Source organism: Dermacentor variabilis, chromosome 4 (genome assembly GCF_050947875.1).
Source record: "Dermacentor variabilis isolate Ectoservices chromosome 4, ASM5094787v1, whole genome shotgun sequence".
NCBI lineage: Eukaryota > Metazoa > Arthropoda > Arachnida > Ixodida > Ixodidae > Dermacentor > Dermacentor variabilis.
In genome coordinates, this window is record NC_134571.1 from 215,465,423 (window position 1) to 215,537,511 (window position 72,089).

At 46.1% G+C, this 72,089-nt stretch overlaps 1 pseudogene; it reads right to left on the bottom strand.

Moving 5' to 3' along the window:
• Positions 1–28,844: 28,844 nt before the first annotated feature.
• On the bottom strand, positions 28,845–29,023 carry LOC142580608 (U2 spliceosomal RNA; annotated as a pseudogene).
• Positions 29,024–72,089: the final 43,066 nt, after the last annotated feature.

Below are 72,089 nucleotides of genomic sequence, written 5' to 3' on the forward strand. Positions count from 1 at the left end.
TGCCAATGTCCTGATTTAAGATCCAACGAAGAAAAAAAAACTTGGCATGTTGTAGACGATCCAATGCGTCGTCGATGCATGGCAATGAATAAACATCACGCTTGGTTACGCGGTTCAACTTTCTGTAATCTACACAGAAGCATAGTGTGTTGTCTTTCTAACACTACAGGGGAGGCCCACGGGCTGGTGGATGGCTGGATCACGTCGTCTTGGAGCATCTCTTTCACCTGATGCTTGATCGCTTCCCTTTCCACTGGAGACCCCCAGTAAGGATGCTGACGGAGAGGACGTGCAGACTCGTCCGTAATAATGCGGTGCTTTGTGATGGGCTTGCGCCGCACTTTGGATGACGTTGAAAAACACTCCGCAAATTCATTCGCGAGACTCAGTAGACGGTCTTTCTGATGGTCTGGCAGAGCGGCGTTAAAGTGAATCCGTTATTTTAGGCTGGGGAACCCAGATTGCTGAGACGATGCGGTTTCCAATGTGGCAATGTCAGTAACGTCAGTGATTTCGTGAAGAAATGAGCTCAGTTCAGCCATGTCATCCCTCGAGGTACATGCCGATACTCGTTGCTAAAGTTTGGTAGCAAACCGACTGAACGTTTGTTTTTGCACCTGAAGAAGCCCTCTGGCTATACAAACGTGGCGCTCAAGAAGCAGAGGCATGTTTCCCACAGGTATTCCTTCAGCGGCGTCCTCCATGTCGCATTGGACAAGGGTAAGCACGCTGCTCTTGGATGGCAACGTGATGTGATCGTCAGTTACGCGAAGCGCGATGTCACGGTCGTTGTCATTACTGTTCGCTATGGCTTGCGTAGTAGTGAAGCTGACTCTAGACTCTTGGAGGTCGATGATGGCACCGTTCGCCTGAAGGAAATCCCTGCCGAGTATAAGGTCCTTTGAACATTCAGGAAGAATGACGAAGTCGCCGATGTACGTGAAGCCCCGAATGTTGACTCGTGCCGTGCGCCTGCCCATTGGAGTTATGAGGTGCCCTCCTGCAGTACGAATTTGATTTCCGGTCCATTACGTCGAAACTTTGTTCAGTATGCGCGCGAGGTTCTGGCTCTTAACAGACGTTTCCGCACCCGTGTCGATTAAGGCCGTGACTTCGTGGTCATCTATGGTAACTGGCACGTTGCAGCATACTGACAGGGAACTACACTGCTTTCTCTGCGTCTCAGTACGTCATATCGCGGTCGTCATAGTGGAGGATCTTCAGCGTTCGCAACGTCAGCGACCTCACCTCCGCAGGTCGCTGGACTCAGTTTTCCCGGGAGGCTGGGCTCAGTGAGCGACGCCTCATTGCTCTTGGCGTGAATAGGGGGCTGGAAGACCTGTTTTGGGCAGGTGACGGTGACCGGGGTTCACGGAATCGTGGAGCAAACGATGTCCCGACGTCCGAGAGGAATGCTTCAATCTCCAGGGCATGTTCACCATTGCGCGGGCACGGTGCATTCAGTGAAAATTCACGTAGCCCAGTTCGACGGCAAGGACACGCCCGGCTTCACCGCAATGAAAACACAAGGGCCTCCGGTCTGCGGTGCCGCATACGTCTCTCTTGTGGGGTGGTTGTGTATCAACCATGAATGGCGTGCGGTGAGGCCTGAAGTCGCCAGTGGCTTGTTCAACGGCGCGCACACCATGAAAGTCCAGGACGTCGCTTACATTGCGAAAAATCGGGGACAACGAACTTCACGCAGCTTCCGCATGCAACATGCGAGGTTGTGGCAGCCGTACCTCGTGCTGGTGCTGTGGTGTCTCGCTTCACTCTGGGACTTGGACTGCCTGCCTGATTTTCTCCCAGACGACCTCAGCCAGAGCGAGCCACTGCACCGATGCTGGAGCAACCTGAAGATTTTGAAGCTACTCTTGAACGATAAGCCTAATGAGCTGCCACAAGGCGTCGGTATTGTCCAGGGGTATAGCGAGAGAGTCATGCGATAGGGTCGACACGTCGCGATTCTGCCTTGCTCGCTGCTGCAGTGCCTTTTCCATTGATAGGGCTTCCGCGAGAAACTCTGCAACAATCTTTGGTGGGTTGCATATTAGGGCACCGAATAACTCTTGATTGACACTGCGCATCAAGTTCCTGAGCTTCTTTTTTTCTGGCATGGATGGATCCGCGCGTGAGAAAAGTCGGCACATATCTTCGACAAACGATGCGACGCTTTCGTCCGGCCGCTGTACTCTCGCCTGAATTGCAGATTCAGCTCACTCCTTGCAATTAAGGCTGGCGTATGTGCTGATAAGCTGGAGTCGGAATTCTTCCCATGTCGATAAGGCCGCCTCACGGTTCTCAAACCATGTCACCGCATAGTTCTCGAGGGAAAAGTAGGCGCTGCATAGCTTGCGCTCTGGAGTCCAGCCATTGAATTCTGCAACCCGCTCAAAGTGACCGAGCCGGTCCTCTACATCCTCAAAGGTGTTCCCGAGGAAGAACGTGGGGATTCGTGGCTGTATGAGGACGACGTCGGTCGGCGCGGTCGAGGAAGATCGAACCGATGTATTCAACCTTCTGACTTGATTGCGTAGAGGCTCGTGCTCAGGCGGCAGTCCTTGAAGTCGGCAGCTTGTCCGTACCTGCTCAGTAGTCAGCTTGACCGGACTTCGTAGTGGGCTTGTAGTCGGTGTTCGATCTGGGAGTGGTAGCATGTACCCCGCACCTCCACCAGAAAAATGTAACGTAGATTGGAGACGGAGTGTTGCAAAATATACGCTTCTCTTTAATAGGGGGCCAGAACAAGAGCGTGCAGCTTACGCACTTCATCATCTTTCGTGGCGCCAACCTTTGCGCGCGCCGTTCTGCGGTGCGGGAGCCCCACATCTTTGTGTGAATATGCACAAATTGCACGCAGAATTGACGTCGATTCGGGGTGAAGGTCGCTTTCCAAGTTCTACCTGGTGTTGTCTACAGGCAACAAACGCACTGCTGAAGAAGCTTACACAAACATTTTTTATTTTCCTTCACTGTCTTTAGTCTCGGTGTATTTTCCACATTTCCACCAAACCTAAATGTTTTCCTTAGGGTTTTTCATGTTTCATCCCCAACAGTTAATGCTCATTACAGTGTTGAAGATGTTTGCATGCTTTTTTCTTCTATGCACCGCACTTAAAGAAGAGCCATCCTGTCGGCCACCTAGGTCTACTCTTTTTGCTCAACTACATTTTGGAGCTCAATGACGAGAAAGACTTCTCTAGGATACCTGAAGGTCATGAAGAAGTAGAACAGGATTACCGACTGCATGAGATACCTGAAGACATAATGATTTTTTTCCAGACAAGATTCGAAACATGATTTCCAAATTTATTAGCATTCTTTTACTATTTTTATAAGGCTATTGAGTAAAACCATCTTCATCTTCAATTACTGACTCAATTCATCTTTGATAGTAGCAACATTCTTGTATCATATAGCGTGTGTTGATGTTGGGCAGTGCTTTCGCAATAACAGCTTTTAGAGAGTTTTTACCTATGTGTAGTTGTTCGTTAGTCTCCTTCCCAGTAACACATGCCATACATAGTGGCGTGCAGATTGAAGTATTCGGAAATAGGAATGCTACATTGAGGTTGATATGGCTTCAGAAATTTACCACCGGACACTCGTGAGCCATGCAGCTGTTGTGGAAGCCGATAAATTACATAGGATGGTGCCTAATGACATCGTGCCCAAAAAGCTTTACAATGTCACCTGGGGCTGCTTGGCTAAGGCCAAAATCGGCTTTTGAGGGTTCTTACTAGTATCACCCCCTACCTCCCGGAGGAACTCAACCACTTGAATGGCACCTTGCCACGGGCATCAGTTCTTTCTTTTTTGTCACAGATGATTATTAGACACGATTTCTTGTCTCACCCTGAAAACAATGTGGTTCATGACATTTCAAGAAGGTGGTGATCTCCAAGTTGCTGTGGTCAGTGTGTAAGGCGACTAGCACAACATCAAGTTACATCTCGTGCATCAGGCAGAATGCTGCTATTTCCAAATAAATTTGCTAACTAGGCCACAGAGCTGATTGTGAAGGGGAAGTCGAGCGCTTAGAGATTGAGAATGTTAATGGTTGAGGAGATTCAAAGCCACATCCTCAAATACTTTGCGCAGCTTGCATGACAATGCTGAAACTCAAGCCTCTGTCCTTTGGAATAATATTTCACTGTTTTGTATGGCTACTTTTATATAAGACGAAAGCCAAACTTCTGCAGGTTTAAGATTGGTTTTACGACAGCTATGACAGAGCCAACTCCTTGGTGCACGCTTATGGTAGTGGTGACGAAGCCATCAGGAGCACTCCACACTTTTATGGATTACGCAAAAACTGACCAAGCAAGTTCTATGAGCCTCATATCCAATTCCTGCAGTAGAGCATACCCTTCAAATACTACGAGTCACAGCTTGGTGTATGAAAAATTGATGACCAAATTCAGGGTTTTGGCAAATCCCTGAGAAATGACGGAAAGGTCTTGACCACCTTTACAGCACCGTTCCGTTGGTTTCGCTTTAACTGCTCATGCGATTTGGTATCTGGCGTGTCCCAGATAAAATACAATGGTATATGAATGATATTCATCCAGAACTTATATGTGTTACTTGTCATATGGTCGAGGTTATCAGTTGGTGCTCAACTAAACAGCAACACAACGAACTCTGCAGTACATCTGAGGGCACCCACTGTGCAAGAGCTGCGATCCACAAAGAGAAATGTAAGTTTGGCATCAAACTAATATCCTAGTTGGGGCATATTATGAACGAAAACAAGCTCAAAGCTGTCACAGACATGCCAAGACCATCCTCCAGAACTACAGCTGCTAATGGGCATGACCACCTATCTAGGTTTATTCGCTCCTAACATGACAAACACTACACCCATTGTCTAGCATTCTGTTTTCAAAGCATGGTTTATCTGGAACCCACACAGGTTCAAGAATTCTCAAAATGGAAAGAAATACTTTCTTCAGATCCAGTGCTTGGCTGGTGCTCCTCAACATGAGAAACCAGCTGCTAATCATAGCTGATGCTTTGTGCTGTGGTCTATTTGCAGTGCTCAGCCAAAAGAACGACGATGGGCAACATGTTACTAGATACGCCTCAAGATATATTGCAGAGACAGAATGCCTGGCTATGCCTAGATATAGAAAGAAGTGCTTTCTTTCTTGCAAGCTTGAGATAAATTCTATAAATGGGCAACAATCTGTTTCCCAAATCATAAAATCCATACATGATTGATACATTATGAGGCATAATGTAAATCTTAAATCATAGTGCAGCTATTCAACCGTACTTGTCCCGAACCAATGCCTTTCGTTCTTCGTTCTTCCCACAGTCAATAGAGCTGTGGAACAAGCTGCCTGCAGAAATTGTTCGCAGTTCTGATACTGCATTGTTTACAAATGGAATCAAGGTTCTTTACTAAAACTGTACCACGTGGATATTGTAAAGTGTTTTTCTTTCCTTTTTTCGCTTTTTCCTTTTTTTCTGTTTGTGTGCGTGCGGCAGCTGGTTGAACATTTGAATACATGTCTTATAGTCTGTATATCGTATCTTGTATTGTATCCGTAGGACACTGTAGTGCATGTGCATATTTCTTTTGTATCTGGCTGTCTTGTACGAACGTATATGTAACATCCCTCCCTGTTATGACCCTCAACTGAGGGTTGACAGTATTTCTAAATAAATAAAAAAAACCAAAGACTTTCCCGCAGCTGATACACTGTCAAGTTCTCATGTGAAGGAAAATAACAGGCACCAGAAGGGCCTACCAAGATTGAAGGCTATGCATGCTGCCTCTCCCCACCTTCTTTACAAGAACTGAAGAAAGAGCAAGTGCCAGAATAATGTTGCTGCCAACTTCGCATCTTCACTCGAAAGAGCTCGACAAGATGTTGCAAAGTCTGAAAGAATTCTGGCTTCACAAGGACAATGTAGCCCAAGACATGTTGATATTTTCGCAACAAAACCATAGCGCCCAAGAAGCTACAGTAGCTTACCCACCCAGCGCTTCTCACTTGAAGGCCAGTTTGGAATCAATAAATGCCTAGCAAGACGACAAAGTACTGCATCATAAATACATACCAACAGCAAACGTCTTCAAGTCATGCCATACATGCTAGCACCATAGGGCTAAGAGAAGGGTGACACTCCTGCAACTGGGATTCTGAGAAAAGCTGTTACAGAAGTTCACCATGGACATATTTTCTATTGGAAGGGTGTGGTGGCTCATCATCACAAAATACTAGTAAGGGTATCCTGAGCTAGTACTGGCTAGTTTGACAGGACCTGTGGCTGCGACTCAATGCCTCATTGTTTTCACAAGGCGTGCAATAGTGTAGTGGTCGTGAACCGCAACAAACTGTAGCTTCCAAAAGGGCGCAGCGCGTTGTTCGCAGAATTCATAAGAATTCCAACAAATGGCATGCAGTCCACACTACCAACAGTGCAATGATCTCACAGAAGCCACTGTAAACTTATCCAAGAACTCCCTTGAGACGTCAGGTGATGCCTACAAGACACACGATTATAGACTGAGCGTTCTCAAAAATAGCTCCTCACTAGTGTAAATTGCTTACGAGCCGAAGGCTTAGGACTACACTTCCAGCTACTGCAGACAGCTTCTTTCCACAACTCCCGGACCGGAGGAAAATGAACGTGCATGAGCAAAAGGGCTGGCAGAAAGAGAAAACTTACTCTGATGCTGGGCATGCATGCAAGATCTACCCAATTTGTATCCAGACATTAATGTCCGAGTCATCCCGGAGGCTGCTAGAATCGCTAATCATTCAATCGACGCCAGCTACGATGAACCGGACACCAGGGACTATGCCTGCCATTTACGTATGTTCGTTACGTCACGTGCTGGCTACATAAGTGACGAAGATTTCCTGTCCAACTCAGTGAACAAGATACCCATATGCAGTTCCGAAACGTCGGGCTATACATCAGACTTGGTCAGTGATCATGAACCACCTTCATGCCTCTGGCTAAGGGAGAACGCAAGCGGCCACAAGACTGTACCAAAGAGGTTCCGTTTTGTAGAGATCCTGGGCATCAACATCCTAGAAGTGGACAATGCATAACACCAACTAAGTGGTAAGCAACATGACTTTTTTTATACAGGGAAGGATGTGCTACAAGGATGCTCGTACTACTGTAAGGCTAATGTGCATGCTTGTAGAAAATGATCACAATAAAAAACGCACCTCTTGCCTTGTGCTCAATGTTGAGGCTACCATTCTGAATCACAATTACTTTATCCCACCTAGCTAACAGTTTGCCAAATCTCAAAGAGGTTTTAATAAGCATCTTGTCTTGACTACCCGAAACGCCAGTCTGTGTAGTAGTGTTACCCAGTGTAGGGTTCAAATCTGCCATACACATAAATCCGAATGAACTTGCCCACATTTCCGTTATTCTGCAAAAGTATTTGGCATCACTTCGTTGCTTCTATATGCACTGAGGCAATCACAGCTGTGAAACACATTTAGGTCGTACTGAAGATGTGTTCGGATTCAAGATAAATAAGAATATGGCTGGTAACGTAGAGGACTTCTATAGCATTAACAAAAGGGTGGCAGGTCTCGTTGTGACACTTAATAAGAGGTAAAAATTGAAGGTCGTACAGGTCTACGCCCCTACCTCCAGTCATGATGACCAGGAAGTCAAAAGCTTCTATGAAGACGTGGAATCGGCGATGGGTAAAGTCAAAACAAAATACACTATACTGATGGGCGACTTCAATGCCAAGGTAGGCAAGAAGCAGGCTGAAGACAAGTCAGTGGGGGAATATGGCATAGGCACTAGGAATAGCAGGGGAGGGTTATAAGTAGACTTTGCAGATCAGAATAATATGCGGATAATGAACACCTCCTTCTGCAAGCGGGACAGCCGAAAGTGCACGCGGAGAAGCCCGAATGGTGAGACTAGAAATGATATAGACTTTATACTCTGCGCAAACCCTGGCATCATACAAGATGTGGACGTGTTCGGTAAGGTGCACTGCAGTGACCATAGGATGGTAAGAACTCGAATTAGCCTAGACTTGAGCAGGGAACGGAGGAAGCTGGTACATAAGAAGTCGACCAATGAGTTAGCCATAAGAGGGAAAATCGAGGAATTCCGGATCAAGCTACAGAACAGGCATTCGGCTTTAACTCGGGAAGAGGAGCTTAGTGTTGAAACAATGAACGACAACCTTACTGTCTTCATTAAGGAGTGTGCAATAGAATTCGGTGGTAACTCTGTAGACAGGATAACAGTAAGCTATCGCAGGAGACTAAAGATCTCATCAAGAAACGTCAATGTATGAAAGCCTCTAACCCTACAGCTAGAATAGAACTGGAAGAACTTTCGAAGTTAATCAACAAGTCTAAGACAGCTGACATAAGGAAGTATATTATGGATAGAATTGAACATGCTCTCAGGAACGGAGGAAGTCTAAAAGCAGTGAAGAAACTAGGAATTGGCAAGAATCAGATGTATGCGTTAAAAGACAAAGCCGGCAATATCATTACTAATATGGATGAAATAGTTCAAGTGGCAGAGGAGTTCTATAGAGATTTATACAGCACTAGTGGCACCCATGACGATAATGGAAGAGAGAATAGTCTAGAGGAATTTGAAATCCCACAAGTAACGCCGGAAGAAGTAAGGAAAGCCTTGGGAGCTATGCAAAGGGGGCAGGCAGCTGGGGTGGATCACGTAACAGCAGATTTGTTGAAGGATGGTGGTGAGATTGTTCTAGAGAAACTGGCCACCCTGTATTGATATGTTTACACTTTGTCTCATTATCTTCGTATTATCAAATGTATGCATGAAAGCCCCGACGCTAGTGCTGGCTTGCTAGCTAAACGCACTTTCAAGTGGCAGCTGGTGATATAAATCTTCGAGCATTTGTCTATAAGAACGTTCGCATTGATTTCGCTGTATGCTCATGGGCTTTCAGTGCAACGCACTGCCTGACACCTGCCTGTCAGGTTGAGCAGGAGAGGGCCAAGGGACGAAACACCAAATTGTTAATTTGGCACCGTAAATACGTATGTCTCTATTATAGTGTGCCTGTATATACACTTCGGCGACGGCAATGATGCCAGCGCTTGCAACAGTCGGCAAACTTAAAGAGCGTGTCACAGCGTTCCCTCTCCATGTTTACAATCTAACACAGCGAGTCTCTTTTTTCATGCGGAAGCAGCCTTCTGGATCTAAAAACATTGATATCGCGAGCGCAACAGAACAAAAGGGCGGTAGTGCGCATGAGGTTAAAATCGTAGTCCGCAAAATATTGCCTATAAATAACGGTTCAAACACGTTACAGATGGGTGTAAATTTAAGGCGTGCAGTGTATTTAAAGGGACACTAAAGGTTACCAGAAACTCAAGTTAAAGTGGTAGAGCAATGTTCCAGAACGTCTAAGGCGTCAATATAATCGCGAACCGAGCTTTAGTAACCGAGAAATTGAGGTAAATGCATGACACGATTTGAGACCCCCCCGCGACATTCCGGTACTAGCCCTATGACGAAAGCACTCGTCATAATTTGTGTTACTATTACTCAACTACTCATATTAAAAATATCATTTCATTCGATTATAAGACGGAAAAAATGCTACATGTCTACGTCGATTCGATTCTAAGAAAAAATAACATTTTGGCGTTACCCTTCAGTAATATGGGTGGTAGGGAGCACAGGGAGCATGACATTATTTGATGCTCCCTGTGCCACTCATTTATGGATTTGCCTGACCTCTGCTGTGTTAATTTTGCAGCATGCCATTGGTAACAAATAAACCCTGCAACCAACAAGCTGGTTCCAATGTGTCTAACAAAACACTCGGGAGTTCATGCTCACTCCTGCTTTTTAAGCACTTCATAAGGCACCAAAAGAATGACGTGTGGAATGTGTTTTGCAATATCTTCAATTTTCTTCCGGTTAATGTCGACTGTATGAACGTGACACCCAGTCACCTTCATATTTCTCCGTGCTACTAATAGCAGGCTTACAAATTTCGCTTATTATATTTTTCCATGAATTCTGCCATGACACACAGCACTGGAAGTCCTGCTACTAGAGTACGGTTAACTTCAGTCTAACCTCCCACAAGTGCGTGTCACATTTTTAGATGGTATTTTTGACTAGTATCAAGGTTAAGACCTCCGTCCTCATTAGGGCTATATTAAATTGATCAACAGGTGAATGGGTAAATTTCCACACCATAAGTATTAACTAATTAAAGAAATATGAAAGCATCCTGAACAAATAGTAAACGTTAACGATGTTCACAAGCAAATACTTGAATGGATGCACTGTCCACTTCTGTTTCTTCAGAAGCATCGCCATTGCTCAGTTCTAACGGTATAAATCATTAAAGAAACTATATAAATACTCACTTGGAAATACTCACTTGTCCATAAATCTGTTAACGGTAAGATCCTGTTCTCTATAATTAATTACTCACGACCAGTTTCCTCACTCAACATCCACTCAGTTCACTTCTACCAACAGCTATTCATTACCACAACCTAGAACTAATCATGGTAAATTCACTACTAATTTTTCCACCACACAACTTAGGAACTCATTAACTTGTCGTATTAAGATACACTTTCATTTATACACATTTAAATCGACCCTCCGTGAATTTTTTCACTTAGTATGTTCATTTCATTATCAGCATCTTATTTTCAATTATTTTCTGTTATTAAATATACTTACAGTGTTAGCTATAGTATCTCATTTTGAACAGTGTCTTGAGTGGCATATGGGTGCCTTGGATTTACTTATTCTACTCATCTCTAGCGCAAGGTTCCTTGTAAAGTCTGTTGACCTACCTCTGTATGCATGTATTATTTCCCATTTAAAACCTAAAGAAAATTATAACATTTCACTGCAGTGATGCGCAGGGCATATATGCTATCGTGAACGCGCATAAGCAGAATTTCGTGCGACGTGCCGATGCTTGCACGATTTAGTGCGTAAGATATATGAGCGCGCTCTACCCATATCGGCTCCACGTAGTATCCGTTCAATTGCCACGTACCTGTCGAGCTCTTCTTGAATCTTGCACCTTGTGAAGGTCTCGCCCGAAGAGGCAGCCCCTGTCCACGGTTTGGACAACCTTAAAAGGCATGTCTTCATTCACGACCACATGTCCGCGCTGAGTGCTGAACATCAGCCTGCCTGATGTAAAATAAATATTTATATAATCGTACCGTCGACCCTGCACGCGGTACGTACGTACTACACGCTTGCGATGAACATACCTTTTGGCTTCACGGAGTGCTCAGTTTGGAAGCACACATTGACAGCGGCGAGGTCCCTCAGAAGCTCTTCGTATACTTCTTTGGAGTCTGCATAACCGGCCCAGGTGTTTCCACACTTTTTGAAGTCCCGCAGGTGCCTCTTAAAAACTTCTTCTTCAGCTGATATCGGCACGGCAGGCTCCCCCCCCCCGCTCCCCCCTCCCCATCGTGACCCCCGCCACTGAAAAAAGTGGCGCGAAAATCAGCTCACGGTCATGGGCACACGGGCACGCCTGGTGGTGTAGTCGTGTATTATAGTTTGTGATTTTCCGGTCACTTTCGCGCGCTCATTCGATTCTCGTCTGCTGCACGCGCCGGCGCAAGCGGCGGTGCCATTGCTAGGCGACGGCCGGGCATGCGCAGTGTAGAGCCATGTGGCACGTACTGCGAAGAACCTCTCCCCTCAACGGCGGTAATTTCTTTCCACGCCACTGGGCGCCGCCAGCACGATAACGGCTCCGCGGGCTGGTGACTTTTTCTGGTCGCCGGAACCAGCGGAGTTTCCTCTCCTAATTATTTCTTGCTCCGTGAGTTGAGCCCACCATCGCGAGCCAATCTGTCGTTGTCAGGGTCCAACTGCGACGAGCGTCGAAGTTTGCGTCATAGAATGAAGTACCAGCTCATGATCGCGCGTTTCTCCTTCCGCTAGCCACCATACTCCCGCCTTCGCTCTGCTGACGGCTCTGTCTTGGCTCCGTTTGCGGCCGCGCGCTTGCGTTTTGCGCAGAAAAGCCGTAGCGCCATCTGCGGACGCCGTTCTACTCACCGATGGCGCAACGTCACTATGAGCCCATGATGTCAGTACTCCTCGATAGGAGGGCGGGCGATTTGAACTGCGCTAGAGGTACGCGGACGCTTCAGAACGCATTTTCTCTTAAAATAAGTCTCTCCTTGGCACGAAACAAGCGTTTCGAGGTTTCTGGGATGGTATTTCAACAGTCCACGTTCTTATAGTAACCTTTAGTGTCCCTTTAAAGCATACTTTCAGCGAGGACTTCAGGCGGCGTGAAAAATGATGCCTAATCATGCATAAATAACACAAAGAAATTATGTACGCCCCAAACGAGTTGAAAGTGGTCGCGAACCTGTCTATGGGAATGACACCTACCTGTCTATGTGAATGACAGGTGCAGCCTCTGAGCTTCTATACAATCTCTAATCGGTATGCTATTGGGTACAAGAATAAGTTATTACGCGGAAGGATAAGGAACAGCTTGGGATAACCAAGAAAGCTTAGATGTACAATTGAAGCTCCCATGCTACGCTCACATCCAATTGACAGGAAGCCGCCATGACACATTTTGACTACCGGAAACAGATGGCGCTTAGAGCCCTAGAATGTTAGAGTTACTTTAAAGAATGTTGAAACAGTTTTTCGTTTAAAACATTTTACGTATTGCTTATTTTAATTGCCAGTTTTCGTTTTCGTCCATTGTCCAAAGAATTTCCTACAAAAAGTACAATTTACAAACGGTTTATTATCACGAACGGCAGCGAAAACCGAAACCAGGGCGACGCCCTCGTTGCGGGTAGTTTCATCTCGATCAATGCCTCGATGATAGTGCGCCGAAGCCAGAACACATGTGTACAAGGGCGATTAGTTCATCGAGCTCACCGACAAAACTTGCGTGGAAATGCTTTCGAGCACCTGTCTCAGCAATCCCCGCCGCATTCCGCTCCCCCCCCCCCTTCTTTTTCTTTACCACCGCTAATTAATGCACGTGTGTTAACCTCCGCATACAAATCACTCGTGGTGTGTCCCTTATTCACTCCGAATTAAAAGTCGGTGCTGTAAACTTACGTACGTATAGTGCTATACGGCGCGGTTGGTCGCGTCGCAATCCCGTGTTTCTCTAGTTTTAACGCCCGTTCAATACGTATATAGAATCCAACAATCGGTTTGCTTTGGCGCAGTTAGAAGATGATCGTCGTCGTGCTGTTTGCCCACACAAACACACACACACACACACACACACACACACACACACACACACACACACACACACACACACACACACACACACACACACACACACACACACACACACACACACACACACGCACACACGCACACACACACACACACACACACACACACACACACACACACACACACACACACACACACACACACACACACACACACACAACTACATTGCACAAAACGCTCTGTTCTACCTAGCATCACTTCGTGGTCGTGCTGTTTCCGTGAACAAACGCGTCACACACGCAACTTGATTGTTGTTTGCGCACACCAAACGCCAAAACGCGATGTTCCACGTTCGTTCGTGGTCGTGCTATTTGCGCATACACATTCGTCACACACGCAACTCAATTGCTCTTTGCACACACCAAGCGCGTCACACACACACAACTTCGATTGCCGTAAAACGCGCTGTTCCACCTTGTATCGCTTCGTTCGTAGTCGTGCTGCTTGCGTGCAAGCGCAATGAACCGCCCACCCTGTTGCCAAACCCTGCGCACAAGTTGGCACAAACCCTGCGCTATAGTATATTTCTATGGGCCCCGCGCTCGCGCGCATAGGGGCTAGGGCGTTTCAGGAGCTAGGCGCGTATTTTACATGACAACTGGGGACCTAGGCTCCCCTAGGGCGAAAAGTTACCTAGATATATAGTTCCCGTTGGTGCCGTGGGGGCGGCGCTGCAGTCGACCGGCTGCACAGTGGAGCGAATGTAATTGCTCCGCCCGGGCAGGCCTCTCCGGCGCGCTCTCAACGGCGGTAATTTCTTTTCAGGCCGTCAGGCGCCGCCAGCACGATAACGGCTCCGCGGGCTTGTGACTTTTTCTGGTCGCCGCAAACAGCGGAGTTTTCACTCCTAAATGTTTCTTGCTCCATGGTCAAGGCTAATCAGTCAAAATCACCACGATGCTACGCGCCAACGTTGCCATAAACTTATCAACCTCATAGGAACACACAGTCAAGTTCCCGTCAAAATAGTGCAAAGCATCGTACACGAACCACACAGCGTTTCAATATTCTAGCTGAATTCGGATCGAGTCCGTTCAAGTCGCCGACCTTGCCAATGTGCCAAGGTGGATGTGATGGTATTCAAGCGGCGCGCGACGCCATTCTGTAAAGATGCGAATGCGGCCTCGCCATACGAAGGGAACTGCGGCTCAAAAGCAACAGTCCGTTAAAATTTCTGACGAATTTTGGATGTTATAAAACGTCATAAGCGCACTTTCAGGTTCCCTTCAGAACGAAATCTTCTCATACGGATTTCTAGTTGGCTTGTACCTACGCTACCGGATTGCAAGTTATGGCGGCAAATTTTCTAATTTAATTACTCCACCTACTTTTCTGCTCTCCTCGACAGCGTTTCCTTTCCCACCATACCCAATCTGAATTTTAATGGACCACCGATTATCAGCCCTTGGAAGTACACCGCTTTACCAGCTCCTATTTTCCCACTTGATTTTAACCACCGGCACCCCCGTTTCCTCTCTCATCCACACCGCTCTCTTCTGGTCTCTTTGCGCTATGCCTAACATTTTTCGTTCCATCACTTATTTGTGCGGTCCTTAATTTGTTCTAAAGCTTGATTGTCAACTTGCAATTTTCTGCCGCATATGATAGTACTGGAAAAATGCAGTGACTGTTCAGTTTTCTTTTCAACAACAGCGGTGAACTGACAGTCATAATTTTACAATGCGAGCCACATGTGCACCGACCCGTTTTGCTTCTCTTCTAAATTTCCTTTTCGTGGTAAGGGTTCCCTGTGAGTCACTGGTCCAGATAAACTTACTCTTGCACACACTCTAGAGTCTGACTGCCGCTCATGAATTCTCGTCCGCTTGACAGGTCATTCAATTGAAACTTGCCGCCAACTGTTGGCATAGCAATTACCGCGGGACAAAAAATCGAGTGTGTCATCGACATCTGGAATCAACGTGGCCAGTAAAACTGCAGACTCGACAAGCAGCGGCTACACATTCAGTTAATGATCGACGTCACTCCTACTCTGCTTACTGAGACGTATGCCAACGTTGTCGCTAGAAGCCACCTGTAAGACCATTATGGGTAACGCTGGACGTTTTCGGCGCGGCAGCTCGAGAAAGAGGAAGATGAGAATTTTCTCGAAAAAGTTATAAGGTTGGCGTTCCCGCGAGTGCATTCCAGAGCACGGCCGAGACACTCTTTTTCGCGGCGACCGTGGCAGAGCGCGCGCGGGGACAGACGGTTCGAAGAGGCCCGAGATCTTTGAAGGAGACATGAGACAAGGAATGTAGCGCGCGTCGCGGCGCCTACTCCTATTCCCAGCGCCACCGCCTGTTCCTAGAATTTTCGGACAATGTTATGCAAGAGCGTGTTTGGTGTGCCACATGTTGATATTTGGTTTTAGGTCATGGTTTCCAGTAGGCAAGTAGTCAACCCCGGCTTATTGGAAGTCGTGAAGTGTGAGTAGCTGAGCTCAGCTTTATGGGCTGAGCAAAAGTGTTTAGTAAGCTTTAGTAGCTGAGTGCGAAGCTTTTCTTACTTCTCTCTGTGTGTTAGTGTACTGTTTTGGAAGTCCTAAATAAATCAATTTCTTCTGTTTCTCTATGTGCTGTCCGCCAATCGTATGCAAGTCTGTCTGCGACACCTCCCACTGCAAATCAGTCTGCAACTCAAAGTAGGTACTGAAGGTAAGAAAGAAGAAACGTAAACTTTACTCGATCTATTTGTTCTTTGTACGTAGAGACTGCAACACTGTTAGCACGAACAAACGATTTGCGCGCTTTTTTATGCTCGTAAAGCGAAGCTGTCTACCCTCCATGTGCTCTCGTAGGGGAGGGGTATCTGGCCTGGCCACCTTCTGCTTAGTTAATAAGGACGCCTTGCTAATCAGCGACATTTATCGCGAATGCTTTAAAAATTGAACTAAAATATGGGATTTCACGTGCCAAAACAACTTTCTGATTATCGGGCATGCCGTAGTGGAGGACTCCGGAAATTTTGACCACCTGCAGTTCTTTAATATGCACCTAAGTCTAAGTACACGGGTGTTTTCGCATTTCGCCCCCATCGGAATGCGGCCGCTGTGGCCGGGATTCGATCCCGCGACCTCGTGCTGAGCAGCACAACACCATAGCAGGTTAGCAACCACGGCAGGTGCACGCGAATGCTCTACAGAAAACGGCTGCAACTCTTCTTTTATCAAAACTATCCCAAACAATTATACGCCAATCGGCCGCTAAGACGAATCTATGGTTACGATGAGTTTCATTTATTTTTATAGTTAAGTAGTTCCCGGTGAAGTTAAAAGTTATGAGATTCCCGTCTGCTGCCAATACATGGGCTTCTATAGGAGGGAAACCAATAGCTCCATGTATGTCTGCTAGGATACAACTCTAGTACTGGACTGCGCACCGGCCAGTCGAGTTTTGTTTCGCATGCTCGTTTGACTTTGCTGTCCAACAATGTGCAAACCGTGCATAGGGTGCGTATTTTGGAGCGCAGTGACAGCTTCGCTGGTACTATACCTTCACAGAGGTGATTGCCCACCATTTTCTTTTCTCTCAGAAGCGGAACAAAGTTTTAGCACTCAATTCTTTGCTGGTCTTACCTTCCTGGTATTGTATTTTACAAAACCGGGAAAAACAATGACAAATATCTCATCAAGAAGAACAGACTTCCCAGTGAGGATGACGAAAAGACACGCAATCCACCTGTCATGGGACCTTCGATGTCTACTTCGGAACCCACCGAGGTTCACCTGAGCGGCACAGGCTCGACATCCGCCATTGTAACCGCTGCCTCCGCACGTGTGCAAATTGTTGGTGAGGATCGAGTTCCTTACTTTAAACCATAACAGGAGCGACGTTACTAACTAGCTAGGAAATATGCAAACAAATAGCTTCTGTATGAAGCGTCAGTGAACTAGGTATTTTTTCTGGAACGGTAGCGCCGCTTGTGAGATGCGCATTTATTTCCCCATATACTTCAATTCCAGAGACAAGGATTCTCGCTTGACATTTGTGGAAAATGGGTTTTCTAACTGGAAGAAACAACTTATAAGATTTAAAATCAAGAGGTCTCGAATATGCAATGTGCGGCCATGAGCGGAACCACAACTGTGAAAAGGTGGGCGAATGTAGCAGATGCTTGTGTAATTAGAAAGCAAAAAGAAATGGTAGACGCAAGGAAAGGCCTGATAGCGACATTAGCTTCTTTGCCGTATTTAGCATGCCAGGGACTGGTGTTACGCATTCGCTTTCCCCTGGCACACTTAGACATAGGGTCAACATGTTCTGAACGGAATCGCTCAACAATTTCTCATGACGGGGCGAAAATCTGTGCGTCCTCGTACGAAAGGGTTGGTCAGATGTCAACTTATTGTCATGTTGCACAAGGTTTGTCCTACCAGGATGGGGACTAAACAAATCGCTGAAGTTGCGTACAAACACTTTTAACTCATTTGCTTGGTTGTTAAAGAAGCTTGTTTAGCGACAGATTCGAGTATTTCATCTTGTGACGGGGAAGAGCAAGGGGTTGGTACTTGAGGGACTGGTACATTTATTTCCTCTTTGTTTAGGACGATGCTCAACGTCTACGTGCGTTCGATAAACGGCTTCATTAGATTGTAGCGGTAGATTATCACGTCTTTGCGTTTACAGGGCGTTGTGACCAAGTAATTGGTGTCGGAAAGCTTTTGCTTAATCGTGACCGGCGCATCCCCTGCTACTTCCAGCTTACTTGCCTTAGACGACTTCAATATTATCACCTTATCGCCTTCCTTGAAGGTTCGAGTGCGTGCAAATCTGTCGTAGTACACTTTTGCGCGTTGCTGAGCTTGTGCCATGTTGACCTGCGCCAGTTCTTGCGATTTAGGTAGGCGTTTCAACAAGGTCAGCACGTACTCGACAATGGATTTGTCTATAAATTTCTCTTCCCACTTTCCTCTTTGCAAGGTTAGCGGGGAGCGAAGCGCTCGACCGTAAACGAGTTCCGCCGGGGTGAATCCAGTTGCTCCGTGAACGACGGAGCGCAGAGCAACGAGCATTGCGGGAATTGCCGCATCCCAGTCTGTGCCTTTCTCGAAGCAGAGCGCGCGCAGAATACACTTCATTACTGAGTGAAGTTTGACTGAATTTCTTTGCGGGTGCTAGACAGAGGTGTGGTGAAGGGATATGCCACATTTCTGCAAGAACATTGTCGTAAGCGTACTTGTTAACACAGAACCTTGGTCGCATTGGATTGCACTGGGAAATCCGATTCTGGCAGAGACGCTGAGTAGTGCGTTTACAACTGCTGTGGAACTTAATTCCGGTAACGCAACTGCTTCCGAGAACTTCGTTGCAGGGCAAATGAGTGTTAGCAAGTATTTGTCGCCCGTCGCTGTTGCTGGTAATGGAGCGATACTGACGACTACCAATCTGCGAAAAGGTCCGCCAATCAAAGGCCCTCGGACCAAAGGTGCCCTGAATTGTTAGTTTGGCCATCCGCTCCTTTGGACAACGTTGTAGGAACGTACACATTGCTCAGATTCCTTGAAGCGCGTTGGCCAGCAGTAGTAGTTGAATAGTCTGCCCTCAGTTTTGGCTGTTCCTAAATGGCCAGCCCAGCTATTGTAGTGAGCCAAATCGAGAAGTGCAGCACGATACTTTTGGGGAAGTAGAAGCTGTTCAAAAGAGCAGCGTTTCTTGTTTTTCGAATGTACGGTACAAGAGGCTGTTTTTGACAGTGAACGATACTGGTCCTTTTTGGTTTCGTCTTGATCTTTCCTAGCACGTTTGCAGTGACTCATCGTTCACTTGAGTCGTTTTGAGAACGCTTTTGTCTACCTTTGCAAGAAGTTGACAATTTTCATTGACTTGGCTGATTGTTTTGTTTCCGGGCGCGGAATTGAGCGGGGAGTTATCAACGGCTGGTGTGGCTGAAACGGTTTTCCTTGTTGTGGCAGCTTGTGAAGGATCAATTTGCTCTGGAGTTTCGGCGGCACGAGTAGCGTTAGTAGAATATTGTTGTGCGGGACCTTGTGAAGACCACTACAGGGTTCGCGCGAAGTTCTATTCCTGCACTTTGCAAGTCGCTCATTGATCTGTTAGAAAAAATATAAGGAAATATTTTGAGAGAGCTTGCCTGAAACAGCATCTTCAGTTTGAAGTTTGCCGAAGGCGCCCGTCATATCAACTTCGGCTATTGGCAAGCACTTCATGTCGGGCTCTAGTGCCTGACGCACTCATACACACGATCGGGTAAAGTTCACGGGGTTAACAAACGACGGGTGGACGATATGAAATGTTGCTCCGGTGTCAACGTAGAAACTTGCAACTGATGCAGTTCACCGTCATGTCACAGGTGTAAGGCAAGAGTAAATCGCTCTCTTCAGTTAGCAAATTAACGGACACATTTGCTTGTCGGCACCCTACTGCGATATGTTGTTGGCATTTGTAACAGCCCAACGGTCGTTTTTCTTCAAATTTGGAACTTTTTGGTTCACTCGAGTTGACCGCATGTACTTGGGCGGGAACATTGTCGGGCTTTTCTTGGTTCGTTTCTCTCGCTCCTTTCTGAATCTTGTTGAATGCTCCCGACTGTTTCTTTCGCAGTTCTTCCGAACTTCACACTCTGCGGGAACAGTACTCGTCAGCTAAACTAGCTGCCGTTTGCAACGTCTCCACGTTTGACTTGGGCTGAATCCGCGAATACACGCATAGAATTTCTCTAGCTCAAAGGCTTCAATCAGACATTGCTTGTTATCGTATGCGTTCTCATCTTTAAGCCATTCTTCTAACAAGCTCATGGATTTATAGGCGAAATCCTAGGATGACTCCCCTTGACTACGTCTCGTTACGAAACTTTATCCTTAAGGCTTCTGTAGACAAGCTGTACATTCGCCTCAGCTGACGCTTTACTTTACTTTAGTCACGCGCATCTTCATCTGGCATTCTCGCGATAGCGTCCGCTGCTTTGTTTGGAAGCAATGTCAATAGGAGTTGCGACCATATTTTTTCTGCAAGTGCTGCTATAGTACACGTCCTCTCAAAGTTAACGAGGCACAAAGTGATGTCGATATCAGCCTTCAAAGGTCGCATGTATCCGCGAATGCCGAAACTGTCAGTTCGGTCAAGGTTATGCAGCTGCATCTCTTTTTACATCAGGTATACCTCTCGTTGGTTTAGCTGTTGGGAAATTGCCTTCCAACATTCCTCGACTTCCTTGTCGTTCGCTCCGCATTCGGATATTGCTTCAATAATTGCAGGCTTGCGCATCGACTTCAGTACTGGGATACCGAACTATTAAGCCGGCAACACTTGGTTGGGTTTCATTACCGATGCCAGGTTCATGACTGCTGGTAAGAAGTGCCACTCTTACACGTACTACTTATATTTAGCAAAGTCAAAATGGCTCCACTACCAAGTAAATGTCGGTAATGCTCCCGACGAAATGAATCACCCAATGAATGGAATCATCTGCCGGCCTCAATTGTTAACATAACCGATACATCTGCTTTTAGACCTACTATTGAGGATTCCTTTTGCTAATCTGCACTTTATAATTTTTTTATTAAACCCTGTTATCTGCACATGCTCTGTACTTCGTTCCACTCCCTTCTGTAACGCCTTCGGGCTTTGAAGGTACAATAAATGAAATGAAATGAAATCAAGTAAGCCGTGCTATCACCAAAACCCGACGCCAAGGCCACCGCCGGCGTGCGCTCCCTCCGCTGCCACCAGCTGTTACGTATTCGGCAGCTAGACGTCGAGGGCGGCAGGACGACCGGCTCAAGGAACAGACGATCCGCGAAGCGCCAGGAAGACAGTCACCTTTATTGCTTCAGCGACGCGCTTTTTGTGCGCTAAGTAGCCAATTAGGGGGTGGGAAAATAAAAAGAAACAACATTGAGGCAAGTGGGGCAATCTTGTCTGAGGGCTCCAACGTAGAATGTTACCAGCACCGCGAATATTACACTCGCAGTTCGCGGTCATGATGATGCAGAAAGTAATCTAAAACACCTTCAGGGACTTCGTTCGCGCCAATGACATTCCAGAACTGCAGTCATGGCTCTCTCGAAGCAAGTGCAGGTGGCTCTTCCACGACATTTTAAACAAAATGTTAAAAATTTTGGCTCATGATGTTCCCCGATCATTCATAAAGGAGGTTTGTGAGGCGGGGCACTATGCCGTGGTCATCAATGAGACAGCGGATATATCTGCAAAGAAGCAAGTGTCGGTCTGCTTTCGTTTTGTCCAAAAGAACTTCGAAACACGTGACTTGTTCAGTGGATTTTAAAACACTGCGGACACCAGAACGGCCAGTCATTTTGTCCTTCTAAAGGACGTACTCCGCCGTCTTGATCTTCGCGTTGATAATTGCCGTGGGCAGTGCTATGATAGCCCTGCAAATATGAGAGGAGAGCACGGTGGGCTGCAGGCCTTCTTACAACAGAAGGCACCGCCATTACAGTACGTACACTACTTTGCGCGCATACTTCACCTAGTACTCCAGGACATGAGTGAAAAACTGCAAATGTGTCAAGGTTTTTTGGGCATGATATCAGGATTGATAAACTGTGTTACGTGCTCTGCAAAGCGCCCAGATATGTTCCAGGCATTTCATGAAGAAGAAAGCGCTAACTTGCAGAAGTTTTTTCTTACAAGGTGGCCGCTAAGGGCCACACTCTGGAGTCTGTTATTCCAAAATTTACCCTGATCTCGTTTCTTCATGGCCTATTATCAGAAGAATGGAACGGCGCCGAGCTAAAACCAGTAGATTTTTGCAAGCGCTGTCAAAATTCCACGTGTACTTAAACTACAACCTCCTGGCACTCGTGTTATCCCCATGAGAAACAGTAAGTACTGCGTGGCAGAAAGCAGTACTGAGGTTTGATGACGCAGAAGAAATGGACAAGGTCGTCAGAGAGAGTCTCAGCAGAGTTAAGAGAGTCTTTTTGTTCTGTATCGAGCTTGACAATTCGTTTACATTTTTGAAAGACAAAAAGTTTATCGTTTGTCTTTAGATTTCGTATCGTTAGGTTATTGCGAAAGTCTTTGTACTGCCCAGTGTTACGTAGACGCGAAGAGCTCTAACATCTGTCTGTAATCTTGGAATTGTTAACCTATTGTGGAAATGTTGGTATTATGCAGTGATTCTTTCAAGCGAAGGATTTCTAATGAGTTCGTAATATTTGAATTGTTAGCTTGTTGAGGAATCGGTCGCGTTGCCCAGTGTTTTCCCTCGCTTTGACTAAGGGCGTTATGAATGCCTGCCAAAAGATGAAATTATTTTATGCATCTATTTTGCTTTATTTATTTAGTGTCCTAAAACCATGTGGTCATTCTTTCTAGCCTATCGTCACGTAGTAGTGACGGTATAGAACACAGTAGCAATACCGTAAATGAGGAAACTAACTTTTATTGGAAGAACCTGTGTTCACACGAAAAAAGGCTACACTTAAAGAACGGCGATAGCGGCGAACACAGTCGGTGATCGTCGAAATCTCATATGCCGGTCAAGCGCGTCGACTTTTATACATCAGTCATGAAAAGTGCCAGAATAATTGCTGGTGCCCGCGTGTCTTCCAGAAAATTCTATACAATTCGCGTCGCACTTGAAATCAGATTGCACATTTTTCGGTGACAACAGAGAGCGGAAAGAACCATCGATAACATTCAAGAAACTTCCGGCGCATGCGAGCGCGCCCCGCGCTGAGCGATAACATTTGTGAAAAGCGGTCACCCAAAAAAGATAAACAAGTACACGTCTCTATAACAGTCAAGAGTTCGATGAAAGTTCGTCTGGTCAGTTAACATAATGATGAAGAAATTGCGGTCAATGACCAAGTCAACGTGAAAATAACACAGAGACGTTTTGGAACCTTTACGGGTTCCTTGATTAGACTAGAAGCGGGCAAGAGCCGCAAGTAATTTTTATGCCAAAACATGACGCCGAGAACGGGTGTAGTTGGCAGGCAGATTTTGGTGTAAAAACTACTTGCGGCTCTTGCCCGCTTTTAGTGTGATCAAGGAACCCGTACGGGTGCTGAAACGTCTTTGTGTTATTTTCACTTTGACTTTCACTTTGACAATTTCTTCATCAGCATGTTACCTGACCACACGAACTTTCATCGAACTCTTGACTACATTTCCTACAGAACTAACTACAGGCAAGACGTCGTAACCAAAATTTGCCGGTTTGTCGTATTTACGTCCAGAATAGCCGCCTTCAAGTGCCACATGTCCTTCAACCAGACATACAAAGTAGAAGGCCCCGTGCCAAAAAGTCTGCACTTGAACACACCGGTTGCATCAGCGTGGGCCCACAAGATGATTCGACAAGCCGAGAGGAAATTATCGGCAGCAAGGGTTAAAGAATGCAGACAGAAAATTATGGATTTGGAAACGGAAATGTTCTTCGCAAGGCGCCAGCTAGAACACGCCATTCTTGAGGACTTCCCGGACGTACAGCTTCATGCAAATTTCATGGCGACGTTAAGAGACCGCCAGTGCAGGAAGTCGCAAGAAAGTACGCTCGACGCCCTTAGGCCGAAGGAACCCACCCAAACCAAGGCAGTCATCTTCATCTTATCCTCCTACAAACCTACTGAGTCTGAAGCTGTCGTTCTGAATAAGGGCTAGAACTTCAGTAGTGGCGCTTCACCCAACCCGGCGAGAGTAATCTGCGCCGAGGAACGCGCCGTCACTTAACTTGCTTCCGAAGTAAGAGATGAAGCTCGCACCTGCGCGATTAGTGTTCTGGCAAAGTGGCGGACGCACAACCCTCAAGCCCTATTTTCACCTGCTGAGAAACAAGCCATCGCGGGACTCCGGAACAATGCCTCCATTGCCACGCTCCCCGCAGCTAAGGGAAGCGCCATCGTGTTGCTCAACAGAATTGACTACAATGAGAAAATGAAGGATTTGCTCTCAGAACCTACGTCGCTATCCAAAAAGACCCCACGGTAAGCCTACAAACAAAACTGCAGAAGCTTCTTTCTATGGTTTTTACATTTGCACCACCGCAGCAAACGCAACTCTACCATCGCCTCATGTGTGCTAACGGGTCCGCACCTGCAATACACGGATTACCGAAACTTCACATGCCAGGTGTGCCACTACGGCCTATTGTCCACGTCACAAGGTTACCGCTGCACCGGTTATCAGGTTACCTACACAAAGTGCTGGGCCCGCTCGCCGGCAAGACAGCGACGGATAATACAAGTTCTTCAGCCTTCGTGGAGAAAGTGCGGGGCATTTCCCTGGATGAAGAAGACATTATGGTGTCATTTGACGAGAAGTCGCCCTTCACTTCCAGTGCCTGTTTACCTGGCCGTAGCTAGGTGCAGAGATGTACTGCTGGCGGACGATACGCTCGCTGAGCGCACGCTTTTGGAAGTACCGGATATTTTCGAGCTTTTAGACTTTTGTTTGAGCAACACCTACTTCGCTTACGACAAACACATTTACAGGCAGATCAACGGAACTACCATGGGCACTTCCATTTCTGTTACTACCGCCAACTTGGTCATGGAGGTCATTGAACAGAATGCCCTCGCTGTCTTCTCTTCTGCGCCAAATGTTTTCATCCGCTCCGTAGACGACTGCTTCTGCATCGCGCGAAGGCAGGACGCTTCACGCCTCCTACATCTTATCAACTCAGCAGAGGCAGCCATACAATTTACTACAGAATGCGAGTGTGACAGTAGACTCCCCTTCCTTGACGTCCTCGTGCGGCGAAGCGGAACGAGACTCTCATTTGCCGAGCATAGCAAGGCGACTCATACCCTCCAGTACTTAAACTTCAATTAATGTCACCCGGATTGCCACAAGCAATCCATTGTCTCATCTCTTGTGACGCGGGCCACACGCATCTGCTCAAGTGACCACGAAATCCAGAACGAACTAAACACAATTCGTCACGAATTATCTAGGAACGGGTACCCCAAGGGGTTTATTAACAAAATAGAAGCTCGTGTCCTCCATCCAAAGCCGTCTCAAGGCAAGTCTTTCATGAAACGCGCTGGCGTCCCATATGTGCCTGGCGTCAGCGAATCTCTTAGCGGCGTATTCTCAAGATACGATCTTAGACTAGCACACATGCCATCCAACAAGCTCAGAAATCAGGCTGTTGACGTAAACGATCGGCTTGAAAGCAAGAATTACCCCGGTGTCATCTACAAGGTACCATGCGCAGACTGCAGCTTCAGTTACATGAGCGAAACCGGCAAATTCACGAGAAGATTAAAAGTGGACCCAATGGACGCCTCCAACAAGAAAAAAGCCTCGAACGCCCTTGCCGGACACGCCGATAATTGCAGTCACCGTACTGATTGGGAAAACGCTACTATAACCCGCCGTGGTGGCTCAGTGGCTATGGTGTTGGGCTGCTGAGCACGAGGTCGCGGGATCGAATCCCGGCCACGGCGGCCGCATTTCGATGGGGGCGAAATGCGAAAACACCCGTGTGCTTAGATTTAGGTGCACGTTAAAGAACCCCAGGTGGTCAAAATTTCCGGAGTCCTCCACTACGGCGTGCCTCATAATCAGAAAGTGGTTTTGGCACGTAAAACCCCAAATATTATTATTAAAACGCTACTATAATAGCTAAGGAAAAGAATCCGCTGACGCGACTCTTGTTAGAATCTTTATTTATTCAAACTATCAACAATAGTATCAACAGGACTGATGGGAATGTGCTTGCCAACTACACCCGTTCTCTACGTCACATTTTGGCCCAAAAACGACTTGCGGCTCTTGCCCGCTTTTACTGTTATCAAGGAACCCGTACCTGTCCCGAAACGTGTCTGTATTATTTTCACTTTGAGTTGGTCAGTGACCGCAATTTCTTCATCTGCACCTCTCTATATTTGCTCGACTTTAGAAACAGATAAAACTGATGTTTACATGTATTGCCTTCCCTCCTGTGAATATCTCTTGCCAAGGAGCGTACATGGGGGGCTAGGAAAGAATGAAGAAAGAGAGGGTTCAAATTGCACCCCTCCGCTCCACCCGACAGATTGCAAACTCAGCGCCTGTACCACTGACTTTGAAAAGTTACCAATCATTGCCTTCTACCGGTGATAACATGTGGGGCAGGAACTAAGAGGTTCACGCTGGGGCTCGAGTACAAGTTAAGGGCCGCGAAAAGAGTGATGGAACCAAAAATGTGAGGTACTTTATGCTGAGAGATAGGAAGAGAACGCTGGTGGATAAGATAGAAAACAGGCGATAGGCAGTACTGCGGTTGACATTAGGAGAAAGAACGGGAGCTGGGCAGGCCACGTAATGCGTAGGGCCGTAACCCGTGCACCGGCCATTAGAGTTACAGAATGGGTCTGAAGCGCTCTGTAGCGCAGTCGAGGATGGCAGAAAATTAGGTGGGGGGATCCAATAAGGAAAGTTGCAGGCGCAAGTTAGAATTCCTTTAACGCAAGACAGGTTTAAGCAAATATAGCTGGGAGAGGCCTTTCACCTGCAGTGGAAATAAAAACAAGCTGCTGTTGCTGAGGATGATTATGAATAATGTTTAGTAAAATAGACATATCAGGAATAAGTTAGAAAAGTTTGCTGTACTGAAGGTATTGTTGTCTTTGTTACGTATATCTAGCGCAATGAGAACATTTAGGCATCATTAGTTTTTTTCAATGAGTAGTACAGTAGAAAGTAAGACCGGAAGCCCGGACACCTATAACTGTAGTGAATATGGTAGTGCATGGAAGTGTCTGAGGTGTACTCAGTCGGCGTCTACGGGCGACGGCGTTTCTGATGCCTACCTGGTGCTTTTCCAAAGTCGGTCCCCGACAATCATTACCTCTCTGCTCGGTAAGGCCACGAGAGCTCACGCCGTTTTCACACGTCTGCTCATCTTTGAACGTTTGCATGGGTTTACAGAATAGAACGCCAGCAAACGGAAAATAAAACCACACACTATCATGAGGAAGACATAGAAAAAATAACAGGAAGGGTGCTAGGCTTCTCATGTTGCCCTTTCAGTTTCTGGCATTTCCTTAGGTAAACAACAAAAGCTATGTGTAAAATGGTAGCGAAGCTTTCACGGAAACTCACGTGTGAAGAAAATGGCTGCTCGTTACAACTGTCGCCATCTACGTATAGGGAGATAGGGGACAACTAACAGCAAGCAAAAAATAATAAAGAAAGAAGTGACGACACAACAGGAAATGAAGATGACGTCAAGATCTTGTGCTGCTTGACGCGAACGTTTGAATTTATTTAGCGTCTGGCATTTCGATCACTATACGCCAACAGTTATTTTTCATTGGAGGCTGAAGCGAGCTTGGGACTCGTCCCAGCTTAAGCGCCAGCGTGTCATTAATCTATAGGAGTGGCGTAAGCCTTAATGTGAACAGAATTAGGCTGTTATTGATGGCAATTGCCCCAGTAGGTTCCTTAGGAAGGTGAACGAACAGGATACAAATACATGGCAGTGCGACGAAGGTTTAAAAGCAACGTTTATTCGTTTAGAGTAATCCAACAAATATAATTGAACAAACAAAGCATGTTGCAATGGGCGAAAAGTACTATGGCCAGCGATTGTCCTTGCCCATCAGTGCTTCTTGGCGCTGCTGTTTTGCCTGCAATCTACGGTAAGATCACGTCACATGCTCAAGCTAGCTAAATGCGGCAGATTTGCGAGTCGTGTCGCTGTGCCACACGCAATACTGACTGAATTAATCGCATATTCGCTGAATTACACTTGGGAATGGTAATTGCCATGTCTGTATTTATGCGCGTGGGGCTTTCAAATTGTGCTACCATAATTTAACTACCATTGGACTTCTATAAACGCTACGATGCTGTCCACTAATGCCATAGTACGTGGGTCAACTTGAGGTCCAGATTAACACGGATTAAAATAAGATATTCTCATACACGGTATAAAACCGTAATGTCAAAACAAAGAACAAGTACTCTTCCGTAAAACCGCTATAACCAACCGAAAATCCGCGTCAGCACGACGAAAGACGAATCAGGCGCGACGACGCCGTAACAGACGTTATGGCACGCCAGCCAACTCTGCACGTCCTTCAGGCCTTCAGGCGGCGCCATGGCATGTTCTCCTCGCGGCTAATGGTGCGTGCGATGGGCTGCTGTTTCTGTCGGCCGTGCCTGCGCGGTTCGAGTGCACCCCATTTAGGCGGACCGAAATGTGTCCCGGTGAAAATGTGTCCAACGTGATTGTATGCTTTATTCGATCTTGGAAATGGCCGCTAAACAATAATAATAATATTTGGGGTTTTACGTGCCAAAACCACTTTCTGATTATGAGGCACGCCGTAGTGGAGGACTCCGGAAATTTTGACCACCTGGGGTTCTTTAACGTGAACCTAAATCTAAGCACACGGGTGTTTTCGCATTTCGCCCCCATCGAAATGTGGTCGCCGTGGCTGGGATTCGATCCCGTGACCTCGTGTTCAGCAGCCCAACACCATAGCCACTGAGCAACCACTGCGGGTTCCGCTAAACAAGAACAGCGCTCTCGAAAACGCCAGTAGAAGCTTCCATTCGTAATTGCCAGAGCGCGTAAGATTCACATACGATTTTTACAGCGAAGCTGGAAATGGCTAGTTTCCAGCGTTGATATCCGTAGAACAAAAACCGAGGGCCGATACCGAAAATAGTGCAATACAATGCCGACCCGCGGCGCAGGTGAGGCAGGCTTGAAGCGCTCCGTTAACGTGAAAAAATAAATTTAATATTGTGGTTCGAAGTAGAACCGTTTAAGATATTAAGCTTATAAGAACAGATATTACACTTTGACTCGCGTCGGCCATGTGTACCTTCGCACCGCCCTTGCTTTGTGGGCGTTCTAAGCGCTTGCGTATCTCCTTTCCTTTCCTTCTGCTCTCCCGAGTTGACGGTCCCGTCGAAACATCAGGGCTGTCTAGTTTCCTCCGTTTCCTCGGGGAGGCAGTCCCGTTGTTCCCGCGAAAGTATACAGAAATCACGGTAAATGAGTCCGTACCTATGTTTTTTAATTCTATATCGTCTCTGTCTCGTATGCTATACAGTAAAACTTGGCGCTGGGCTGGTTGGTGATGCATTCTTTAAAACTGATGGTAGCGCTAAAAAGGACGAACACACGCGTTTTGTCGTCTTTTCACCATGCGTTCGTCGTTTTTAGCGCTACCATCCATTTTAAAGAATGCTGAACAGCTTCGCTGGATATCCACCTTCACAGAGTAGAATGGCTCATGTTTTTGTTTCCGAAAATTTATTCTATATAGTCTCTCTCTGCATCGCTTTCTCCTTGATAGACAGCCTTGCATAATGGTAAAACTACTCAGTCTTTTTTTTGCGTTCCTATGTTAGTATTACGGGTCGTTGTGAATGGCACAGCAGTCCTTGTTTTGAGGTTGTTGCCAAGTTTTATGGCAGCTCTGTTCATTGTTATTAGTAGATTGCTCTTTAACAGTACTTTCTGTTGCTGTGTTTGATACGTTGAAGATTTTTTTCTCAGCCTGTTGGTTGCAGCATTGTGCAACAAGGTATAAGAACGGGGTGAGTTTCCTGTCATTGGCATTTATTGTTTCGTGTGCTTTTTCTGTTTGAACGTTGTAGTCGCCTCAATATAGAGAGTGTTTATTTATATGCATATATGTTGTGTGAAAAGGCTATGAGCGTAGTGAAGGTGGCATTTTCGCAGAGGACTTCCTATTGGCTAGAGGACATACTTTGCCGAGAACTGCATAAGTTTCACGTAAATAATTAAAATACTATCCTGAAACAACTTTTTCATAGAGCCTCGGTACAATTTTTCGAATGAGGAGGTTTTGGCAATCATATTTTATTAATTTGAATTTGCGGTTTCAGTTGTGAAAACCACGATCTGATTATGAGGCATGCCGTAATGGGGGACTCCGAATAATTTCAACCCCCCTAGGGCTCTTTACCGTGCAACCAATGCACGGCACATGGGCGGTTTTGCATTTCGTCCCTGTAATATTGGAGATGCCGCGGTCGGGATTTCATTCCATCGCCTCGTGCTACGCTCCTACGCTACGCAGCGTCGCAGCGCAGCAGCGTGCCTCGTGCTTAAGCTAAGCTGCTAAGCACGAGGCACGCAATTCAAATTTGTTTTGAGATTAACACAAGAAAGCACGTACATATGCTGGGGGCATGGACACAAAACCATGACAGCTTGACAGGGTCAGCGCCCTGTATTAGATGGGAAGTCCCCGTGACGAAAAGTCCGGTGAAGTTTGAAACCGAGTGTTGCGCCGAGTGTTGGCAAACGCTGATACGGGGCGTTTCACCGGACAAGCACCTGCCGCGATGTGTCGTATCATTGTTTGCCGCACCATTACATGATTTAAGCTTCGTCACGCACTTCGTCACTGGGTATTTACATTGGATGTAATCACATGGCTGCTTTTTGAGCGCTCCCGGCGCACTTGGTTTCAGTGTTGCTGAGATTGAGCATGGGCATTCGATGAGAAATAGCTAGAAGTAGGCGTAAATCTCTAGAAGTTTAATACTGGGATGCATTAAAATGCGACAGGCTCCAAGTTTGCCATATAAAGAACTTCCCCCAATGGTTCTAATCAAAATTTATTATCAAATTGTTTGTTGGTATTCCGACACTAACGTTTTGGCAGCAAACTATGCCCGCAACACCTTAGAACTCCTGTGCAAGAGCGCTATGTTAGTTACGGATATATACAAGTAAATAAGTCTGTATACTCCGAAATATCATGGTGATAAGAAAACAGTATACATCAGACAGTTTCCGCATCCTCATATGGCTGTATCGTATAGCCTACCACAGAAGCAGACCTTCACTGGATCGGAAATCTTCTCGCAGCGAACAAGCACTACTGCGCGACATCGTGCTAGATGAATGCTTTCTAGGTCAATCCTGGGCCACTGAACACGTCCTAATTAGATTTGCGCATAAAGTTGGTTTGGCTTTTCATCCGTGATCTGCACGAACGCTGTGGATAGGATGGCGCGGTGAGATAATGGCTCTTAGGTCATTGCGTGCGCACGATCATGGCGCACGTGGGTGAGAAGACGCGTGGGTCGACTTCACTGGAAGCCGAAATGAGAGCCACATGCTTCTCCCGCAGTGTTTGTGTGAACGCCGCTAATGAGCACCCGTACGGTAGGATCATTAGGGCGAGCGATGCGGTTCGCTCTTTGTTAGCGACGCACAGAGAAAGGCGACGCATGAAAGACGCGACCACTTCCTGGCCGAAGCATCGTTGCGTTGTTTGCACGGGCCGCTCTTATCACCCGTCTGTGTTGCGAAGACATGCTTGCTTGAGCAACGCTGTCAGCCTTCTTCTGACGTTTCTCATCAGTATATATATACACGCGTTAACATATTCCTTTCACGAAAGTGCTGTTCATAACTACTGTAAATGGAAGAGCTGGAATCATTCAGGCTTATTCATCAATCTGTAGTTATCAGGCATTCGGTGGCTCATTTCGATGAGCTGGGGCTTCCTTGTACTGGAAGGCTATTTATGGAGCAACAAAGTATATTTATTGCGTACAAAATAAGTTTTGCACCATTTCATTGCTCTAAGGTTCTTTAGCACGATGGCACACAAGTACTCATTAAAAATTAATAGAGGACAATGTCTTCCTTTCCATATATGTCACCAACTTCATTTCTGACAAGCTTAACAGTGAACAAGCGAAACTTCCGGAATAAATTGGCGGAAATGTTAAGGTAAAGGTTATGCACATGTAAAGGTAATGAGGAAATTACTGCAGAAAATGACGTCATTGAAGTGCTATTTTACGGAAACAAAATGTTAATGACGCGAGGGAACCCCATGTTTAACAAAACGTAACGAGGTCAGGCAAATGCAACGTAATGAAGCAATTTTTTAGATGCAGCCGTGGCCTCTATTTAAGCGCTATAGAATGCACTCTAAATGCACACACCCACTACGGAGATGGATTATGTACCGTGATCTTGTGTACCTGCCTGTTGCCGGCTTCTTCTAAAGACTATCTCATCAAGCGAGGAGGGAAAGGTGCGCGGTAAGCCTTCCCTCCTCTCTGGCTTGTTCGAGTCGGCGTGGTGCTGATTGAATATGTTGCCCTCACGCGCTGCAAAAATATTTGGAGAAACTTCAGCTCGTTCTCTGCGAATATTCCACCACGTCAGTTCATACAAGGCTGTCGAAGGACCACTGCGTAGCCTTTCGTTGCAGAGTTAGCTACAGTTTGCAAATATTTCTATTGGCTGACGTGCATTATCAGTCGTGGTGTGTTCATGTGCTGTGAACTATTTTGGCTGTACGGGTTTTTTTATCAACGAAGAGAACCGACGTGAGTGAAATGCCAGCATGAAATGGAAAACTATCTGATCACTTGGCCTGGTAACTAATGCATAAGAGTGATCCTGTACTGCCAACCTTAGCCGCCCGAAATATCTAAGCGTTATAAAACATTTGCGTTAGCCACCCGCATCATTGTCACGCATTTCAAGTCTAGTAGGCTTGAAATCAATACGCTATGTCTACGTTAGCCTATTGTTTGAGGCTGATGGCGTTGCTTAACACAGCGTTCACTGTGGTTGGTAAACCAGCATGCTGCCTATGAGGTTTTTGCTTCGTCTTTGCTCTTTTTTGCCATCTGATGCCACAATGTCGAAAGGCGATCGCATAAAAAGAATGAAAACGGCTGTTTGTGGGGACACAATTTCCGGAAGATGGATTAGAGCGTCGCAGATGATGACATGGCACAAGACCAAAAGAAAATTAGTTTTCACCGTTTCCTGTCGAGCGCGCGCGCGCACACACACACACACACACACACACACACACACACACACACACACACACACACACACACACACACACACACACACACACACACACACACACACACACACACACACACACACACACACACACACACACACACACACACACACACACACACACACACACACACACACACACACGCACACACACACACACGCACACACAAACGCACACACACACGCACACACACACACACACACACACACACACAAAAGGAAATCTGAGCTAACGCCGCAATAAGCTCTTGCGTCGTGATACCGCATGCTTGGACAATGCGAAAACGTCGTCCAACTAACAAGGCAGTCGCACAATGCATCTACGCATAAAAATTTGAGATATTGTCAAAGAGCGCAACATACGTATTCCGTAGCAGAACGGTGCCCATGCTAAGATCGTCATATGTTTCTCAACTACTAATTGCTGCCAAACCATCGATTAGAGCTGCATTAAGAATGTTGCTGTAAGGCAACATTAGCGAAACAATTTTTTCAGAAATAAACCATTGTCCTGCGAAGCTCATTGTAGGCCCAAACACGCAGTGGGTGCTCTGTCCGCCTCCAAGCCGCAGGAACTCTGGCCATGTTGTCCTAAATCAGTTTAGTACGTCTTACATAACCACTTCTCATGTGGGAAACACCACGTTCATACTAAATAGGCAGCGCGAGTGCGACAACCACCCTTAGAAACTTCCACCGAGCGTATGTATAACTGGCATACAGCAGGGAGCACTTGGCCAAGTCGGCATGCCAACTGCCCATAAATGGCGATAGTGCCTACGCAATATAGAAGTTACGCAGAGGGAGATAAGATAGACAAGAAAAAAATTTTTGCATTGTAGAGAGGAAACTACGTAAGTGGGGGAATAAGGAAACAAACCAAGCTATAGAAGAACGTAAGCAAGCGTCTAGGGATCGTCGAGAAGCGAAAAAGTAAGGATTACACGAAGAGGTGCTGCTTAGATGGAACAAATACTAGGAAAAGAAAATGGCGGCGAGTGAGCTCGTGCAAGAGAAACCTAAATGCACAACTGAACGTTGGGTGCATAACTTTTGCAAAAGAGACACAGCCGCACCGATCAATTCTTTAGCCATGTGAGAACACCAGGAGCTCCAAGTGAACATTTGCAGACGGTTATAAGGGATGAGGACGGTAACATCTTCGCAGGAGACAATGCGTTGCGGTACATCACAGACATGGGCAAGGCTAAGTTCGGCACAACAGAAAGCCTATTTCAGGCCCAAACAGATGCAGCGTCAGTAGAGCGGCCTCAGAGAGCAAAATTTGCCATAGAAACCTTTTACTGGAAGAAAGCGGAAGAAAATATCCCGCATAACACGGCCGCAGGTCTCGATGAAATCACAATACAGCTAATCAAGAACATTGGCTCAATGAGCAAGGCCCGCTGACTAAAACCATCGAACAAGTGATGAAAATGAAGAAAATACCAGTTGGATGGCGTGAAAGGAAGATGAGCCCAGCTACAAATGCAAAGGTGGTAAGGATAGGGCGAGCTCGCGCAGGCCACTTACAGTAACATCGTTGCTGTATAGAATTGCAATGCAAGCTATAAAATTACAATTTCCAATTGGACGGAAGCGAATGATGTGCTAGGGGAACTACAGAATGGGTTCTGACCAGCCAGACGCTTAGAAGATAATATTTTCTTCTCAGTGCATAGAGATTTCCATAGCTCACAATATACTTTTATGGATAGCATTTCTGGATTTTAAAAGAGCCTACGACAAAGTAGACAGAGCTGTAATGGTGATATTTCCAAGCATGAAGGCAAAGAGAATGACTTCGTGGAGCTGGTGAGGGAGATACACAGAGACATCCGAATAAAAATTGTATGGGAAGGTCGAAATTTTATTGGAGTTGTAAAAATTCACCAAGGACTGAAGCAAAGATGCTATCGAACTACACTGTTCTTCACGCTTTATGTTAACGGCATAGAAAGACAACTGGAAAACTGACATTGGCAGAAATTATGCAACAGAAATTCCCCACACTGATGTATGCGGACGTCATATTGCTACTAGCAAACAATGCTCTCCGTCTGCTTCATTGTCGCCGGCATCTCCAGTTTTGGAATTGCCGCCAGGTGGTGTCACCTGCTCCTCGTAGCTAAGGGAATTGACTCGCCGCGGCTTCGCCCCGTTCGCTGCTTGCGTCAGGCACCCCTTGTAACCTGCACTTCAAGCGATGCTTCGTCTGCTCTGCGTTTTATTCTCCAACAAAGCTTGATTCAACTGCGTGCTGTCAAGCGAAAGAAAATCGTACGCAACTGTAGACTCGGACGGTTGTGCACCCGCCTCCGCTACAGCTGTTACTACGCGATCTGGGCTGTACATGAGCAGTTTCGCCGACCGAGGTTTATGCTCGTTTTTTTTTTGTTTCTGTACCTTCTATATTACATTCCAGCATGCGTGAATACAATGATGCTATCGGCAGCAAGCAGGGTCTACAGCAACATGGTCGGCAGAATAATGGCGTAGGCCAGTGCCTTGAGTTATTTCCTTTGTCAATAAGAGTTAGTACCTTTGTAATTATATATAAGTATAGCCGCTCCCCCACACAACTAGAGTAACAGCCAATATCAATTGACACTGAAAATTCACTACAATGTTAGAAAGATTATTATATTTACGACTTCTATACTGCAATGATTAAAGCAGGAATGATTTAGGTTGGGCAGCACTTTATTTCTTGATCACCAGAACAAATGGCAGGGTTGAATTTCTTGCACAACAAGAGAAGAGCCTTGCTGGGAACTACAGCAGTATTACACGCTTTCTCGCCGACTTACGTGGGTGCTAGAACTGCGGTGTCGGCGCAAGAATTTCGGATAAGAATGCATTCGTGTTGTCCGATAAAATTTAATTATGCGTGCACTTAAGTCCTCAAAATGCACTGCGCACCCAACGCGACTGAGGCAGTTTTCGGGCAGTTCATTTACTACTGGGCAGAACATGTCTCCCAACACCCCAGTCGACATCGTTTTTCTTTTCATTACACTCTCGATGCCTGACCTGACGGATTCTTTAATGCACCAGGCCCAAAAGACTTCAGTAAGGACGGCCTCTGGTGGTGCAGCGCGCGTATCCTCTAGGGACTACTGGCAATCACCAAAGTTGTTTTCTTGAACTTGTTGACAGTATAGTCAACAAGATAATAAAATATGGCAGCTTTCTCGGAAGGGCGACTGTAACTGTGAAGTTTGCCGTCGATGACCTCTTCGAGAAGATCGCTCCGATCGGTAATTGTTACAAGTTGCTCCTTCCGAGCTTGCTTCCTGGAAAGCGCCTGTGACCCCGTCCCATCGAAGCTCTCTTCGATGGTCACGAAAATTCGATCTGCATTGCCAGTATAGCTCCCTTTCGTCACCATCTTCAGAGGAGTCTAGAGACTGAAGAGCTTGAGCGTCTGACTGAGCTGCGTGATAGTAAGGTGGTCATCATCACCACCAAAACTTCTTACCACACCATAGAAGCACTGGCAAAAAATAAAAACAAATGTTATCTATTAAGGTAAAATCACAAGAAAAAAAAGAAACAAGTACCTCCAGCTTTGCTGTGAGTACCTATCTCACATCCTTCTCATGGAGCAAAGTGATAATACCCAGAATGGATATCAGTGTCAGGCGTAGGGATTCCGTGGCCATTTATGATGCAAAGATGTGGTTTTTAACGCCGTTTCATTCTGTTGCATTGAGCATTTCCAGCAAGTTTTTGATGATTTACAACAATGTAAAATGACTAGTACGTTAACGCACACACGCACAAATACACAGTATTTTAACAAAGGGGTATAGTTCGTACCTCAACTTGCGATGAGTTCTTGTGTATTCCTGTGGCTGGACATTTTCAATTTAATGCGTCAAACAGGTCGTTCATCAAAATAGTGAAACTTTAGGTGCCTTCTGCGCCTTCGAAACCAGCCTTGCGATGTTCTCTAGAATTTCAAGACAATGTCAACACTTATACTGAACAACTGAAAGCAAAGCAAGTAAATATAGCTGAAGATATTATTTAACTCCTTTTACAAACTAAGAATAAACCAAACTGGTTATTCCTTTTTAGTATGGGATACTCTCTCAATTAAACAAATCACGCATTTTATTACAGCAAGCACAATATTGCTTCTGTAGCTGTGTTGCAAGTTGCACATTCTCCTTTCCAGACATGCTGGATTCAAGTGAGAAGCTGTCAACTTCAGGGCAACTTTCAGCTGTTTGTCATTCTCGGCCTCGTTAAGAATTTGGAAATTCTTAAAGTTGATGCAGTCAGAGCCAGCGAGAAAAACAATAATGCTTAGTAATGTCTCAATAACATATAGGAGTAACACTTATAACCTTGGATGAACACGAACATTACCTTCCCATCTGTGCATGACAGATATTTCAGCAAGCACTTAAATAAGCGCGACACATAACAAAGGAAGTGCAGAAAGCATCCCTATTCAAGTGATGGATCAGGTGTCTTGTCGATGGGCTCGGAAAGCTGGCTCGACTCTTCCAGATGAGTCGCTTCCATCGTCGCTCACGACAATAACAGACGCCTCATGCTTCTCAAGCTGCAACACAGACTCGATGACTGTCTTTGCTAGCATAAAACCTGGCGCAGGACCTCTGGTCGCAAAACTACTGGCAATTGGCTGCACGCCTAACGTATATATCGAGGGCGTGGTCAGCGGCAACAGCTGTCTTTTGCCCTAGAATATTTCCAAAGTCCACAAAGGCATCGAATTTGTATGTCTACTTGTCGAATTCAGTCGACTCCCTGCGCCTAATTTTGTCAAGGGCAAGTGTGCCACACCTTTAAATGCGACGCACAACATTAAAAAAAGGTATTTATTGTCTCCGAAGAAGTCTGATTGTACCTTTACTCACAGGACACATCAGCGAGAATTTTATTCAGACGGCTGCAGGTTGGAAGAGGAAGCAACTTCATGTTGCGCAGGAGCTTGTATGCCTTTGGACTGGTAATGCGAAGAAGCAGGAAATTTATAACGCATAATACTACCGTATTTGATGCCTTGAGGGCCTTCCATTGTCACTTGCCGCAAAGACGTTCCAAATGCCAGCTGTTGCACCTGTGGAAGTGCACTTATTACTTGTCTGAGGGCTAGGGCTTGTTCGTTTGTGGGTTGCTGCTTGAGGCTCTCGATGTCATAAACGTAGCCCTTGCAGCCGCAGCTATGATGTTCTTTTTTTTCAAGGCTTTGAATTTATTTTGTTTCATTTGCCCCATTTATTGCCTGTGAGTGGTTTATGCCAGCTGCTTTGTCTTTTGAGTGTGGCAGCGCAGACAAGTCGGCTCTGTACACAGAATTTTTCACTTATTGGAAGTTTCGTTTTCACCCTCCATTTTTAGTCCTTAGTAAACATGAAGGCTGTCTACAGCACTTATAAGCACTGTCAGGCAATCGACGGTGGCAACGATCACGCTTGAGGGTTCCGCGGCTGCACAGCCAAAAGAACTTGTCGTAGCCGCTTTCTCGCTTGCTTCTTACTGCCACACACTTTTTTTTTGAATATACACCCATCTTCCATCTACTTCAAGTTTGAAAAATGCAATGAATGGGCCATCACTGCCCTCAACTGCAACTTTGTACCACGATGGAGGCAGCAGTACACATTCCATGTCACTCAATTCTTGCGCAGCTTCAAGAACAGAATCAGTACCTCGCTCATTTTGTGCATCCGTGCCACCATCTCAACGAAGCGGCACTTCAGTGCGATCTGTAGAATTTGATATTATCCACCCTTCTTTCTCGCTTCTTTTCTAGAGGCTTTGACAGGTACCATAGAAGGTTTGTGGAAACATTCGAGACGGCACCCTTAGCAAGCGACCACTTGCCTCGCGGCATGTGCGCAGTCTGTTCATTGATAACATATGCGTAGCTCTTCAGAAGGTCTGGTTCGTGAAAATGTAGATCGCCTCCCTTGAAATCTGATGACAGTTGTTTATCTGCACGTGAAATTGCTCTATTCCGCACCGAACGGAGAGGCTGATCGCTGGGAGGGCTTGAGAAATGACGCATGGAATGGTTCTCATCGTTCTTGTAGTCACTTCCGCAGCCCTTAACGCAACACGTCGGCATGGTTCGCTTTGAATATGAGTGCTGTCACGCACGATTAGGTCTTCATCGAAATAACCAACCTGGTGTATACGCTAAAAGCAAACACATTTGCAATGCACGAACTCTTGCCACAAAACAAGACTTTACGGTAGTAATTGCTGCTTTCCTATTTCTATCAGCTCTGTTGGCAAGCGTTCTGAGATTTCATAAAATACTGAGAAATTGAAGGAGACACATCCACAAACTAAATGTTGTTTGATACACGAATGTTAAAAAAAGGTGAACTAATGAAGTACAGTAGCTTAGAATGTCCCAACAAGAAACAGGTTTTAGAACACGCTTAAGAAGAGAGCAGTATAAGCAAAAGGAAATTTTTTAACACGTGCAGAAAGAAAACAATGATGTTCTCGAATACAACTCAAGTCTGCAGTGCAAGTCCGCCCACATTATGTCTAGCCACAGTAACCCCTCCATCACAAAAAAAAAAAAAATTTAAGCCTTCAAAATTTTTAGTTTTCGTCAGTTCTTGGCATGGAACAATTAATCTTCTCTGAGGCACAAAATCAACAGTACCTTTGCTGCAGCACTTACGAAAAGCTACACCACCTCCTCTGCTGTGTGACCGAAATCACACATATCTAGGTCTTCAGTGTGTCCAAGCGCTGAAAATTCAAGGCCCACAAGCGCATCCTTCTGCCTGGGAAAGCTGAAAAACTGTGTGGAAGGTTCTGAAGCTCTTAGCCTGTCCAGGACAGTTGCTGCGAAAAGCACAGCATTTACAAAGGCGGCTCATGGGAACTTCTGCCCGCCTGTGGGAATTTTCTGCATTATTTAAGTCGACATTTTTGTAATACAAGGCTTTCAATGCACGAGGTGCATGATAGTTTCTTTAAAGTAGCACGGGCGCAATAGCCAGCAGCATAGGTTACCGCTGGCACGAAATCGATGCTGCAATGAATGCACGTCTACCTTTGACACACTTGATGCTCTCAGCATGTCCAACTCGGGGTAATTTGTAGGTCTTTGTGAACACAACTTTGCCTCTGACTCATATTTGACTGATATACACACGGTAGTTGGCCCCTGACAACTGCCGGTATTTTCCAAACCGATGCTCTAGGATATCGGTGGAAAATTTCTCCAAATGAACATAAGTGAAATGACGTTCTTCCAAACACTATATGGCAAGTTCGTGCAAGGCGGGGGTAGTATGGCTCAAAACAGAATGTGCTTCACGCGACAGGCGGCCATCATCAGGTTTGAGGCTTGTTCAGGGGTCGAGCCAGTGAACTATACTGCACAGGTGTTCGAGCGCAGGACATAAGGATGATGTTATTGGGCTTTGCACCTAATTTCAAAGCTGCTGTCCTTTTCAAGCGAATCTTGTATGACCTCACTCGTGTCGGCGTCTGTGTCGCCGTACGAAAACTGTAAAGGCTCGCGATAAGAATTGCTTGTCAGGGTGCGGATTCGACCCACCGACCTTCGGCTTGCGAGATCACCATGCTGATTCAGCCACTGTCAGTTCATCATACGCGCCCCTTAAAGCGAGGTTTTATATGCACAAAGAAGAAGACGCAACAAAAGGCGCGAGCCAGTCACAGGCGTCCCCTCCCTCCGTAGAAGGGAAAGGGTTTGAGTGCCTTTCCTCTCGCCTCGCACCCGCCCTTTCCCGCCAGTTCAGGCCCGGCAGTCAGATCAGAGAAGGAGGTCGCGTTTGGTTCATTCTTCCGAAGAGCAGGCTGTGTTGAAGGAACAGTAGCGGGAGCGGGCCACGCGTCGTGCGTCGTGCGTTCGGCCGAAGAACAGGCGACGTTTCCTGAACGTTGCCAAGAACTCGCTCGAGAAAGGGCTCGTCTTCGACATGCCGACCTCACCGTAAGGAGGTGTGAAGCCGAGGCGTTACGACAATGAAGAGCCACGGATGCCGAGCTTCGCTTGCAGCCCTCTTCACAGTGGTGGAAGCGCGGAGAATTTTTTTGGTGTTCTTATATTTACTACATTCCGGCACGTGAAAATGGTGTCAATGTGTTTGGATGTTTCCTGTACACGCTGGAACGAAACTGTTGTAAGAGCAGCAACAGTGAATAAGTTAAAAATTTTCAGGCAAAGTTTACTCTTCTGGCGTTCGATGTTTGAAAGTTTCAGTGCTTTTACAGTAAGCGTTGGCGCTACCGTAAAAATGAGCTTTAAAAGCCCATTTCTCTCAGCTTCGCCCAGCTGACACAGAACGTTAAAGGATTCTGTGAGCATCTTTGGCTGGGTAACAGTACTTTTGGGGTACGAAGGCACATGCACTTCTATATAGTGCACTGATTGAGCCAGTTATTCCGAATGCACTTAAGCAAGCCGGGTCTACCACAAAACACAGGGGGCGTGATAGATTGGCAGGATGCTGGTACACAATGCTGATACTTGCGGGCTTAGCAATGAATGAGATCGCTTTTTCTTTGTGGAGTTATTGTTATATATCACGGCTATGATTCTAAAACCTGATGCCTCAAGATCAATAATAAGCTCCAGAAGAAAGTCATGCAGCACCCTAGGATCAATATGTGCAACAGGTAAGATGTGCGCAACACCTTTGTTTGAAGAAAGCAGGCTCCGGATTATAAAGATAAAGACGTGGGCTGCATTTGCCGGGTTTGATGAGTTAGCAGCACCACCAGTAACGAAGCCAGCCTTGTAATCAAAATAAGCTTGAAGGTGCACGTCATCTATCATTAAAGTTACAGTCAGGTAATGCTTTTTGCAGGTGTTAACAACCCGCATCGCGTAAGAAAGACAACTGTTGCTCCGTTGCAGGACTTACATAATATGATGAAGAGAGCCTTGTGATTGTGTCGGGGTGCGCTAACTTAAGTTTCACAGAACTTCTCAAATCCTTGTACGTATGAGGTGAAATTGTGAGCAAAAGGCTGGCAAAAAAACTGGGGAATATCGCTTAGCATTGCTTAAAACTAGATCAACTTGACTTTTCAAAAGGTGTAGCACCTCCAAATGCCATTCTCGTAATTTGCATGCAAAATGTTAATCACTCAGTTCATCCACTAATGTTGCTACCAGTTGTAGAAGAGTACGAATCTTCTGAAAAGGCTCAGTGCAGGTACTCCTCTAAAGCCCTTCAAATCATCTGTAGCACTGATTTCAAATCTCTTAGGTCACACAGACTATCAGGGACAAGCATGTCAGCACGCTTTCTCTGATGGCTTTCACCAAAAAAAAGCACTCCCACGCGAAGTCCCGACGATGCAATCCGACCAACCGACTGCAGCAGCAGAATGAAGGGCCGAATCCAAGAAAATCTGCCCGCCCTTTGAAGCCTTCGTAAGGCGTCGAGCAAGTCGAAGAAACGATTATCCTCTTTCTGGCCTCCTCTTCAGCTTGAGTCTCCTTCGAAAGCAGTATTACTTCTTACAAAGAAAATGCTTCCAAGTGCGTCCTTTTCTGGTGTTTCTGGAAGTGATGCTTGTGGTCAGGATAAATATACGGGGCACCTCAAAAGCAACCTTGCAACTGAAGTTTGTTTCAGGCGAACGGTTTTCAGGGGAACATCGACAACATATCCGCTTTTGACATCTGTGTAGGCAGCTTTCACGTAATCCGTAGGCAAGGAATGCTTATCACAGAGCTGAAAAAATATGAAATGAGCATGAAACTGGACAAAAGAAGGCAATAACAAGCATGCCGACAAGTTCAAGGAGCCTGTTTCTCAGCGAAAGAAATAAAGATTATCAGTTTCAGTTTATTGATGCAATTGATTTTTTTTACAGAAAAAGTAACTCTAGGAGGTCCCGTAGTCAAAGACTGAGGTGGGATCTCCAACAATAAATACATAGAAAAAGTGCACTTAGTGCGGCTAGCAGCAGTACCAATCCCATGAAACAAAAAATATTAAGAAAAAAAGTCAAGTCATGGTAGTAACAATAAAGTACAAAGAAAAAAGGCAGATCCTGGGAGTATTATTTCACATACAGAAGCGTAAACTAAACAAAACAATGACTTCCTCAACAAGTGGGGACGAAATTTCCTTTTAAATAAATGAGTGGAAGGAGATGATATATTGACGTTGATGTTGCCAAAAAGTTCGCATTAAATTTGCCGTAGTAACTCCTTGGTAACAAAGAAAAACTGCGCAAGAAAGAACAAGACAGAGAAAGATCCACACGAACTGCGCCTGTGTCGTGTGGTTCTTTCTCGGTCTTGTTCTTTGTTTGCGCAGTTTTTCTTTGTTCTCATAATGTCATACCAACTCGCCCCTCACCGTACGCTTCTAAACTCCTCGGTTTAGGTAGCAGGTAGTTATTGTGGTGGGAAAATTGAATGCCAGTGAAATGCGGAGTTTGGTCTTTCGTTATCAGCCAAATGAGTAATTCTCCTCGAGAAAATTTACACGTCAGGACACCAAGAAAACATTTATTTAAATCCACCCCTGACAAAATATTGTATCTGCGCAGTAATGGCAAGGCACTTGATAAAAATCGCTGTAAGTGATTGTGCTCAAAGCTTGGCTTTGTGCGTGCTGCAGGGGCGCCAAATGAGTTACATAGGTATTCCCCAAGAAGAAATGCAGTAAGAGATATGGCTGTGAAGGAATGCGTAGTAGAGTGAAATCATCACACGTACAGGAAAATAGGGGCGGACTTTGATTATTATTCTGATAAGATATGCTGCTTTACGGGTTAATAAAGATATGTGAGTTATAAATTTCAAATGACTGTCCAGTTCAACTCCAAGAAATGTTTATGGTCGACAGCCTGAAGCGAAGTCGGACCAATGTTAATGCATGGCTTCTGGTGTACACTTTTTCCGGGGATGAAAAAATTACAAATTTTGATAAGTAGTACTAATATTGAGCATATAATCTCTGCACCAATTAACGATTTTAGCCGCATCAGCATTAAAGCAAAATAGTAGCGATTCCAAACACGTGTTAGAAGTATAAATTAGGTCGTCAGCATATAAAATACAACTAGAATGTGTAATGTGTATTGGAAGGTCCCTGATGTTCACGAGAAATAAGATTGGTCCTAGTATTGAGCCTTGTGGCACCGCTATGTTATACCCCTGCCGCATGGGAAGATTTAATGTCATTCGAATCCAATGGCATTCGATGCATCGAATGCCATTCGGTTCTCTGCGGTGCTACACAGTAAAATATAATGGCATTCGCAAATGATAGCGATGATGATCTGGAACAAAGTTAGAGAAATTCAAAGAAATGTTGTGCCTATTAAACGCGTTTAAGAACTTTTGCGGGATTTTTAAAACGGACGAAAACATTTTGACGCCGTTTATTCACAACGAAAAGCACTTCTATCAACACATCCAATATGGCCGACCGCCGTAACAGACTCCTGATGCAAAGGGCACAGCCAATGGTGAAAATATCATCGCGGTAAAACTAGTTATTCATTTTTATGAGCCTAAAAAATATCTTCTGACTTTGCTGATGTACGCATTATTTTTTCGCGTTGCGTGTAGCTGTTCTCTATCTGGGGTCCAGAGTATACATACGGTTCGAAATCGAATGCGAATGCGTTCCCCTAACTCATTCGATGGCAAATGTCATTCCATTCGAATGACATTAAATTTTCCCGTGTAAATCCCGATTAGTGGGATTATATACCAATGCCATTCGATTCGAATGACATTAAATCTTCCCGTACGACAGGGGTATTAGTTTGGTACGAGAATGAGTACCAGAAATAGAGACGACATGTTTTCGATGATGTAAATAACTGCGAATTAGGGAAAGTGTTGGACCACATACGCGAACAGCGTTTTAGCAAAAAGTATCTCATGATTTAATGAATCGAAAGGTTTAGAAAAATCAATAAACAAGGTACAGGCCAATTTACCTGTGTCAATGTCTGTTTTAAGATGATCAGTTAAAGTAATGAGTGCAAATTCGGTTGAGTAACCAGATCGAAAGCCAAATTGATTAGATAACAAATGCTGAACTTTGGGTAATAGCTAGTTAAACGTACTACGAATAATTTTTCAAGTTTTTTGCTGAAAAATGATAAAATAGATACAGGGCGGTAGTTTAATAAGGTATTTTGCTAGCCTTTTTGAACACAGGAGTAACTTTGGCAATTTTTAAGCAGCTAGGAATTACGCCAGTTTTGAAAATTACATTTATTATGTGTGAGAGTGCGTCGCTGATAAGATGAGCTATAAGCGTTACACGCAGTGGCGTAGCAACAGGGGGGGCCGGGGGGCCGTGGGCCCCGGGTGCAAGGGGCCAGTGGGGGGGGGGGGGGTGTCATATACGCCTGAAGACACCCTTTCCGCTGGCTACACCCGGTGGGTGGGGGGGTTGACAGAAGACCTATGGGCCCCAGGTGCCAGACGACCTAGCTACGCCACTGGTTGCACGAGGTGAGTTGAAGTTATCCAAACCAGCTCCCGTGTTTTTTGCGCTCAAAATGGTGACACGCACTTCTTCTGGGGAAACTGGACAGAGAAAACTGTGTGGCAGATGATGATAAGCCTTGTCGATGTGAACTCAGAGACGTGGTTGGTCGGGGCACAATGAGTGGACAATGGCGTTAGCAATGGCTGAAGGATTATTAAGGGTGTGTTCACCAACTTGAATAGCAGTTATGGCGGGGTTTGACGATGTTATATTTAGAAACTCATTGTTAATTTTCCAGTGTTTTTTTTAGAATCGTTGACAGCATGGTCAATTTCGTTTTTATAATATTCTTCATTAGCGTTTTTAAGAAGCCTACTCGAAATATTCGGGTAGCACTTGTAACGAGTCAGCCGGGTCAAATTAAATGGCTTATTTTTTGCTTTTGATAAAGATTAACTTTCCTGCGCACGCGTTTGAGAAGATTGTCAGTCATCGACGGACAACGAGGTAAAGCGAACCTTTTCTTACTCGTCGTTACTGTGGTTGATTCGGAAGTAGAGTTAGAAATTAGATTACGAAATAATTCGAAGGCGATTCTAGATTGTCTTGCGACCTGACCGGGCTCCAATTGACTTCGGCGATATTCATAACAAAGGAAGTTCTGTCGATATATTTTCTGTTAACATGCATATCTTGGATATTCATATTCCAATTTAAAGGCACGAATGTCGGATAATGATCAGTTAGTGAAACTCCAATGAATCCAGATCCAGGAGTAATCATGAGGTTCGACAATGCGTGGTCTATTAGTGTATCCGGACCTTTAATATACCACCGAGTAGGTACAGTTACAAGTGATTCGAGGCCATGTCCGTTCAAGGTATCTGTTTAGGCAGTGTATGGTGAACTGTGAACATCTAACAGGTTAATGTTGATGTCACCCATAATAATGATGCTTTTTTTACGTTGTAGTGATAGCGTGTACAAAACATGATTTAGCTTTAAACAAAAATAATTAATGGATGACGAAGGTGATCGATAAATAGAACCAACTACTCAATTTTTGTCCACAATATCAAGAAATTATGCATTCAGCTCAATCCACCCTGATTCGCAATTTACTTAATTAATTGTCATGTCCCAACGCCTAGAATAATCTAACTGGGATGAAATGAAAACAGCTGCGCCGTCATTACTGCTGTCACTTTGGTGACAGTATTTCTGGTGTATAAGACGAAAAAGAGAAAAAGTTGTTATCGGCTTCGCTGAGCCAGGTTTCACTTACACGTATGATGGAAAAGTGGTGTTGACACCATGATAGGAAATTATAAATGTGATCAAAATGTTTCCGTAAGCTGCGTGCATTCAAATGTACGAGGGATCGGCAAGGAGATTTAAGATAAGAATCTAGTTCGGACGCTGTGAAGTATGAAGCCATAAGGGGTCTGTTGAGGATGGATTGACATTATGCACGTGATTCAGGTTAAGAGATAACAAAGAGGTGCGCTTCACAGTTAATGCGGTGAACTCGGCTGTCTTCAGAAATGCTTGCGTTGTACGGCAATTTCAATTCCAGAGGAAGCGCCATCGTTTTTCTTTCTTGAGCGCTAAAGCCTGAGCGAACAACCTCTTGTTGTCAGGTGTAAGGTGTTCGTTAATGAAGATGGCCCCCGCGTTCACTCCAGCGAAACAAACAGTGCCGGTATCCACCCTGGCCTTGCGAGCCTTTGCCAGAAAATAGTTTTTTCTTATGGCGCGAGCAAAACCTGCCAATAATTTTTTGATAACCTGATTTAGTGGGTACGCGTGCGTTACGATGGTGCCGTACGTAACCAAAATCATTCATTTGCAACTGCGAGCGAATAAATCGCGCGAAGAAAGCTTTTTGTCTGAGAACACAGAGAAACAATATAGAAAAGAAATGTTTACAACTGCGTACTTCGTTGAGAAGAAGACTTTCCGGGGAACAGCTCTGGTCCATGCTGCCCGCATCGTCGGGTCAGTAGGAAATCTGTGCGCTCGGAAACTTCAATCGCCATCCTAACTTGATTTGCAGTCGGGCACACAGCAACATCCAGGCATCGTTGCGTTCGAACCGATGAGGACTCGCGCAGAAACAGCCAGCAGCTATTTCGTAAGCCCGACTTACGAAGCGCAATGTTTATCAATGTTGTCAAAAATGTGCGTCTCCTTCAACGTGAACGCCTACCCCTAAATCAGTGTTGGCAGCATCTGACATAAATTCGTCCAAACTGTTGTGCGAACTGGATAGTGCCTACGTGGTTGTCTCGTGTCTCCTTCCTTCGTCTGTTTTATTTGGCGCCTTCTTTGTAATCATGTATAGCCAACTAGCCCACCAGCACGTGGATATGAAGATTGCATCTCTATGTATGTTTTGATCTATATTCGAGCGAAGCTGTTAAGAGGTACTTTCCATACTATCGTGTCCACTTGTAGAAAAAAAGTCCCGATGATAGTGGAATGCCGGGCCGACCCGCGTTGGAGGTTAAACAAGCATTAAGCACTCCCCATATGTTGGCCGATACCGAAGCTAGTGCAATAACGGGCCGACCCGTGGCGGAGGTGCAGTTCGCTATTAAGGGACCCACATACACAGCTTCGCTGGTCATACTTCTTCACAGAGCGGAAGAGCACTGAGTTTTTGTGATATTTCCAACTCAAGGGTTATTTGCTTGGATTTGTATTTTTAATTATTAAAGGAGTGTAACGCTGAAGGACAAACAAAAAGCAGTTGTTCCCATGCGCAACCTTGCAATTTTTTTTTCCACGCCGTAGACGCAGTAGGAGTCACGCTTAGCTAAGCGAAGCCAAGGAGGATATGCATGTGTCGGGCGCGGCGTGCGCGCGCCGGCTCGGCTCTCCTCCATTCCACACAGCCATCTCACTAGCATGACGTCAAAGAAAGGAGGTCGCGCGGGGGTCCTCTCTCTTCAAAGTGGCTTTGGTCACGGCCGCAGCACTGTAAACTGCTGGCGATACTTCTCGGAACGGTCATTGGTGCTATTTCGCGCGCTGTTATATGCGTTCACACCGCTCAAACGGTGTTTATAATTGCATATGAGGTGCTTATTTTCTTTATAGCAGCTCGGTGATTGTGCGTGCATTCCGACCGCAGTGTCTGGTTTTATTCTACTATGCTGCTGTGCGGTTTCCTTTGGGAAACAAATATTTTTCTCCTTCAAGCAGCATGCATCTTTCGTGCGTATTTTTGCGCATTAGTTTGCTATCACTAGGTCTCGTGCAACAGAGACGAAAAAACGTATGTAAGCTTCGTGGTTGCCATTTCAAACAAATAAAACAACAACTGCAGTGCAACATTCCATCCATGCTTCCGCCTTCCTAGCGCAACAGAATGTGGTGTAATTGGTAGGGGATCTTTCATTGCGGTCCGATCTCGGGCGCTGAAAACAGTTTTAGGTAGCCATTAAATAAGCTAATCTTTGGCCCCGAAGCCATGTGAAATATTTGTCCAGTCCACACTCAACAAGAACGAAAAAAAAAAGCTGCGTGGTACCATAATCGCTCGCTACAAAGTTGACATGGTGTTTCGCTGCTAAACTCGAGCTCGAGGGTTTAAAACAGGTCGCGGAATTTGATGGGAAGAAAACGCAAAAACACTCGTGTATTGCTGTTTAGGTGCACGTAAAAGAACCCCAGGGGATGAGAACTGCCTCATAATGATACCGCTAGACTCAAAATGCCAAAATTTCTTTAATTAAAGAAAAGGCGCTTGCGTCCTGCAGCTTTCTTCTAGACGTGTAAACGGAAGAAATTATTGTCGAGTACGATTCCTGAGAAGAACATGTTACGCTTATCTTAAATTTCATACCTAAGTGTAATGCCATTCCAAAAAGTACGTCCGCTCAAGTAAGCAGCTTCTGTATTGTAAACGGCTGCATTTAGTTATCCGGCGCACTAACATAAGGACAATACTGAAGCAATTAAAGGAACGGCATGCCTCACATACACGTAGACATATTTGTGGATCTCTTGCATTCGTTGAAGGTAACTGTGACGCCGCATTGGGCACCCTACTTTACTGTGTTTCAGACATGGTGACATTATAAAAAAAGTTTCTTTGCCAGAAACAAGTTAACAGATTTAATCCCAGCCCACATGATGCGATCTTGCACTGCGTTTTTCGCAGCTACGATTTCCCGAAATGAGAACTTCGGTTGCCATTTCACATGCACTGTTGCGTACTCCAGGGTAGCGTACCGTACTGCTGCCGAGAAGTAGCGGCGCCTGCCTAACGAAGCTCGACCGACATTACTTATTGGGTAGCGTGGCGTTGTCGGCGGGCTGCAGGCATCCGGTAGATCATGGCGACCAAGCTGGGGCGAGACGATTTGCTAGTGCGAAACTTGCACTGTTTCTTCAAAGGTAGTTGAAAGAAAATAAGAAAAGCATGAAGTATGAAGTTTCAAGTAAGAAGTATCTCAAAGTACATTTCGGAGCCCCTTAAATAGCTCTCTACAAGTGTGGGCGGGATCTTGCTTCCATCGATGACAAGTGACAGGCACGGAGAGAGGGCCCCTCCTCGTGCAATACCAAGCACGGGGAGGAGAGGTCGATCCTTTCATCGACCAATGCGGGGAGAAGGTCGGGTGAATGACCCCTCCGGTGCACGTGGGCTCCGGTTCAGAGAAGGCCAGGTGAATGACCCCTCCGGTGCACGTGGGCTCCGGTTAAGTGAAAGTCGGGTGAATGACCCCTCCGGTGCACGTGGGCTTCGGTTCAGCGAAGGTCGGGTGAATGTCCCCTCCGGTGCACGTGGGCTCTCACGGGGTAGGGTGAATGACCTCTCCGCCACGTGGTGTCAGACGCCAACCCTAACAGCATCTCCGGCGGGGGAGGAAGATCCCGACGTGTAGGGGTCAGCAACCGCTGTACGAGGGATCGGCGTTTTGGTATCAGGATTCTCCGTAGAGGTCACCAACCCTTCGTTCGTAGCAGGTAGATTCCGGGGAGTGGTCTTCCGTCCTCGTGGCGCTCTTGACTTTTCTCTTTGGTACGGTCCGGTGAAATTGGTCTTTCCACTCAGGTCTCGCAACTTTTCGTCTCCTGCGTGGGCAAGCAATCACCCCAGAACAGTGCCGGACCCATAACCGCAAAGCAGCGAGCACAAGGCCACTCTCCCCTAAGACACACCCGGCTTTTAACAAAAAAAGAAAACCCGTTACACCTTTCCCATTTCCTACGCGCGTCCTCCCCCCCTTAACACTAAAAACAGCCATTCCTTGAAAGCGCTAAGACGTGGTTATTAAAATCAGCTAACAATCGGCTTCACTTCGGAAAAACGTATGAATCCACGAAAAATATGCCACGGAAACCCGGATGAGCATGAGGCTTTCGATACTCTAGGGGCAGCGACTTAAACCATCGGCATTGCCGTTAAGCTTAGACTTCTTGTAGCGAATATCGAAGGTGTACCGTTGAAGAGCCAAGCTCCAGCGCAAAAGACCACCGTTTTTCGTAGACATGGACTGCAGCCATGTGAGGGGACAGTGGTCAGCCTCTATGGTGAATCTTGAGCCAGCGATATAGCAAGCTAGCTTCTGTACCACCCAAACTACGCAGGCGCATTCCTTTTCTGATGCACGGTATGCTTCCTCACGAACTGAAAGCTTTCTACTGGCGTACAGTACAGGGTGTTCGTTGTCGTCATCTTTTTTTTGACAGAGCACCACCCCCATACCCCTGTCACTGGCATCACACTGAAGAATGAATGGCTTAGAGTAGTCGGGCGCGTTCAACACTGGCTGACTCGTTAGTGCGTTCTTCAGCATGCTAAAAGCCTTTTCTTTCGCGTCATCCCACTTTACCGTTTGTGGTTCTGTTTTTCTGAGAGCATCCGTTAAAGGACTCGCAATCTCGGAATACCACGGAATATATCGTTGGTAATAACCTGCCAAGCCAAGGAATGATCTGATGTCCCGCTTGGTGCGTGGTTGCGGGAAGTTGTCTATCGCGGTCAGTTTAACCTCGGAAGGCCGACGATGGCCTTGCCCTATTACATGACCTAGATAAGCTACCTCCGCGCGCCATAATTGGCATTTGGGAGCCTTAACAGTTAAGTTGGCCTCTCGTAGCCGACACAACACGGTTCGCAGGTGTTGCGTATGATCCGCCCATGATGAAGAAAAGATAGCTATGTCATCGAGATAGGGAAGGGCAAAGTCCTCAATTCCTCGTAGCACCTGGTCCATAAGGCTAGAGAAGCAATATGGCGCATTCTTCAATCCAAAACTCAGGAATTCGGACGAAAGGTTCCCATCGGGGAAATAAACGCTGCAAGCCTGCTTGCCCTCTCGGTCAATGGAACCTGCCAATAACCTCTGACTAAATCGAGCGTAGAGATGAAATTAGCACTGCTCACTTTCTCAAGCCTTCCCTCGATATGCGGTATTGGATAAGTCTGGTCCTTCGTGATTAAATTGAGCCTGCGGTAGTCGATACATGGTCGCGGCTCTTTTCCTGGGACCTCAACCAAGATAAGAGGCGAGGTATAATCACTCTCTCCTGGCTCGATTACACCTAGGTCTAACATCTTGTTCATTTCAGCGGTCATGACTTCACGTTGACGAGGCGAAACGCGATAAGCTTTCGAACGAACTGGGTCCGACGAGGTTAACTCGATGTCGTAAACGATCGCAGTTGTCCGGCCCGGTGTGTCTGAAAATACGTCTTTAAATTCAAGCACGAGTTCCCTCAGTTCGGCCCTCTGATTGGGATTCAACTCCGCCTGTTCTACTAGCTTATCAATGGTCTCGTCAATGTCTTTTGTATCCGTCACGGCTGTTAACTCTGGAAAGTCTACAGGCCTTTCCTCAGATTGGTTATTCAAAGAGGGTTTCACGAACATTCGTTTTTCCCCAACTTCAAAGCGTCGCGTGCGAGCCGTTCTGTCATAGTAATGCTCAGCATTGTTTTGTGCTTTACGCATTTCCTGCTCGGCAAGCATTGTGGCAGGGCTTACGTTTAACAACTTCCTCCTACATTCTGCCTCTCGCGACATTTCAGGCTCCGTTGCTTTCCTGGTTTTTTCATTAGCTGGCGTACTTCCGCCTCATCCCCTATAGGGCTATCCTGTTCAGTAGTGGTTGGCGAATCAGCTGTCATACCTGTTTGTTTCGCCACTGGACATTAATACACTGGTTTGGCCGCGAGCTCCTTTGCCTTGGAACGAGTTAGGCCTTGCACTGTTCCCTCACTAAACCCGATTCCCTTGCGTCGTAGCAAATCCTCTGATTTGTTAGAAAACAAATATGGGTACTGCGGCGGGAGATGTGGCGAGACGGCGGCTTCAGTGTCCAGTACTCCGAAAGGGCCTTCAATACGAATTTTGGCCACCGGGAGACAAACACTGGAGGCCTCTACGGCTTGCCTTATTGAAGCACATTCCCCCGTGAACTGGCCCAGGCGGCACGTCAGGTTGGGCCAACGTTGGAAACATATTGGCACTTCTTGGCCGAATGACGGTCTAAGATTAACAGCGTGGTTCCAATATTGGCAGCGCCATTCTGATTCCTGGCCCAATTATGGCCTAAGGTTAACAGCGTGGCGCGAATATTGGCTGTGCCATTCTGATAGAGATCCAACGTTGGCCCACATTACACAGTCAGTAAACAATATTGGCTGTCCCATTCTGTTAGAGATCCAATGTTGGCCCACATTACACAGTCAGTAAACAATATTGGCACTGCCGTTCAACAAGGCGGGAATTATTGGACCAACTTTCGTATGGATTTGCCAATATGGGTTACTAGTTGGCTTTCTTTGGAGGACATTGCCCCGTAATAAGCCAATTTTCGCCTTGTCAGCTTTTAGGGCTGTACGACTTGCTGAGATTGAACAACGTGTTTTGAAAACTAACGCACTGATCACAGGGACACGGAGCAGGAACCAGAAATATGTTCTCCCATGTCAACTCCATGCATGGTATACCGCCATATTGCACTTCTCCTTTACCGAAATGCGTCCCCTAAAGAGAAAAGCCATTGTATCACGTAGCAAGCAGGGGAAGTCGCATAAATTTACCCGCTGCTTTATTGATCGTGAATAAGAACATGAGCTTTCTATAAGAAGCAACGGTATTGCGAATTTGCCTGCGCATTGTATATTTTGCATGTACGCTCCGCGGCTTTGGTGGGTCAGGATTCTGAGGAGAATCGAGAATTACAGTGCCTCATAGCTGATGGGACCGTTTTATATTGCATCGAGATGGAGCGCATATGTATTAGTGAAACTTTTGTTTGTTTGTTTAGCATGCATGGCATGTTGCAGCGACATAATCATCATGCTCCTATTCTAATATATTTGTTTGTTCGTGCATGTGCAGTAAGCTCCTTGTATGAATGCCCCTGGCAGAAAAAAAAAATTAATTGCACGTTTTGGCATTTGCGTGTCAACAACCTCTTGTCTTTGCCTTTAGTAGGCACGGCGCATTCCGGATTTCTTTTTTTCGGCCTAGCTTTCCGTCCTTGAGTCCCCACTTGCCTCTCCCCCACGCACCCACGTGAGCCTGGTCAATGCTATCAGTCAAGCGTTCAGACAGCCATAAGCTGCTGTGTCGAATTGGGTGCTCTCGGAAACATGGGGGAAAGCGGCGGGGTCACTATTGTCCTCCTTGTCGCCCTCCGTCGCTGCCGCCCCAAAACGCGGTCGGGCTAGGTCTAGCGGGGGAAAGTGGCGTTTACGCCATATTCTTCGTTCACCCTTTCCTTTCACTCTTTCCTTCTATGCGTCGCTAGCACGCCGACTGGGTGCCACACCGCCTGAGTGCTTGCCGTCTTGTCGGTTCTTGCCAGCGCACTCCTCTCGTGAAAAATGCTCACTTGCGGTCGTCATTCCTACTGAGTTAGACTACATCTTGAAATACGCAGCAATGTGGCCACGACTTTTTGTGAGTGTTAGAATTATATAGGCGAAACAACAATTACAAAAAAGTCGGCGCTCGTGGCCACCGTCTTTGATGTGGGATGAACTCGGATACACAGAAGCATGGATCTTACAATGGTGAGTGCATTTTTCTTGCGCATGTTATAAGTTTTATAAGGAGCAATATCACCCAAGCAATATCACGCGGTATATATATTACTGAAACAGGCCTGGCTAATGTAGAGTGCCTGTAATTACATAGCTCTTTTTAATTGCAGCCTTTGAATAGTGCCCGGAGTAGAACCACGTGTAAATCTCTGTGAATTTCACCCAAATTCCAGGACTATGATTTTATCAAGCCACGCGCGCGGCCTGATCCTGTTAGTGATACCGAGGAACCACGCTTCTTCTCACTGTTATAGGTCAAGCATCATTTCTAGCCGACAGTATTTCTTTCTTTTCGTATAATAAATGCCTTTTTTACTAGTGTTTCCTGACGGAACTTCTCGGTTTCCACATTCAAAATTTCGCACGAAGGCCGCATTTTGTCTACACAGTCTGAAACTAGGCTTTTTGTGCTGTAGCAGGTATTGCTGCAATTTTTAATTATAAAGTGCTACGCCGACTAGGTGCGGGCTGTAAACAAGGCGGACGAATCCTGCGCATCTTATATCTGTTCTAAATATTACGTTACACCTTGTACAAGATATGCCATATATGTCGAAATATTAGGAAGTGTTACCTGACAAATCTCTTGCAAGAAAGTTTCTTGATTCACCCCTTCGAACTCTCTGCTCAGACTTATAATAGTGTTGCAGTATGGCGATTTTTCAAATGAAAACGCTGCCACATACATTTGTCATGCCAACATCTCTGATAATGTTTCTTTTTATTTTACAGTACAAGCATTCCCTCCAAGTAAAGGTGAAGTCACTATGGGATATGGTAGCAATATCAACGAAACCACCGCGTTATCGTGGTCCTCGGGGGCCTGATCCGCCCGCCGTCATCCAAGCACTGCCCAACCTGCCTACCGACGTCAGCTCCCTGCCCTGAAAACCCTGGCCAGCCCACCGTCCTCGGCATCTTGCCCAATTCCTATCCTGCGGGCCGTGCCTGTAAATAAACTGTTTGAAGATAACCGAGCGTCACCCATCTAGGTCCGCGGAAAATGCCTGTTTGTGAAAATTTATTCGCAAATAAACTGTCATAAACATCAATTTCAGTATTCTTTTATTATTATTTGCAAGCATATATGACTTCTGCTTCTTGACATCTTTTTGTCGAGCTTTCCTAGCTACTATTGAGGAAGACGGTAATGGGACAATTGCTACAAAAAATGCCGCTAGCAAAAGGTTGGCGGTAAGAATGTGTGCGTGCTCTAAAGCCAGAGTATCTAGAATATTCGTCATGCAAATGGCATTGGCTCAAAGCTGGCATTAATAATGGCAACGATATGGCTCAACAATATTGCTACGCTGGCAGCACGATGGCTGCTGCATTGGCATAAATTATTGGTCCAATATTGGCTTTAACGCTGGTCTTACGATGGCTGCTGCATTGGCATAACATTGGTGCAATCTTGGCTTTAACGCTGGTCCTACGCTGGCAGCACAATGGCTGCTGCATTGGCATAACATTGGTCCAATCTTGGCTTTAACGCTGGGCCAGCATTGGATTGGGTTGCACTTTGCCAATATGCCAACATTGGTCCAACATTGGTACCAATTTCTGCCAGCATTGGGCCATGGTTGGACCAATGCTGGTGTGCTGCCTGGGGGCCTGCCTCTACGTACGACGGGTGCACTACGTCCATTGTGGCTGTCGAGTCGCGACGCACTCTACACGGTTTGCCGTTTACCACGAGGTCTCGAATGTACGGTTCGAGCAAGTTCAGATTCTCTGCGTTACTACTTAGTGACATCAACACTAGTTTGGGATTTCTGCTTCCCACGGAGATATGCCCAGTTTGCCGGCAGTTGTAGCAAACTACTGGTTTCTTGGCCTCGAAAGCATTTTTCTTTTGCTTTTCAGCCCTCTGTTCGGGTGACTCCTTTTCTCCTTCGCTGTCCTCGTCACTACTTTTCCCTGAATCTGATCTTTCCTTTGTTTTATACCGACTCGACTTTGACCATCGTTTTGGCTTGTCGGGTCTGCATTTATTCATCTCCTCCTTAGGAGCTTCGTTACCTTCGTCCGCACGGCGAGTTACGTACTCCTCAGCGAGATCGACCGCCCTCGTGATAGTGTCTACGCCTGGCCTATCCTGAACCCAATGCTTGATGTTTACTGGCCCCCGGCGGTAGAACTGTTCTAAGGCAACGCACTGCATTGTCGTTTCGGCATCGCCGAGTGCACCCTCTTCTCTGAGCCATTCCTTCAGGTTTACCTCCAAGGTGTATGCAAAATCTGAATATGACTCACTTTTGGATTTCTCGACTTCCCTGAACTTTCGCCTGAATGCTTCAGCTGATAATCCATACTTTTTAAGCAGATTTGCTTTGACTTCATCGAAGTCCTCTGCTTCTTCTTTCCCCATGCTGGCGATAATATCAGCTACCTCACGTGGCAGTAACGTAAGCAAGCGTTGCGGCCACGTGTTTCTCGCGAATTTTGCCTTTTCACACGTGCGCTCAAACTGCACCAGAAAAAGACCTATGTCCCCTCCTACTGCGTAGGGTGACATCAAGTCTGTCATTCTGCGTTCATTTTCGCGTGCCTCTGTGCTAGGTCTTTCAGAATTTTGTGCTTTCAAGAGCTCAATCTTTAGGCGCTTCATTTCGAGGTCGCATTCTTCTTTGGCCTCACGTGCCGCCCGCTCGCGCTCTTCTTTTGCCTCACGTGCAGCCCGCCCGCGCTCCTCTTTTTCCTCTAGGCGCTTACGCTCTTCTTTTTCCTCTTTCTCGAGGCGCTTACGCTCTTCTTTTTCTTTAATGCTCTCGAGGCATTCCGTCAGTTCCTCGTCGTCTGCCCCGGTCGCTTCGATCGCCTCAATGATCTCCGGCTTTCTCTTTGATTCGGCAATTTGGAGGAGCAACTCTCTGGCCAAGCTCAACAATACCGGCTTCTTTAGTGCCTTCAAGTTCATGGCTGCCCTTAGTGCTGCTAAACCTTCACTCCATACAACCTTGACGTACTCAAATTTCCGTCAACGGATTAAAGAAAAATCACTGCTATGTACTTTCCAAAAAACTACGTAAAAGCCAAGTGATATCTCAGTGAAGAAAAGCCGTGCACTTACCAGATGCAGTCATGATCCGGACACCTTCTTTCCGAACGTTGTTGCCAGGACGAAGAGGCTACGATCTCGTAGTTGTCGTCCAAGTTGGGGTCTCCAGGATTCCGTATCCCACCGCTGCCACCAGTTTGTTGCGTACTCCAGGGTACGGTACCGTACTGCTGCCGAGAAGTAGCGGCGCCTGCCTAACGAAGCTCAACCGACATTACTTATTGGGTAGCGTGGCGTTGTCGGCGGGCTGCAGGCATCCGGTAGATCATGGCGACCAAGCAGGGGCGAGACGATTTGCTAGTGCGAAACTTGCACTGTTTATTCAAAGGTAGTTGAAAGAAAATAAGAAAAGCATGAAGTATGAAGTCTCCAGTAAGAAGTATCTCAAAGTACATTTCGGAGCCACTTAAATAGCTCTCTACAAGTGTGGGCGGGATCTTGCTTCCATCGATGACACGTGACAGGCACGGAGAGAGGGCCCCTCCTCCTGCAATACCAAGCACGGGAGGGAGAGGTCGATCCTCTCATCGACGAATCCGGGGAGAAGGTCGGGTGAATGACCCCTCCGGTGCACGTGGGCTCCGGTTCAGTTAAGGTCGGGTGAATGACCCCTCGGTGCACGTGGGCTCCAGTTCAGCGAAGGTCGGGTGAATGACCCCTCCGGTGCACGTGGGCTCCGGTTCAGTGAAGGTCGGGTGAATGACCTCTCCGCCACCTGGTGTCAGACGCCAACCCTAACAGCACCCCGCGCGGTAGCTGCGATTTTCGAATTTTCGAGCATCTAGTGGAGGACTGAATTATTCTTGGCGTCAGTTTGTTTCGCTAAGAACTCACTAAAACAATTGAGAAACTGTTTTCGAGAAAGTTCTTTGTGTTTGAGTACGCTACTTTCATCATCATCATCATCATCATCATCATCATCATATTCTATGTCCACTGCATGACGAAGGCCTGCAGTGAACATATCTTTATGAAAACAAAAATTTGGTAGGAAGGCTACAGCGACGAGTCTTCGATACACGTTGTGATTGGTTGCCCGACCTTCCCGAATCTGCTTTTTCGGACAGAAGTTCAGCACTCCAAACATCGAAAAATCGCATGAACGAAGGGTCTGAGGACCCATTAACTGAATCTGCGAATTCGCAAGTGCGAAAACGCAGTCAAATTCGCACCATGTGAAACAGGCTTTACAAGCTGCCCCAAAACATGGTGTTCATATCGAGTGACAGCCAGGCACTTGTTTGGCAGCACCGACTAGCATCCGCGCGTAAATTCTCTGCGGAACTGGTCTGCCTGTGCGCAGCAGCGACGCCTCTTCAACAGCTCATTCATTCCGAATAAGAATCTTCACTTGCATCGGCCCTTCACCTTCCAGATTTTGAAAAGTGCTGATATGCATTTCATTCGAACGGAAAAGGTTTTTCGATAATTTTTAAATGTGAATTCAAAAGCCGAATACGATCTGAATACAAAATACAATTCAATTAGACTATATGTTTCTACTTCATTCCTGCTGGCACATTGACTGACGCAGTCAGTCAATGTGCTCCACTTTCCACTCTCCCCAATTCAGTCTTAGTACATAAATAATATAATTTCCCTAACACTGTTCTTCATATTAAAGCCCAATGATTGCCTTGATTGATTTTCCCGGAAAGCCGATTGGTTGACCTGAGGCTGGCGCAGCTTTTAAAAGCAATACCCTTATTCCGGTCGGGTGTCTTCATTTTTTAAATCAGTGCATTTAGAATATCTTACAACTTTTCTGTTGCTTATATGTCGTGGATTTTTATGTCTATGTATCCTTAGATTTACCTAGACCTGCATTGGTCATCTGCATCTCTTCGCTCCACATTGTTAATAAACCTGGTTTATTTCAATATAATATTGTTTTGATTGATTTTTACCCCTGATCAATATTTCGCTAACCAAATGACTCTTAAAATGACAACATCAATAAAATGTTCTTATATAGCTTCATGTTGCAGATAGGCGGCTTCTGTGGGAAATAATACGTATTACTTTTAGAAAACAGTGTTAAAGCTAGCAGTTCACCTGGACAAAGCTACAATTGGTACCAGTCGACAAGAGTAGCCGGCGCTTGCAAAACAAGTAAACCATATAAAATATAACTGCACAGAGTTTCTAGCTATGGATGCCTATGGACGCTAACCAGCGCAAACGCGTGCACATCGACGTCCGCGTAATTTCCATTTTCTGATGGTTCATCGCCTGAAACCGCCCGGAAATTGTCACCCACTTGAAGGGAAAATGCTCCGACATCGGCGGCCGCAACTTTCACCGAACTCGGGCCATTTTTCACGATTTGACGCCCACGTGTCACTTCGCACATAAGAAGCCTCCGCCACCTCGAGTAGGAGAGCGGCGGCGGGAGACGCGCGCCCGAAGACGCCAACCCCGTCTTCGCCGCAGTTACCGTGACGACCATGACCTAGACTACGGAATCGCATCCGATGGCTCAAGAACCCGCACTGGCTTTGAGCGAAGAGGTTATGGACTTTGCCGCCCAAAACCGGGCCGATAAACGTGAACTACTGGTCGGGAATTGCACCATAGCGTCCGCGTATGCCAACGCGCATTTTTCCACCCTAACAGAGACTGACCACACAGATGAGAGTTGGCAGATATCCCGATCGCTCAGAGCACGGAAGAAACAGGCAAACGAGCAGAATTTACGGCAAGGAGGGGTCTCCTGCTCGGACTGCAAGCATACAGCGGACAACCAGCCAAAACGCCGGGGTCGGCCCACGAGACGCAGGGACGACCTAAGGACGACCTGAAAGCGGTCTTTAGGCCTCGCCAGGAACTGCCACTGAGGAACGTAACCACCTAAGCGCTTTCCGACGCAATAGTGGAGGCCTGTCAAGGAAAAATCAGGTGAGGGTAGTTCATTCTCCGCATGCGGTCGGGCCCGAACATGGCACTAGCGTGCACCCCGGATGCGACCGTCGCAATGGCGATGAGCGGCGTCACGTCTTTGAAGATCAACGGAAGAGCGCACCTAGTGAATGTCTGCGTCACGCCAGGCGAAGGAACACGGAGAGGTGTTATCCACGGTATAGAGCCGTACACACCGTCTGAGACTCTCAAAGCGAGCATCCGTTTTCGTACCCAGGGCGAGGAGCTGGTAGAGGCCCGGATGTTGGGAGACTCTAAGAGTGCTCTCTTTACTTTCTTCGGTGACGTCCTACCGAGATACATTTACTACAGAGGAGGTGAGAAAGAGCGTATTCCTTTTCGTAACATGGTCCACTTCTGCCGAGCGTGTGAGGAAGTTGGCCACCGCATAGACGTGTGCCCGCAACAAGATTTTCCCCCGCGCCGTACCTGCGGAGTGCGCAACCCAGAAGTAACTCACAACTGTACCCCAACATGCGCAATTTCCTCTGGGGACCATCTGACTGGAGACCGCAGTTGCCCAAAACGCCTCAAGCCTGTACGAAATTAGACAGCGTAACCACCCAAGAAATCACACAATCCAGCACCTCACTGGTTCTCCTCGGAGGACGAAGAATCGGAATGGGCGTGTGGAGGAGGTGCGACCGACAGGAGCCGCTCAAGAACTCGCATGCCATCGAGCAACCGCTCGGAGCACGAATCACCAAATCAGGGCAGCAGCTTCGAAGGTCGACGTCGAGGCAATGACCAACCACACAGGAGAACACGAAGGCGAAAGCCCATTCAAGAAGCAAGTCACCCGGGGCATCCCGGACACAAAGCAAGCCACAGGCTAATCAGGTAAGCTGAGCGCAAGTAGTATCTCCCACTGCCAAACATACATCTATTACTACGCCTATCACGCAACAACGTGAATACAGAAGGGTAGTAGATAAGAACAGACAACTCAAAACAGAATTAGAGGCAGTTAAGTTTAGGATGGGCACGCCTCAAGGCACTAGTTTTAACACAATCCTGCAACACGCCAGGCCCAGCGAAAACACCCGTTGTGCAGCGCAGGACAACGCAGCAACAACACTGTCGCTGCGTTGTCACAGGCACGCTAGCGACACTGTTTTGCAGCAACAGTGTCGCTAGCGTACCTCGTACAGCAGATGCAGCTTGTATTTACCAAACTAGGACAGATGGAACGCACCATTAGCGACCTAAGCCAGATGCAGAACCCTCGTAAGAAATCTATAGTGAAAGCCCGGGCTCTCCTACCAGACAAGCGAAAGAAGTAGGACCGGGTTACGAGGGCACCAATCGTGGCTAGACAGAGTAACAGTAAACAGACCGAACAAGTGGAAATTTGTCAGTGGAATTGCTGCTCACTGCGGAAAAAGCTCGCCAATTTCACAAAATTCATTGAATCATCACCAGTCCCTCTCGATGTTATATGCGCACAGGAGGTAGGCAAACACACAGTAAATCTGAAGGGCTACATGTGCTACAAGACTCCGGAGTAGCCACCTTCGCAAAGAAGGACGTGGCACAGAGTATTAGCTATACAGGGAACGAGCCTACCCAACATCACGTAATCATGGTCTGGCCTCGAAAGCGCTGCCGACCTAAAACGGTAATAGTCGACGTTTATAGCCCTCCCAGAGAGAAACATGCCGACTTCGAGAATATACAGGTGTACTCATTGGGCCTTCTAAAAGGAAAGGACAAACTTATATTTCTGGGATACTTTAATGCACAGCACTCTGATTGGGGCTATTGCAAAGAGAACACCAAAGGAATAATGCTAGCGGACCTAGTGGTAAGGTACGACCTATACCAGCTTACACAGCCAGAGACAGAGGAACCAATCACCGCCCAGTTGAAGAAAGTTAAGACTGCATGGGAAGGCCCTCAAATTTGGACCGCTGGAGGACACCTGATCACGCCAAATGGAATCTGCATGGCAAGAGTTACTATTCATGACCGAACTCACCCTGCCACCTTCGTTATCCTCCAGACAGTGTTCACCAGACGTCATTCTCGGCATGGACTTCCTGAACCAACACGGCGCAATCATAGACCTGAAGTCGAAGTCTATAACGCTCTCTGGCAGATCGAGGGATACTCGGAGAGCTGTCGTAGTCACCACGCATTTAGTTTGCTAGAAGATCAAGTCAGCATCCCGCCCCGCTCCAGCATTGTCATTTCTTTCGGCACCAAAACGCCTGCCGACGTAGAAGGCGTTATCGAGGGTGACGAACGCCTACTGCTAGACCGTGAAATTCGCCTCTCAAAAGGGATTGCTCGAGTGCATGGAGGAAAGACGAAAGTGTTGTTGACAAACTTCAGCCATGAGTTTAAGTACGTCAACAAGAGCACGACGATCGCGTATATCGAGGAAATTCATGAAACCGGCAATGCGTTTGTCCTCGAGGATTCTGCCCCCTCTACGCCGACGACCATTTTTCCCGAACCAGACTTCGACATAAATCCAAGCCTCCCCGTGATTAAGCAGCAACAGCTCAGATTATGTACTTCAAGGATACGAGCATTTCTTCATGAACCACAAGGGATAATAACAATAATAATAATACTTGGAGTTTTACGTGCCAAAACCACTTTCTGATTAAGAGGCACGCTGTAGTGGAGGACTCCGGAAATTTTGACCACCTGGGGTTCTTTAACGTGCACCTAAATCTAAGCACACGGGTGTTTTCGCATTTCGCCCCCATCGAAATGCGGCCGCCGTGGCCGGGATTCGATCCCGCGACCTCGTGCTCAGCAGCCCAACACCTTAGCCACTGAGCAACCACGGCGGGTTAACCACAAGGGAAGCAGAGGGAGCGTTGCAATTCCAACTTCTGTAACAGGGTATGATAATCTTAGAGAATACAGCGCAGCTGCAGAAAATTAGTCTTACGTTTAATTAGTCTTAAGTCTCACGCTTAAAGAAAGAAAATACAGTATTTGCGGTTTTGTATAGACCCCCCAATGCCAGCCACTCTGCTTTTTTTTTTTTTAGTTTCAGAGAACCTTCTTTCATACGTAAATGAAATCGGCTATGTGTCCACACTGGGCGTGGAGTTCAACAGTCATATTATGATTAATTCAGCAGCTACTGCGCAGTTTGTATCTATCCTAGAGCAATGACTTCTGCAGCATCATGAGATCACCGATCCATGTAACTGTCACTACATCATTACTAGGCACTTTCATAATAAGCTCCACTATCGATAGCACGACATCGGGTGTTGTAAGCTGTGATATCAGCGATGATATGCCTATATATCTTTTTATAGAACGTAAAGGCACCGTTAAAAGTGTGTGCACTGAAAAGACAACGTACCGCAAGATATCGGCTCAAGCGCTAGATAAATCCAGAGAAGCCGCGCGCGAAATAAACTTGGGCGATATTTTTGCTATTGAAGATGCCGATGAGTCATATGATAAGTTTATCGGCAAACTCAAAACGCTGTACTTCAAGTCATTTCCGCTTGAAAACTATCGCAGTCCAAGAAAGTCGCGCAATCCGTGGATTTCGAAATAACTCATTAGGCAAATCAACCACAAAATAAGCTTGATCAATCTTTTATCAAGTCGAAGGACTTGTCAAAGTGGAAAGAATATAAACAGTTTAGGAATAAATTGAAGAAAGGAAAAGAAAAGGCGCAAAATGAATACTATAGCCATATATTTAACAATTATTGTATGCGTAGAACTGATAAAGTATGGAAAAAATAAACGAAACACTAAATCGGAAGTCAGCCGATACACGGACAGACACGTTGAACATGGATGGCACCTTTGTAGGTGGCACAGAACTTGCGAACCATTTTAACATTTTCTTTATCAAAGTAGGATGCGCAGATCGCGACATTTAAGGTACAATGCATGCTGCTTCGTTAAGAGAATCTTTATTTCTAAAGCTTACTAGAAACCCTTGGTTGATTACAACATTTTCATCCTTGAAAAATCGCCTCAGTCGAGACGTAGATGATTTAAAAATTAGGCCAACTAAGTACGTCATTGACTTACTTGCACCTGTAGTAACGCACATTTTTTATATTTCCCTGTCAACTGGAGTTTTAGCGCGTAATATGCAGGTAGCGAGAATAATAGTTAGTCATAAAGGAGGTGACAAAAATAATATTGGGAATTATCGGAATACGAAACTTTTGTTCGAAGAAAACTTTATTACGCTTCCGTGATTTGGTGTCCACATCAAACATCTCTCATCACTGCAATAGAATCGGCCAAGAACTGCGCTGCTCGATTAATATCTTCAAAATATGACCACAAAACTAGCATCAGTAGTACTAAGTCATCGCTCAATTTACCCACATTAGTCTATCGACGCAAGATATCACGTCTCTGCTCATTGCACAAGTTGTACTGCCATTTTCAACATCTGCGCGAATCACTTCTACCACTAGGATGTTCGTCACGACGCCTGTTCAATTCACTTAGTTTACAGCGTCTGTATAGATCAACTTCTGCCTTTAATAAATCATTTTTACCCACAGCAATCCAGGAATGGAATAAACTTCCAGATGCAATTGCCATCGAGCATGATCCTGAAGAAATTAAAGAGCCGTTGCTTTCACATTTTGGAAATTAGAATTGAACGATTTCTCTTTTCATTCCAAGTGTTGTTGCATTTGAAGTCGCATGTACCCTTATTTTATTTCGCTGTATTACTTAACCTACGTTATTTCAATTCATTCTTGATGTAACGTCTTTGAATTTTGTATGTTTATGATGCGGAAAGAAGAATGATAGGTGTAACGTTAAGGGATAAGAAAAGAGCAGATTTGTGAGGTAACAAACGCGAGTTTTTGACATCTTATTTGAAATTAAGAAAAAGAAATGGGGGGGGGGGGCATGGGCAGGATATGTAAAGAGGAGGGACGATAACCGATGGTCATTAAGGGTTACGGACTGGATTCCGAGAAAACGGAAGCATAGCAGGGAGCGGCAGAAAGTTAGGTGGGCGGATGAAATTAAGAAGTTTGCAGGGACAACATGGCCAAAATTAGTACATGACCGGGGTAGTTGGAGAAGTATGGCAGAGGCCTTTGCCCTGCAGTGCGCGTAACCAGGCTGCTGATGATGATGATGACTACCCCCCTTATGTAATACCCTGTGAAGGGTCCTAAAGGTCCAATAAATGATGATGATGATGATGATGATGACGATGATGACTAGTTTCTATACTTCCTGTGCTATCAAAGGGACTCGAAAAATATTTTAACTTTCGTATTCACAATTTTTCGCAAAAACAGCCTGCTAACCGACTGTCAACACGGGTTTAAGAAAAAGCGGTTTACGGAAACTGATTCAAGTATGCAGAAGCACCTTACTCTAGAGAACATTGAAAAAAATACAATACAATCATGCGTGATTGTATTGATACACCAGCCGCTACCATGCTAGTCAGGGAGAGCGGAGCTTTGTCAAGCCGAAGAAATTTAGGCTTTTTTTCCGGCTCTCCCTTTTTCACCTTGTGTATCCAGTGGTTAAAATAAACATCTTGATGATGGTGATGATGAAGAAGACTGCTTTTCGACGTCATCGAGCATTCGACAAACACCAATTGCAAAGCATCGCATAATCACCGAAAAGTGCGATCGACCACTCCGCCAGAGCCCTTGCCGAGTTTCGACGCGAAAACGTGAAGCTATAAGAGAACAGGTCGACGAAATGCAGCGCGACGACGTCATACAGCCGTCGAAATGCCCGCGGGAATCCCTTGTTGTCTTGATGAAGAAAAACGTTGGAACCTTACATTTCTGCGTCGATTATCCTCGACTGAACAAGATCACAAAGAAGGATGTGTACTCCCTACCACGGATAGACGACGCATTAGATCGACTCTGCAAGGCTTTATACTTCTCGTCGATGGATCTCAAGTCTGGCTATTAGAAAATAGAAGTCGACAAGAGATATCGCGCCAGACGGCCTCTGCGAGTTCAAGGTCATGTCATTCCGACTGTGCTCGGCACCTGGAACGTTCCAGCGCATCATGGACATGGTGTTAGAAGGATTGAAGTGACACAGCTGTCTTGTTTACTTGAATCACGTCGTTGTCTTCGCCGGAAATTTTGACGATCATCTTAGACGCCTTGCGACATTACTAGAGGCTATCAATTTATCAGCACTCACCCTGAAGCCAGAAAAGTGCCACTTCGCTTACGATGACCTTCTGTTCTCAGGCCACGTCATCGGTAAGTCTGGAGCCCGCCCCGACCCGAAGAAGACTGCTGCCATCGCAATGTTCCCCCAGCCCATCGACAAGAAGGCAGTGCGTCGATTCCTTGGCATGTGTGCCTACTACAGGCGCTTTGTCAAGGACTTTTCACGCATCGGCGAGCCGCTGACACATCTAACTAAATGCGATGTCGAGGTCAAGTGGGAAACGCCGCAGGGCGGAGCATTTTAAGAACTCAAACGATGCATGCAGTCGCCTGCAGTACTTGCGCACTTTGACGAGAACGCGAATACCGAAATCCACACTGACGCCAGTAGCCTAGGCCTCGGTTCCGTCCTAGTCCAGAGAAAGGACGGACCAAGAACGAGCAGCGTACCGAAAGCTGACACTACAAGCTCCGACGACGCTACGTCGAGTACCATACCGGACACCATGTTTGGGTTTGGACCCCGATATGTCGACAAGGACCCAACGAAAAACTATTGCGTCGCTATTTTGGAACGTACAGGATCATCCGAGGTATTGGCGCACAGGACTATGACGTCGTGCCAGACGGCATTTCGCATTCAAAGCGGCGCCGCGCACGATCTGAAGTGGTCCACGGGGAGCGTCTTAAATCCTTTCACGCATACTGACGAACTTCGTTATTTTGTTGTTTCTTTGCTTCGGGTGTTTTTCTTTATCACTTTAGTTTGTTTGCAGTATCGGCTCGATAATTTTTAATAGTGTGGTACTGACAAGTTTACATGTTTATCTTTACGGGGCGACCACGTTTCACCGTCTAACAAATGTTATCGCGACGCGCCTGCATGTATCGGACATTTCTGGAGTGCTATCGATGGTTCCATTTGCTGTCTGTCACCGAACCGTGTGTAATATGATTGCATGTATGCGCGACGCCAATAGTCTAGAACTTTGTGGCAGACACGCGTGTCCCAGTGATTACTCTGGAACATTCGACGACTGATGTATGAAGGCCGACGCGCTGGTCCCGCTGGTCAGATTTCCGACGATCGCCGACTGCCTTCGCCGCTATGGTTGAGCACCGAGTTTAGCCTGTTTTTTCTGGGCACAGGTTCGCCGAATAAAGTTCGTTTCGCCATGCACAGTTTTGTTGCTGTGTCTTCAACCGTCACTGCCACGTGACACACACACACACACACACACACACACACACACACACACACACACACACATATATATATATATATATATATATATATAGAGAGAGAGAGAGAGGAGAGGGAGAGATAGATATACAGGGTGCCCCATGTAATCTTAGCCAAAGCATGACAACATGCAAATGCCACGTAACTGGGCAGAAGAACGGTAATGTTTGCCCTGGCTTGGAGATACTAAATTTTTTTTTCTAAATCCGCCTATTTACTGAACTTTTCAAATATTATGATTAAGAGAACGATAAGAACTCCCGGTTGAGCTTTCTGTTGCTCCATACGCGCTACCTAAAAGTTTTTATCCGAGCTTGAAAGAGCCCGTAAATACACGCAAAATTGTTGCGCGCTTGGCCGCTCGATGCACTCTGCGTGCAATCGTGGTCTTCTTTCATGCTGCGAAAAAAGATTTTATGTAGCACGTACTGAGCAACAGAAAGCCGTATCAATAGTTTCTCATGTTTCTCTACAGTTTTGTTATTGACACTTTTTATCTAATTATAATATTTAACAAGTTCAATTAGGACTAAGTATGTAATTAGGAGCAATGAAAAAAACTATATATGTCCAAGCGATGGCAACATTACCTTCGTTATTTCCAGCTACATAGCATTTGCATATTTATAGTTTGGCTAAGGTTACGTCTCATATATATATATATATATATATATATATATATATATATGTTATGGATACAATATATGATATACGATATATGTGATATATATATGATATGATATATGATATGGATAGAATTGAACCGGCTCTCAGGAACGGAGGAAGCCTAAAAACAGTGAAGAAGAAACTAGGAATTGGCAAGAATCAGATGTATGCGTTAAGAGACAAAGCCGGCAATATCATTAGTAATATGGATGAGATAGTTCAAGTGGCTGAGGAGTTCTATAGAGATCTATACAGTACCAGTGGCACCCACGACGATAATGGAAGAGAGAATAGTCTAGAGAAATTCGAAATCCCACAGGTAACGCCGGAAGAAGTAAAGAAAGCCTTGGGAGCTATGCGAAGGGGGAAGGCAGCTGGGGAGGATCAGGTAACAGCAGATTTGTTGAAGGATGGTGGGCAGATTGTTCTAGAGAAACTGGCCACCCTGTATCAATGCCTCATGACTTCGAGCGTACCGAAATCTTGGAAAAATGCTAACATAATCCTAATCCATAAGAAAGGGGACGCCAAAGACTTGAAAAATTATAGACCGATCAGCTTACTGTCCGTTGCCTACAAAGTATTTACTAAGGTAATTGCAAATAGAATCAGGAACACCTTGGACTTCCGTCAACCAAAGGACCAGACAGGATTCCGTAAAGGCTACTCAACAATAGACTATATTGACACTATGAATCAGGTGATATAAAAATGTGCGGAATATAACCAACCTTTATATATAGCTTTCATTGATTACGAGAAAGTGTTTGATTCAGTCGGAACCTCAGCAGTCATGGAGGCATTGCGGAATCAGGGTGTAGACGAGCCGTTTGTAAAGATACTGAAAGATATCTATAGCGGCTTCACAGCCACTGTTGTCCTTTATAAAGAAAGCAACAAAATCCCAATAAAGAAAGCCGTCAGGCAGGGAGATACGATCTCTCCAATGCTATTCACAGCGTGTTTACAGGAGGTATTCAGAGGCCTGTATTGGGAAGAATTGGGGATAAGAGTTAATGGAGAATACCTTAGTAACTTGCGATTCGCTGATGATATTGCCTTGCTTAGTAACTCAGGGAACCAATTGCAATGCACGCTCACTGACCTGGAGAGGCAAGGCCGAAGGGTGGGTCTAAAAATTAATCTGCAGAAAACTAAAGTAATCTTTAACAGTCTCGGAAGACAACAGCAGTTTACGATAGGTAGTGAGGCACTGGAAGCGGTAAGGGAATACATCTACTTAGGACAGGTAGTGACGGCGGATCCGGATCATGAGACTGAAATAATCAGAAGAATAAAAATGGGTTGGGGTGCGTTTGGCAGGCATTCTCAGATCATGAACAGCGGATTGCCATTATCCCTCAAGAGAAAGGTTTATAACAGCTGTGTCTTACCAGTACTCACGTACGGGGCAGAAACCTGGAGGCTTACGAAAAGGGTTCTACTTAAATTGAGGACGACGCAACGAGCTATGGAAAGAAGAATGATAGGAGTAACGTTAAGGGATAAGAAAAGGGCAGATTGGGTGAGGGAACAAACGCGAGTTAATGATATCTTAGTTGAAAACAAGAAAAAGAAATGGGCGTGGGCAGGACACGTAATGAGGAGGGAAGATAACCGATGGTCATTAAGAGTTACCGAATGGATTCCAAGGGAAGGGAAGCGTAGCAGAGGGTGGCAGAAAGTTAGGTGGGCGGATGAGATTAAGAAGTTTGCAGGGACAACATGGCCACAATTAGTACATGACCGGGGTAGTTGGAAATGTATGGGAGAGGTCTTTGCCCTGCAGTGGGCGTAACCAGGCTGATGATGATGATGATGATGATGATGATGATGATGATGATGATGATGATGTTATATATGGTAAAGTGCTGAAAGAACAGTCTGAACTTCAACCAGTACTTACTGGTAAGGTGTTCACTTGTGGCGAGCGCGAAGGTCTACGAAAAACAAAAAGAATCTGCGCCAAAGCGTAAGATTCTCTGTAGCGCTCCTGTAGAGAGCGAGCACGACCCGGGGACTTGTACTCTTCAGGTCGTCTCAACATGCGGCGCAAGTGGCAGTTTCCGTAAGACTGCCATGCGACAAAACAAAGCTGCTGCCCGACTTGAGTGCAGAATCATCCCGCCATCTTCTTCCTTGTGGCCGCGACGGCAACACATCATTAGACAGAAAAAGGGGTAAAGAGAGGGGGACTAGGTAGATGGGCAGGAGGTGACACGCCCCAGGTGTGTGCGTGTGCGTGCGCGTGCGTGCGTGCGTGCGTGTGTGTGTGTGTGTGTGTGTATGTGTGCACGCGTGTGCTCGCGTGCGTGCGTGCGCGCGCGCGAATGTGTGTGTGTGTGTGTGTGTGTGTGTGTGTGCGTGCGTGCGTGCGTGTGCGTGTGCGTGCGCGTGCGCGCGCGCGCGCGTGTGTGTGTGTGTGTGTGTGTGTGTGATCTTAAGCCAAGGCGGGCCGCTCCCACGTTGACACTGTCAGGCCAAGCCTTTCAGCGACATCATGGGTCCTCTGGATGGCTCTTAGTTGGTCCTGAAACAATGGGCTTTGAATCCTTTTGTCCCACTGTGTCCATTCTTCAACGATGTTGGGGAAAGTCGCGGGACACCCCGCCAGCCTATGTCTGATTTCAATGGTATCATTGGAACCAGACCCAGGTACCCCGATTACGTTCCGATTACATTCTTCTCTTGGGATAAGGTGCTGTCTTGTCTTTTCCGTGAATTACTGGCGAAAGTTGGTGCCTGTAGCAAGGTTTTCAGACACCTGGGCAAGCGAACGCCTGAAAACAATGTTTTCTGAAGTGTTTCAAATGAAATGTAAAAGAACAATAAATATGCACGTCATTGAGGAACAAAAAAATAATTCAAGAACAATGTTATCTGAAGTGTTTCAAATGAAATGGAAAAGAACAATAAATATGCACAACATCGAGGAACAAGAAAAATCATTGAACGTAAGCGGAGCCTCAAATGTCAAAACAATAGCCTGTGGTTGGAAAGATTCGTTCCCACTTGCATCTCTCACGAAGTGACAGGCAGCATTATACATGACGGCAGCGCCTTCATGAGGGTAGTGCTGTCATGAATTGTTACAACCAGCTTGTATTTCGGTTACGAAAGATTTCACAATCCTGATTTCATCCCGTGACTTCATTTCCTGGAGGGCATCCGTCTGCGCTTTGTCGGTAGGTTGCACAGAAAGAAAATCTTGGCTATTTATGAAATCTATATTTTGGTGCCCGAATACTCCATATATTGATGGCAAACGTTGCAGCGGCTTTCTCTGCATGTTTCGACACGCCGACGAGTGCCCAAAGCCACTCGGCCAGCTCGTGGGACCACACGAAACACAAGTCCTTCGAAATGGGAGAAGGCAACGTCCCCCGCACGCGAGACGGGAAGCAGACCCTCGACAGAGGGCATAGGAGGGCTTTTTGGCAGCGTCGTCCGCTTATCCCGACCTTTGTTCGGATGGCGTCTGCTCGCCTGCCTTGAGTTTTTGGTGTATTCTTGGGGATGAGGAATTGTTGTCATTGCGG